We start from the raw sequence: 70090 nt of genomic DNA on the forward strand, positions 1-70090 counted from the left end.
ACTGTCCCCAGCTCTGTTCTCCTAATGAGAGATGACAACGTGCTAGTAGCCCTCGCTCACTCTCAGCTCCTCCTTGGCCTCGGCATCCACTCTGGCCGCACTTGAGGAGCCCTTCAGCCCTTCGCTGCACTGTGGGAACCCCTCTCTGGGCTGGGTGAGGCCAGAGCCCGCTCCCTCTGCTTGCGGGGAGAATTCAAGTGCAGCGTGGGTGGGCTGGCAGTGCGGGGGGTCCCAGTGCACCCTCCACAGCTGCTGGCCTGGGTGCTAAGCCCCTCACTGCCCGGGGCCGGTGGCACCAGCTGGACACTCTGAGTTCAGGGCCCACCTAGCCTGTACCCACCTGGAACTTGCGCTGTCCTGTGAGCACCACACGTAGCCCCAGTTCCCGCCCATGCCTCTCCCTCCACACCTCCCCAGAGGGAGCTGGCTCTGGCCTTGGCCAGCCCAGAGAGGAGCTCCCACAGTGCAGTGAAGGAATGAAGGGCTCCTCAAGCACAGCCAGAGCAGACACTGAGGCTGAGGAGGTGCTGAGAGCGAGCAAGGGCTGCTAGCACGTTGTCACCTCTCAATCCCCTCTCTAAACAGGACACCCCAACTGCTGTTGGGAATTTGGCCGATGACCGCTCTAGCTACTTCCTGCTGGATAGGAGCAATGAAGGGGCCCTGCAGTTGTAGTGTCCTCCAGAGGGGAGCTCTCTAGGCCAGTGAAAGTGCTAGCAGTTTGGTCCAGGGGTCCTCGGTAGAAGTTGTTAGTTGAACTCATTTGGGGTTCCATTTGTAAGACCATCGGTAGCTTGATGGCCTTGATTCTAGAGCAAACAAATTTAACCAGGAGGTTAAAAATACAGGGTCCAAAGGCGAGTAACAGCAAGATGGCTGCCATGGGACTTAGAAAGGGGAGAAGCCATGTTGCCCAACTCCAGAGGTTGGTATAAGAGTTTGAAAGGCGTTGTCTGATTTCAGAAGCCTTTTTCTGTTAACGCCAGGTGGCATCTCATACTATCCCTGACTGGTTAGTGTAAAAACAACACTCTGCCCCTAAGAAGGTGCAGAGTCCTCCTTTCTTAGCAGTGAGGAAGTCTAGGCCTCGGCAGTTTTGGAGAGTCACTGCTGCCAAAGAGTCTATTTGGGATTGTAAAGTAAGGATAGATTTTGTTATTTTTTGCAAACTGTCTGAGAAATCCTTTGAGAATGTGTGGTAGTAGGATAATGAAGTAGGTAAACTGGTTCTTGTAGCAGTAGCCATTCCTAACCCTATAAGTAGGGGTATTAGTTGTATGGCTCTGTGCTGACAGACTTGAGCTTTGAGGGGCACAGATAGGGTCTGATTTCCATAAGATTAGAAGTTAGGATAATACATGTTACACTGTTAACTTTTTTAGCAAACTTTACTTTTGTTGAAAAACTTGTAAGTTTGGGATTTCAATTATTCTTTGCTATTAATAAGACCTCGGTCAGTCCATATTAACTTAAAATTGGTATAGATGTCTCCTTACTGTCTGTAAGTACTTTAAGATTTGGCTGAGTGCAAACAACTCGCATGTTTGAGCAGACCAGTTATTAGGCAATTTCCTAACTTTGCTTCTACAAGAGTTTCCTTATCACTTACTGAATACCCACTGTGTCTTTTTCCCTTAATCACCCAGGAGGAACTATCCATCGTCCTGTCCTGAAGGGAGTTCCTTCTAGATCTGGTCGGACGTTTGTATGGTAATTAATTAAGATTTCGATCCCCTGTTAGGAAACCTGCTGGGTTAAGGATTTTTGATAGGGAGGCTACAGGTGGTCAGTGCGTGAGGCACCGCGCCAGGCCACAACCTACTTTTAATGCATAGCTGAGCCTATGAGAGAGAGAAAAAGAAGCATTTATGTGCTAGAAAAAAATGAAGATTGTGCCGGGCGTGGTGGCTCACGCTTGTAATCCCAGCACTTTGGGAGGCTGAGGAGGGTGGATTACAAGGTCAGGAGATCGAGACCCTCCTGGCTAACATGGTGAAACCCCATCTCTACTAAAAATGCAAAAAATTTGCCAGGTGTGGTGGCGGGCGCCTGTGTCCCAGCTACTTGGGAGGCTGAGGCAGGAGAATGGCGTGAACCTGGGAGGCGGAGCTTGCAGTGAGCCAAGATCGCACCACTGCACTCCAGCCTGGGCGACAGAGCGAGACTCCATCTCAAAACAACAAAAACAAAAACAAAAACAAAAACAAAATGAAGATTGCAACTAGAGTGGTGAGGAAGTGAACTAAAGTAATGTCTGCGAAGGGCAGGAAAAACGTCATGCAGGGAGTCATTATGAGCCCAGTAATCTAGGGGCATAGATTTTAATACCCACATAGGGGAGGGACAGGAAAATAGGCCAGAGCCTACAAAGGATGGAGAACTGGAATTAATACCACTACATAAAGCTGGAACGTTGCTTTCTCACCCTAAGTGAAAGGCTAGATTCTCCAGGTCCACCCGTCAGTGCAGGGATGGTTCTGAGTGGGAGAAAATGTTTCCCCTTGTAAATTCAATCCTCCAGCCTGTTTTTTTTGGGTGGGTTTGAGTGCAGTGGCTTGATCTTGGCTCACCGCAACCCCTGCCTCCCAGGTTCAAGCGATTCTCCTGCCTCAGCCTCCCGAGTAGCTGGGACTAAAGGCGCGTGCCACCACACCCGGCTAATTTTTTATTTTTAGTAGAGATGGACTTTCACCATGTTGGCCAGGCTGGTCTCAAACTCCTGACCTCAAATGATCTGCCTCCCAAAGTGCTGGGATTACAGGCGTGAGCCACCACGGCCGGCCAAAAGGTGTAGTCGTAAAGGAAATTGACAATTGCCGTCAGTGTTTATTACTGCAGGGAGGCATAAACTCCAGCTTATGGAAATCACAGGTATGTGGGTTCTTTTTCTTTTCTGTTTTTTTTTTTTTCGTATTTAGGTAAAAAAGCCTCAGGTGTCTGACCTGCTTGGAGAGAAATTGGAAAATCATTGGCTATGTTGGTTGAGCAGATCTTGGAGCCAAAACCATCTCTGCTGTGAGAGACCCAAGATACAACATGAAAATGGGATCTGTAGAAATGGGGTTTTACTATGTTGGCTAGGCTGGTCTCGAACTCCTGCCTTCGTGATCCGCTTGCCTCAGCCTCCCAAAGTGCAGGGATTACAGGCATGAGCCACTATGCCCAGCCGGGATCTCTGATTTCTTTCTTTATTCTTTCTTTCTTTCTTTCTTTCTTTCTTTTTTCTTTTAAGATGGAGTCTTGCTCTGTCACCAGGCTGGAGTGCAGTGTACAATCTCGGCTCACTGCAACCTCTGCCTCCTGGGTTCAAGTGGTTCTCCTGCCTCAGCCTCCCGATTAGCTGGGATTACAGGCACCCACCTCCATGCCTGGCTAATTTTTTTTTGTATTTTTAGTAGAGACAGGGTTTCACCATGTTGGCCAGGATGGTCTCTATCTCTTGACCTCATGATCCGCCCGCCTTGGCCTCCCAAATTGCTGAGATTACAGGTGTGAGCCACCTCGCCTGGATCTCTTAATTTCTAAAGAGCTGAGTACTCCACCTTCTGGTAGACCTGCCTTTTTCATGCATAAGCTTTGTGGCCCTGGAAGCTAAAAATACTTACAATAGTGGGGGGGAAAAAAAACTCACTAAAGATAATTTAGGGCTGGGCGTGGTGGCACACACCTGTAATCATAGCTACTAAGGAGGTTGAGACAGGAGAATTGCTTGAACCCAGAAGATGGAGATTACAGTGAGCTGAGATCGCGCCACTGTACTCCAGCCTGGGTGACAGAGCGAGACTCTGTCTCAAAAAAACCACAAAAACAAAACAAACAAGCAAAACAAAAGAACTATATAGCAAGTTGCGACCGGGTGCGGTGACTCACGCCTGTAATCCCAGCACTTTGGGAGGCTGAGGTGGGCGGATCACAAGATCAAGAGATCAAAACCATCCTGGTCAACATGGTGAAACCCCATCTCTACTAAAAATACAAAAACTGGGCATGGTGGCACACGCCTGTAGTCTCAGCTGCTTGGGAGGCTGAGGCAGGAGAATCGCTTTAACCCGAGAGGCGGAGGTTGCAGTGAGCCGAGATCGCGTCACTGTACTCCAGCCTGGTGGCAGAGCAAGACTGTCCCCCACCCCCAAAAGAAAAGAAAAGAAATGTATAGCAAGTCACAGAAAAGTCTGGAAGATAGCACACTAGCACACACACTATGGAGAGAAGTCTGGGATAAGGAAATTAGAGGAGACATTTGCTCTGTGTTTTTAGAATGTTTTGCATTGAGAATTCTGTCCAAAGGGAGGAAAAAAGGATGAGAAACAAATGAAGCTCACCCACATGTACCTCTGTGTACCTCTTACTATGCTGGACTTTTTTATCTTTTTTTTTTTTTTTTTGATACGGAGTCTCACTCTGTTACCCAGGCTAGAGTTCATTGGTGCGATCTTGGATCACTGCAACCTTCGCCTCCCAGGTTCAAGCAATGCTCCTCCCTCAGCCTCCCCAGTAGCTGGAACTACAGGTATGCGCCACCACGCCCAGCTAATTTTGCATTTTTAATAGAGACAGGGTTTCACCATGTTAGTCAGGCTGGTCTCGAACTCCTGACCTCAAGTGATCCGCACACCTCGGCCTCCCAAAGTGCTGAGATTACAGACGTGAGCTACCGCGCCTGGCCAATTGCTGGACTTTCATGATACACATGGAGTGGCCACAGTGTCACAAGGGCTATTTTTTTCACAATCCAATTTATTTGTTGGATAATGTTGATGTACCCAAGTTAGCAAATTTTTTTTTTTTTTTAGATGGAGTTTCACTCTTGTTGCCCAGGCTGGAGTGCAATGGCGTGATCTCAGCTCACTGCAAGCTCCGCCTCCCAGGTTCAAGCGATTCTCCTGCCTCAGCCTCCCGAGTAGCTGGGTTACAGGCATAAGCCACCATGCCCAGCTAATTTTGTCATTTTTTTTTAGTAGAGACAGGGTTTCTCCACATTGATCAGGCTGGTCTCGAACTCTTGACCTCAGGTGATCCGCCTGCCTCTGCTTCCCAAAGTGCTAGGATTACAGGCATGAGTCACAGCGCCCGGCCAATGGCAAAACATTTCCATGCATCACGTGGTCAACAGCATTTGCTACCAAGCGCCAGGTTGCATGCTCAGCAGTGGGACCACAGGATAATGGAGACAAAGTCCCTGACCTTTAGCAGCAATATCTAACAAGTGAGATTTTCAAGAAAGAAAAAATCCTTAGGCTGGGCATGGTGGCTCATGCCTGTAATCCCAACACTTTGGGAAGCTGAGGTGGGCGGATCACCTGTGGTCAGTTCGAGACCAGCCTGGCCAACATGGTGAAACCTCGTCTCGACCAAAAATATAAAAATTAGCTGTGCCTGGCTGTGCGTGCCTGTAATCCCAGCTACTCTGGAGGCTGAGGCAGGAGAATCACTTGAACCTGGGAGGTGGAGGTTGCGGTGAGCTGAGATCACGCCACTGCACTCCAGCCTGGGTGACAGTGAGACTCCGTCTCAAAAAAAAAAAAAAAAAAGAAAAAGGAAAAAGAAAAAATCCTTGTAAAACATACCGTACCCATACAATTCAGTAATCATGCTCCTGGGTATTTAACAAAATGAGTACACTCACACCTGGATGTTTATAGCAGCTTTATTCTTAATTGCCAAAACTTGGAAGCAAGCAAGATGCCATTCAGTAGGTGACTGGATAAACAAACTGTGATCCATCCGGTCAGTGAACTATTATGAAGCCATAAAAAGACATGAAATATTCCTGGCTGGGTGCAGTGGTTCACACCTGTAATCCCAGCACTTTGATAGGCTGAGGTGAGTGGATCATGAGGTCAGGAGTTCAAGACCAGCCTGGTCAAGATGATGAAACCCCGTCTCTACTAAAAATACAAAAATTAGCCGGGGATGGTGGTGGGTGCCTGTAATCCTAGCTACTTGGGAGGCTGAGGCAGAGAATTGCTTGAATCCAGGAGGCGGAGATTGGAGTGAGCCAAGATCGAACCACTGCACTCCAGCCTGAGCAACAGAACGAGACTCCGTCTCAAAAAAAAAAAAAAGAAAGTAAAGAAAGATTCCTAAATGCATGATGTTATTGTACAAGTGAAAGAGGGCAATGTGAAAAGACTCATCCTGTTACACATTCCAGAAAAGGCTTTTGCCTTTTTCTATGGAGGTAGTAGAAAGCCCAGTGGTTGCCAGGGGGTGAGAGTACAATGGGATGAGTGGGAAGAGGACAGAGGACTTTAGGGAAACAAAACTACTCTGCATGATGTTCTAATGGTGGATATCTGTCATTATCCCTTTATTAAAATCCATAGCATATACAAAACCAGCAGTGATCCTGCATGTAAACTATGGACATTGGGTGATGATGATGTGTCCATGTGGCTCATTGATTGTGACAAATGCTCTGTGCTGGTGTGGGTGTTGATCCCGTAGGGGTGCTGTGTATTGAAGGAGGAAGGGGGTAGATGAGAACTCTGCACTTTCTGTTTAGTTTTTCTGTGAACCTAAAACTTCTATTAAAAAAAAAAGATAGGCTGGGTGTGCTGGCTCATGCCTGAAATCCCAGCACTTTAGGAGGCCAAGACAGGTGGATCACTTGAGATCAGGAGTTTGAGATCAGCCTGGCTAACATGGTGAAACCCGGTCTCTACTAAAAATACAAAAAATTAGCCGGGCATTGTGGTGGGCGCCTGTAGTCCCAGTGACTCTGGAGGCTGAGGCAGGAGAATTGCTTGAACCTGGTAGGCGGAGGTTGCAGTGAGCAGAGATCGCACCATTGCCTCCAGCCTGGGCAACAAGAGTGAAACTCCATCTCAAAAAAAAAATAAAATGAATAAAAATATAAATAAATAAATAATAATAGGCTGGGCATGGTGGCTCACACCTGTAGTCTTAGCACTTTGGGAGGCCGAGGCAGGTGGATCACCTGAGGTCCGGGGTCCGAGACCAGCCTGGCCAACTTGGCAAAGCCCCGTCTCTACTAAAAATAAAAATAACAATAATAATACAAAACTTAGCCAGGCGTGGTGGCGCATGCCTGTAATCCCAACTACTTGGGAGGCTGAGGCAGTAGAATTGCTTGAATCCTGGAGGCGGAGGTTGCAGTGAGCCGAGATCGTGCCACTGTGCTCCAGCCTGGGCGACAGAGTGAAACTCGTTCTCGAAAATAAATAAATAAACAAACAAACTGAAGGCTGGGCACAGTGGCTCACACCTGTAATCCCAGCACTTTGGGAGGCACAGGCAGGTGGATCGCTTGAGCCCAGAAGTTCAAGACCGGCCTGGGCAACATGGTGAAACCTGGTCTCTACTAAAAATACAAAAATAAGCCAGGCATGATGGTTCATGCCTGTTGTTCCAGCTACCAGGTGGGCTGAGGCAGGAAGATCACCTGAGCCTTGGGAGGTTGAGGCTGCAGTGAGCCGTGATCATGCCACTGCACTCCAGCCTGGACGAGAGTGAGACCCGGTCTCAAAATAAAATAAAATAAAATAAACTCAATATTTAAAAAAACCTGTAATGCTTCCTTCCAACGCTAAAATTGTACTATTCTATTTAAAGAACAAGCGATTCTTGTTCAGTGTTTTTAAAATTAGTTTTAAAAATCTCATTCTTTTTGAAAATCCAAACTAAGTTAACCATTCTTTCATTCATTTTTTTTTTCTTTTTGAGACGGAGTCTCGCTCTTGTTGCCCAGGCTGTAGTGCAATGGCGCGATCTCAGCTCACCGCAACCTCCGCCTCCTGGGTTCAAGTGATTCTCCTGCCTCAGTCGCCTTACAGACATGCACCACCACGCCCGGCTAATTTTGTATTTTTTAGTAGAGACAGGGTTTCCCCATGTTGCCAGGCTAGTCTCGAACTCCTGACCTCAGTTGATCCGCCTGCCTCGGCCTCCCAAAGTGCTGGGATTTCAGGCATGAGCCACTGCGCCCGGCCTGTTTTTTTTTCCCGAGACGGAGTCTTGCTCTGTTGCCACTGCTCCCAGCTGTTAACTATTCTTAAAATATCACACTGCATTCTTTAAAAGTTCTATATCTTTAATATACATAAATGACAACACAAATATTTGTACTCAAATAGTATTTACATAATAGTACAATTTTTAATATATCATAAAATATAATCCTTGCAACACTAAATTACACCATCTGGTCTCATCTACCAGCAGATGGCAGTCGAGACCCATGGACTGGAAATTTTGATTTTATAATCACTGGAAATGAATCCAGTCCTGCACTGCCCAGCCCGTCCCCTGCTGGCTCCTGGGGCTCTGCTGTTTGGGGGAATCATGATGAAATTGTGGCGGCGTGTAGAAGCTGAGCCCCATTGCATGTCCTGGGTTCTTGTTGCTTCCCTGTTACCAGGAAATGGAGGTGAGATTAAAAGATGAAAAATGTGGCGGGGCGCGGTGGCTCACGCCTGTAATCCCAGCACTTTGGGATGCCGAGCGGGGAGGATCACGAGGTCAGGAGATCGAGACCATCCTGGCCAACATGGTGAAACCCCGTCTCTACTAAAAATACAAATATTAGCGGGGCGTGGTGGCGCGCGCCTGTAGTCCTAGCTGCTAGGGAGCACGAGGCAGGAGAATCGCTTGAACCCGAGAGGCGGAGGTTGCAGTGAGCCAGGATTGCACCACTGCACTCTGGCCTGGTGAAGAGCAAGGCTTTGTCTTAAAAAAAAAAAAAAAAAAGAAAGAAAGAAAGATGAAAAGTGCTGGGACTTCTGCTGAGAAGAGAGAAAAGAACAAGGTGTATTGATCTTACTTATGCCAGGCCCCATGCCAAGCCCTAAACATGGACCATCTTATTGGATCCTACAAGGGTCCCATAAGCTGTTGGACACTATCATCCTGATTTTACAGGGAAACTGAGGCTCTTGGCTAAGATCCCTGGCAGCAACACCAGCCCCTGAATCCTCAGCAGGATCCTTCACTTAGGTGCCCTTTAAGTAGGTTTCTTCAACACAGGGAAGGTCACTCATCACCCACAGGCACTTGATCGTTATCCACCCTTTGATGATGTGAGATTCCAAAACACTCTGCACTAGTCTCTTCCTTGATAGAGAGAGAGGGTAGGTGTTATGAGAAAATCTCTCATCAATCTGAGCTAGCTCCCCAAAAAGATGTAACTTTTTTTTCTTGAGACAGATTGTTTTTATTTACTTTTTTGAGACAGATTCTTGCTCTGTCGTCAGACTGGAGTGCAGTGGCACGATCTCGGCTCACTGCACCCTCTGCCTCCCGGGTTCAAGCGATTCTCCTGCCTCAGCCTCCTGAGTGGCTGGGACTACGGGCGTGCGCCACCACACCCAGCTAATTTTTGTATTTTTAATAGAGACGGGGTTTCACCATGTTGGCCAGGATGGTCTCAATCTCTTGACCTCGTGAGCCACCCGCCTCAGCCTCCTGAAGTGCTAAGATTACAGGTGTGAGCCACCGTGCACAGCCTAGATGTAACTTTTAAAATGTGGGATTGAAATATTTAAAAAGTGTTATGGCGGGTGCGTCTGAGGCAGGAGAAGCGCTTGAACTCAGGAGGCAGAGATTGCAATGAGTCGGGATTGTGCCACTGAACTCCAGCCTGGGCGCAAAAAGACCTAGGTTTTAGTTTTCAAGTGTCCAGAAAAAAGAGTTTGATATATCTACCCAAATAGGCAGGTATTCAACAGCAACACCGATCTACCTCCAGGTCGTAAAGTGACCTGTTGCCACACTGAGGGCAGTAGTCAGTACAGAACAAGATCCTCTCGGGCTCCCTTAAGGCCCTCACTCTCCCCATCAGCTCAGCCCCAAGTTGGGCAAATCTGCTCCGGCAGACGATACCACGAACATCATAACTCTCCCGCGGGGCAGGATACAGCTCCAGGCATAAGTTGTTGAGTCTGATTGTGTGGCACAGCAGGTTCTCCAGGGTGGCCATGGAGATGGGATTTCCACGGAAGCTGAAGGTGGTGAGCTCAAAGCAGCGGCTCAGGGCAGGCAGGATGGCGTTGACTTGGGAGTCTACGATGCCACAGTCATCTAAGTCCAGGTACTCAAGGGTGGCTGCAACTTTTTCTAGGAGAACTTGGAGCGGCACAAGGCTGAAATTGGCCAGTCTGGTGCCACTCAGGTCCAGGGTCTTTAGTTGACCAATGCTCGGGTACTTGGACAGATGCTTCAAGTCTGATTCCAAAAGCACACAGTTACTTATTGCGAGGATGTTTAACGAGGTCTTTAGACAGCTGGGGAGAGAGAGCAGGAAGTTAGTTCTGGGGAATCGTAGGGGTGAGTGGAGGGTGGTAGGGAAGGACTTCAAAGTGATGGATGGAGACCATTTTGCTCAAGCCCAGGGTCATTCTGATTGTCTGATGGTCAACACTTAGGATGCTGCGTGATGAAGAGCTTTGCCACTGAGGTCAATTCCATTTTAGGCCTGGTGCAGTAACTCACACCTGTAATCCCAGAACTTTGGGAAGCTGAGACGGGCAGATCACTGGAGGTCAGGAGTTTGAGACCAGCCTGGCCAACATGGCAAAACCCTGTCTACTAAAAATGCAAAAATTAGCTGGGCATGGTGGTGGGAGCCTGTAATTCCAGCTACTTGGGAAGCTGAGGCAGGAGAACCGCTTGAACCCAGGAGATGCAAGTTGCAGTGAGCAGAGATCATGCCACTGCACTCCAGCCTGGGTGACAGAGCGAGACTCTGTCTCAAAAGAAAGAGAAATAAAAAACCCATTTCAGGCTGAGTCTTTTCCCTATCATTTATAGGAATGGGTCAAGTTCACAGAATCCTAAAGCTTCCTTTTCTCATCTGTCTGGCAGAAAACCACATTTCTGTGCTACAAGAGCCCAGTGGAGATTCAGGCATAAAGGACAAACCCAGGCAGGATCCTGCAACATCAGCTGGGGTGGGCCGGCTGCAGGCGTCCCTGACACGCCTGTATCATCAGCAAACCATCTATCACTTTCACCATTCTTTCTGCCTGCTCCCTGACCCTCTGTTTCAGAATCATACATTTCTCAGGTAATTAATTTACCTGGAGCTCAAAACAACCCATTATGACAGGGAATTAGACATGAGATCATTCATGTTCACCAAGCTGTGGGGCACAGAGCTCATATTCTGACATGTGCAGGTTTGCTGAGCATTCCCCTCTTCAGTGCCCACTTCACTTCCCTACTGCCCATCATCTTCTTAAAAATTATCTTGTTTTGGCCGGGTGCGGTGGCTCACACCTGTAATCCCAGCATTTTGGGAGGCCGAGGCGGGCGGATCACGAGGTCAGGAGATCGAGACCATCCTGGCTAACATGGTGAAACCCCATCTGTACTAAAAAATACAACAAAAATTAGCCGGGCGTGGTGTCGGGCACCTGTTGTCCCAGCTACGCAGGAGGCTGAAGCAGGAGAATGGCGTGAACCCTGGGCAACAAAGCGAGACAGAGCAAGACTCCATCTCAAAAAAACAAAAAAAATTATCTTGTTTTTGGGTCGGGTGTGGTGGCTCACGCCTATAATCCTGACACTTTGGGAGGCTGAAGTGGGTGGATCACCTGAGGTCAGGAATTTGAGACCAGCCTGGCCAACATGGTGAAACCCCATCTCTACTAAAAATACTTAGCCAGGAGTGGTGGCCCGTGCCTGTAATCCCAGCTACTCAGGAGGCAGAGGCAGGAGAATTGCTTGAACCCACGAGGCAGAGGTTGCAGCGAGCCAAGATCACACCACTGCACTCCAGCCTGGGTGATAAAAGTGAAATTTCATCTCAAAAAAAGAAAAATTATCTTGTTTGTATTTTTTATTTATTTTTTCTTAGACAGGAGTCTTTGCTGTGTTACCCACACTGGTCTTAAACTCCTGGGCTCAAATTATCCTCTTGTTAGCACTAACCAAAGTGCTAGGATTACAGGCATGAGCCAGCATCCCTGGCCTATTTCTCATCATCTTAACTTAGACACACGTCCTCAGGAAGAATTCACAAATGCAACCTCACTAAATCTGAATCCTCCAGTAGCTAGCTTCCTAGCACGGCAGCCTCTCTATAGCATCTACCCCAGCTGTTTCCTCTGTCTTCATTGGGATGAATGTGTGATACCCACTTCCAACAGGAAAATGCACTGACATTCTAGTGTCCCCTTTACTGTTACATCCTCATAGGCTGGCTCACAGTAGATGCCCCCTGTAACAAGAAAGGCTCTGCTGTGGTCTGCAGAGAAAGCTCACCACCCTCCCTCACCTGAGCAGCTGGTCCAGGTGGCCTTCGAGGAAAGAAACAGAGTTCATATAAAGCTTTTGGAGGCAGCGCAGCTTGAGGAACTGAGTGGTGAACTGGGTAACAAACTCCTTCTTCTGCTCTGGGGAAATGTAGCGAGAATCTATGTCAGAGAGAACAAGCTTCCGAAGATTCCTCATCTGGCCGAGGTATGGGGTAAACTCTGCCAGGACGGGCAGTGTCCAATTGCAATTCACTTCCACCTCCTGGATACAGTCTAGGCTGACTGTTTTCAGGATGTTTCTGATATTGTGGAGGAGCATTCCCAACATTTTCAGCTTCTTACAGCACAGGTGTACTAAACCTTCCCTCTGCTTGACCCATAGAAGGAGGCAGGTGAAGTATTCATCCAGAGTCCTGTTCTTGAGGCAAAGGTCTATGAACACAGTCAAGGGCTGCTGTCCTCTCATCCTTGGACAGTCCTGCACTGGTTTTCTGTTCATCATGGCATTTGGTAAGCACCTACGGGCCATGGCTTCAGACCAAACCATCCAGAAGTTCTCACTGACATCCTGTAAATCCAGCACTTGAAGTTTCCACCTCCTGAGGAAAAATAGAAGAGAGGCTGAGAATTTAAGGACTCACTTCTGAGGCTGGGCTCAGTGGCTCACGATTGTAATCCCAGCACTTTGGGAGGCCAAGGAGGGTGGATCACAAGGTCAGGAGATCGAGAACATCCTGGCTAGCATGGTGAAACCCTGTCTCTTACTAAAAACACACACACACACACACAAATTAGCCGGGCGTGGTGGTGGGCGCCTGTAGTCCCAGCTACTCGGGAGGCTGAGGCAGGAGAATAATGTGAACCCGGAAGGCGGAGCTTGCAGTGAGCTGAGATCGCGCCACTGCACTCTAGCCCCAGCCTGGGCGACAGAGCAAGACTCCATCTCAGAAAAAAAAAAAAAAAAAAAAAGGACTCACTTCTGAACTTATACTTCACATCCTGGATATTAGCTGCTCTCTTCCCTGCTTCTTTTCCCTCTCTCTGACTTTTCTCCACCCTGTTTTACCCTTGGATCCTGCCCAGTTCCACTTTTTTTTTTTTTTTTTTGAGACAACGTCTCCCTCTGTCGCCCAGGCTGGAGTGCAGTGGTGCAATCTCGGCTCACTGCAACCTCCAGCTCCCGGGTTCAAGCAATTCTCCTGCCTCAGCCTCCCAAGTAGCTGGGATTACAGGTGTCCGCCACCATGCCCAGCTAATTTTTGTATTTTTAGCTGAGTTGGGGTTTCACCATGTTGAGAGGTGAGGCCAGCTGGACTTCCTGGCTCCAGTGGGGACTTGGGGAACTTCCCTGTCTTACATGAGGATTGTAAAATGCACCAATCAACGCTCTATAAAATGCACCAATCAGCAGGATTCTAAAAGTAGCCAATCGTGGGGATGATTGAAAAAAAGGCACTCTGATAGGACAGAAATGGAACATGGGAGGGGACCATAAGGGAATAAAAGCTGGTCACCCCAGTCAGCAGCAGCAACCTACTCAGGTCCCCTTCCATGCTGTGGAAGCTTCGTCCTTCTGCTCTTCACCATAAACCTTGCTACCACTCACTCTTTGGGTCCGTGCCATCTTTAAGAACTGTAACACTCACTGCAAAGGTCTGTGGCTTCATTCTTGAAGTCAGCAAGACCATGAACCCACCGGCAGGAACCAATTCTGGACACAATGTTGGCCAGGCTGGTCTTGAACTCCTGACTTCAGGTGATCCACCTGCCTCAGCCTCCCCAAATGCTGGGATTACAGGTGTGAGCCACTGTGCCCAGCTTAGTTCCCACTTTTAGTGGTGCCTTTCAGTGCCACTAGGAGAGGTTCCTGTTACCTCGGTGGACCCCGGGTGGTGAGCAGTCCTTTCCCTGAGGAGCTGGGCAATGGTCAAGGCCTCTCTAAGCTTCTTCACCAAAACCATCAGAAGCCTGTGGGCCCTCCTTGGACCTCCTCACTCCTCATGACCCAGCTGTTCCTTCTGTTGTGACACCTGGGCCCTCCCCACTAGCCCACTTGGGCCACCTCACCTGAGACGAACCCCGTGGGTAAGCAGTGCATCAAGCCCATCGAGCACAGCTTGGAAGGTCTCTGGGCAAGGCCTCTTCATCAGAGACCCCAGAGGAAGGCGGAGGAAAGGCCAGGCCTGCACCATCAGCTTCAGGGCCTCACAGCGTTTCCTGCTGAAGGCCTCCATGAACAGTGGGGGAAAAAGTTCCGTAGGCAGCTCCTCCAGGGTGGAGATGGCCAAGGCCTCGTCCCTCAGCAGGCTCCGCCCCGCCAGCTCCAGGAGTCTGGGTGGAGTCCGGACGCTCATCTTCCTGAATCTGCAAGGAAAAGTTCCAGAGGACAAATCCAGAGAAAAGGCATCACTCTCAGGCCAAGCCCATGCAATCTCATCTCCCAGGACCAAAGTCACTGCTCTGGCAATGGTGAAAGAGCCCTCAGTTTACTCCAATTCTACTCTGTACTCAGTGGCCACAAAGCCAGGCTTCTGCCTCTGCTGCATCAGCGTAAGCATCTCCCAAGCAGTGAGGAGGCAGGGCCACCACTAGCCCTTCGTTCCTATTCAGTGCTCATCCAGTGAGTAGTGAATATGGAGGAACCTGAAAGCTAATCCCTCCCACCTTTGGGGGAAATTTCTAATTACTCAAGGTTCTAAAACAATGGGAATGGGAGTGTCACAAGCCTACATGCCTACATTCTCAGTTCCTACAAATAAGCTGGTTGGGAACATTCATGGGGCATCCCTAGAATGGGTTCTATTTGTTTTGTTTTCTTTTCATTATTTAAGCTTACTTTCTTTCTCTTTCTCTCTCCCTTTCTTCTTTCCTTCTTTCCCTCATCCCTCCCTCCCTCCCTTTGTTCTTTTTTTTGACAGGGTCTTGCTCTGTCACCCAGGCTGGAGTGCAGTGGTGCAATCTCAGCTCAGTGCAGCCTGGACCTCCCAGGCTCAGAGGATTCTTCCATCTCAGCCTCCCAAGTAGCTGGGACCACAGGCATGCATCACCATGCCCAGCTAACCTTTTAGTTTTTGATGTTTTGTAAAGACAATGGGTTTCCCTATGTTGCCCAGGCTGGTCTTGAACTCCTAGACTCAAGCAATCACCCACCTTGGCCTCCCAAAGTGCTGGGATTATAGGCATGAGCCTCTGCCCCGGCCTCATTATTTAAAATTTCAGTGGGAAACTTTGAAAGCTATGTGACAGTGTTACGGATCATTCGCAAGACAGAGATGTTTCCATACACACCTCTTACACATATTAAAAATGAACCACTTTGGCTGGGCATGGTGACTTATGCCTGTAATCCCAGCACTTTGAGAGGCCGAGGCAGGCAGATCATTTGAGGTCAGGAGTTCAAGACCAGCCTGGCCAACATGGTGAAACCCTGTCTGTACTAAAAATACAAAAAAATTAGCTGGGCATGGTGATACACACCTGTAATCCCAGCTACTTGGGAGGCTGAGGAAGGAGAATCACTTGAACCCGGGAGGCGGAGGTTACAGTGAGCTGAGATTGTGCCACTGCACTCCAGCCTGGGCGACATGAATGAAACTCCAAGCTCAAAAAACAAAGAACCACTATGGATAGAGCATAAGGGAACAAATGGATCACATGTTCAGAACAAAGCTGTCACTCTTAAGACAAGCCTGACCAATATGGTGAAACCTCATCTCTACTAAAAATACAAAAATTAGCTGGGCATGGTGGCACACACCTGTAATCCCAGCTACTTGGGAGGCTGAAGCTGGAGAATCACTTGAACCTGGGAGGCAGATGTAGCAGTGAGCTGAGACTGAGCCACTCCACTGCAGCCTGGGCGACAGAGTGAGACTATGTCTCTCTCTCTCTCTCTCTATATATATATATTACATAGAATGTTTTAAAACTTTTATTAAAGGGGCTGGGTGCGGTGGCTCACACCTGTAATCCCAGCACTTTGAGAGGCTGCAGCGGGTGTATCACCTGAGGTCAGGAGTTGGAGACTAGCCTGGCCACCATGGTGACACCCCGTCTCTACTAAAAAAAAAAAAAACACACAAAAATTAGCTGGGCGTGGTGGCATGCACCTGTCATCCCAGTTTCTTGGAAGATTGAGGCCTGAGAATCACTTGAACCCGGGAAGCAGAGGTTGCAGTGAGAAGAGATTGCCCCACTGCACTCCGGCCTGGTCGGCAGGGTGAAACCCTGTCTCAAAAAAAACTTTTAGTAAAAAGGAAAACCTAACTTGTAAAATCACAATACCCCAAAGTCTATGAACTATAATTTAAGGGCACACAAAATCACAAAATATGTATTTAAAATGTCAAGAAGGCTGGGTGAGGTGGCTCACGCTTGTAATCCTAGCACTTTGGAAGGCCAAGGCAGGTGGATCACAGGGTCAGGAGTTCAAGACCAGCCTGGAAAACATAGTGATATCCAGTCTCTAGTAAAAATACAAAAAAAAAAAAAAAAAAAAAAAAAATTAGCCAGGTGTGATGGCGGGTGCCTGTAGTCCCAGCTGCTTGAGAGGCTGAGTCAGGAGAATCGCCTGAACCAGAGAGTCGGAGGTTGCAGTGAGCTGAGATCATGCCACTGCACTACAGCCTGGGCAACAGAATGAGAGTCCTTCTCAAACAAACAAATAAACAAAAAACAAAAACACAAAAACTGCTTTGCTAAGAATTTTGAAATGGCAAAAACCAAAGCATAAATCAAAATTTTGGGGATAAAGACAAACCTGCATTTAGAGAAAAATTCAAAGCCAGAATCTGTTCATCTGATAAAACAGGATAATTCTCTGTGCCATCTTGGGCTGCCTGAAACTATGAGACTGGCTGACTGCAGATCAGATGGGAGTGTCTTTATGGAGGTGGAGACTTACCAGATCTGGACTCAGTGTTCAGGGTGCTTGGACCCCTCACAGTACCAAGCAGTAACTCCAGGCCTCAGGTCTCTCCCATAGATCTTCAGAGGATTTTATGGACCTTTCTAATCACATCACCCCTTTGCCAATCAGAAAACACCTTGGCTGGGCACAGTGGCTCACACCTGTAATCTCAGCACTTTGGGGGGCTGAGAAGGGTGGATGCCTTGAGGTCAGGAGTTGGAGACCAGCTTGGCCAACATGGCCAACCCTATCTGTACCAAAAATACAAAAATTAGCCAGGTGCAGTGGTGTGTTCCTGTAGTCCCAGCTACTAGGGAGGCTGAGGCAGGAGGATCACTTGAACCCAGGAGGTGAAGGTTGCAGTGAACTGAGATTGTACCACTGCACTCCAGCCTGAGAAATAGGCTAGATTCATCTCAAAAACAAAAACAAAAACAACAACAAAAAAGAAAACTACATTTAAATCTCTTAAGCTCCACCCAGTTAATCCTGACTGGATTTTTGGCTTTCTTCCAGATTAACTGATTGAATTAGATATTCATCCATGAAAGTGAAAGATTTAGGGATAGGGTGAAAGTCCATGACTCATTCACTGATTCACTCCACAAACATGGAATTTTACTAATATATGTCCTTCATAGTCCTGAGTGTGAGATAGGGAAGGGTTGAATCTCCTCCTGACATTAGACAGAAAGAAAAAACTTGAAAGTATCTTTGTTGAGGGATCCTTGGTCACAAATTTATCAAAATATTTCAGAGTTAAAACAGTTTTACAAAGAGATGACAGTCCCTAAGAAAACACAATAGAAATCATCATGTATCCAGTGATTACCTGGGTGGTATAATTTAATTTTTTTTGGTGTGGCAGGGTGGGGGGCCGAGTCTCATTTCCTAGCCCAGGCTGGAGTGCAGTGGCGTCATTTTGGCTCACTGTAACCTCCACCTCCCAGGTTCAATGGATTCTCATGCTTCAGCCTTCCACGTAGCTGGGATTACAGGCATGCACCCCCGCACCCATGTCTCCATTCAGGTGGAAGAGTTACAATGAGGATGTGATTGGTTTAAAATTAAGCTCAAAGATTCTCTGAAGGAAATCAGGCCAAAATTACCATGAAAACTGGATAGGATAATTCAATTACAGTGAAAACGAGATAGGAAAATGAAGGGTGGGAGCCGGGCAGGGTGGGGCTGAGTGTTTTAAATGAAATTTGGGGAAGAAACCACGACATGTGAATATGTTGGGGGATCTTAGGGGATCTGTTGGGGATCTCGCAAGAATTGAAAGTCTTGTGTCTAGATTGAGGTTAAAAATTAAAAGGTTAAGTAGCTACAAAAGAGAAGATGTAGAATCTGAAAAATTCAACATTATCCTTGAGGGGAGGGAGAGAGGTTCAATGTTTCCAAGAAGTTAAAGGGTGTTTCCTCCCAAAGACATGGGCTTAGCTCAGCAAAGCAGTTTGAGAAAATTAAAGAATGTGAGGCCAGGTGTGGTGGCTCATGCCTGTAGTCCCAACACTTTGGGAGGCTGAGGTGGGTGGATCACTTGAAGTCAGGAGTTGGAGACCAGCCTGGGCAACATGATGAAATCCTGTCTCTACTAAAAATACAAAAATTAACTTGGTGTGGTGGCTCATGCCTCTAATTGCAGCTACTTGAGAGGCTGAAGTTGTAGTGAGCCCAGATAGCCTGAGTGAGAGAGCAAAACTCTGCCTCAAAAATAAATAAATAAATAAAATAAAATAAATAAATAAATAAATAAAATAAATTAAATTAAAGGCAGCACAGGATGACCAATTAAAAGCCACTAAGGTGGTCACAGCCAAGTATAAAGGACACCAGAGAAAAAGTCTCTAGTGTTAGGATAACCTTGTCATGGGTGGGCAAAAATTACCACTGGGACATAAGCAAGTCTCAAGTCAATTTTCATGCAACTCGGAAAGTCTTGGTCACTGATGGAACAATGAGGGCACAGGCCATCACCAAGGATAAAGAGAGAATTCTGTACAAGGAACGCTTGTCAAACCAAATCACTTTGCCCAAACTCTTCAAATTCCAACAGAATTTATAGGATTTCCTTTGCTCTAGAGATATTATTAAGAAATGGAATGTGGTTCTCAAAATTCTAAGGCATCCCAAACAAAGCCTCTGGGACTCCAGCCAGCTATACCTTCAAAATTCATGGTCATTCTCATGTGCATTTTTAAACTGATGGGAAAATTACACCCAGGATAATGGCCATAAGGCCATTGTGGGAATTATTGGAAATCTTTAAGACTGTTTTTCTTACAAAACCGCAATTGTACGATTAAACAGTCTGAACGGGATGCTAGCATGTAGAGACTTCTAAACTCTTTCTCTCCTTTTTTGAAGGGGGGTGGGTTGGGATCTGCCTACTGATTTCAATTAATTGGATATTGTTTAAACTGTTTGCATAAGATATATTTTGGCAGTGGCGGGGAGGGGGCCAGAGTCTCACTCTGTTGCCCAGGCTGGAGTACAGCAGTGGTGTGAGCACGGCTCATTGCAGCCTCAAACTTCCGGGCTCAAGGGATTCTCCCACCTCAGCCACCCAAATAGCTGGGACTACAGATGCATGCCACCATGCCCGGCTAATTTAAAAACATTTTATGTAGAGGCTGGGGACTGGTGGTTGATGGCTGTAATCCCAGCACTTTGGGAGGCCGAGGTGGGTGGATCACTTGAGGTCAGGAGTTCGAGACCAGCCTGGCCAACATAGTGAAACCCCACCTCTACTAAAAATACAAAAATTAGCCAGGCATAGTGGCAGGCGGCTGTAATCCCAGCTACTCAGGAGGCTGAGGCATGAGAATTGCTTGAGCCTGGGAGGCGGAGGTTGCAGTGGGCCGAGATCATGCCACTGCACTGCAGCCTGGCCAACAGAGCAAGACTCTATCCCCCACCCAAAAAAAATATTTTGTAGAGATGGAGTTTTGCCATGTTGCCCAGATTGGTCTTGAACCCGTGGGCTCAAATGATCCTCCCACATTGGCCTCCGAAAGTGTTGGGATTGTAGGCATGGGTCACTACTCCCACCAAGAATTCTGAAAGGATATAAACCAAAGCACAAATCAAATTTTTTGAAATGAAGACAAAACTGCATTTAAAGGAAAAAAGTCAAAGCTTCAAATTGTTCATACAAAAAAAAAAAAAAAAAAAAAGACAGGATATAACTCTGTGCCTGCACTGTCACCATCCCAGACCGGCTGACTGTAGGTCAGATGGGAGTGTCCTTACAGAGATTAGGGACTTACCAGATCTGGACTCAGTTTGCAGGGTGCTCAGACCTCAGGAAAAACCAAGCAGAAACTCCAGGCTTGAAGACTTTGGGTCTCTCCTTTGGGTCTTTAGAAGCTTTTATTGACCTTTCTAATCACAACTCCCACCCACGCCCCTCCACGTATCTGCTGCTAGCTTCCAATCAAAAAGTGGTATCTGATTGCATTTCTGAAGCTCCACCCAGTTAATCCTGATTGGGTTTTTGGCTCTCCCCAGATTAATGGATTGAATCAGATATCCATTCATACCAGATATCCATATTCATTTCATGAATCAAGAAAGTGACAGTATTAGGGATAGAGTGGAAGTCAAGAATTCATTCATTCAAGGCTCAGTGGCTCATGCCTGTATTACCAGCACTTTGGGAGGCCAAGGCAGGTGGATCACTTGAGGTCAGGAGTTCAAGACCAGCCTGGCCGACAGGGTGAAACCCTGTCTCTACAAATATAGAAAAATTAAGGCCAGGCATGGTGGATCACGCCTGTAATCCCAGCACGTTGGGAGACTAAGGTGGGTGGATCACCTGAGGTCAGGAGTTCAAGACCAGCCTGGCCAACATGGTGAAACCCTGTCTCTGTCTCAAAATAAAATAAAATACAAAAATTGGCTGGGCATGATGGTGGGGGCCTGTAATCCAGCTACTTGGGAGGCTGAGGTGGGAGAATTGCTTGAACCCAGGAGGCAGAGGTTACAGTGAGTGGAGATTGTGCCATTGCACTCCAGCCTGGGCAACTGAGGGAGACTCTGTCAAAAAAAAAAAAATTCATTCATTCATGAACTCCACAAACACTGATGGAATTTTACTAATATGTGACCTGCATAGTCCTGAGTGTGAGGCAGGGAACGGTTTGATCTGTTCTAGACATTAAAGAGAAAAATAAAATCTGAAAGGAGTATTGTTAGGAGATCTTTGGCCACATCACAATTATAAAAATACTTTATAGTGGCCGGGTGCGGTGGCCCACACCTGTAATCCCAGCACTGTGGGAGGCCAAGGTGGGTGGATCATGAGGTCAGGAGTTCGAGATCAGCCTGACCAACATGGTGAAACCTGGTCTTTACTAAAAATACAAAAATTAGCTGGGCTTGGTGGCATGTGCCTGTAATCGCAGCTACTCAGGAGGCTGAGGCACTCCAGCCTGGGTGACAGAGCAAGACTCCATCTCAAAAAAAAAAATGCTTTATAGTTAAAATAGCTTTATAAAAACAAAGGTGTTGTCCCTACAAAATCAGAATAAAAATCTCCTTGTATCGAATGGTCTTGTGGGTTTTATATCACCTAATGTAGCAGATTATACGCTTGTTCTGGTGGAAGAGAGGTGCCACTGAGGGCGTGAGTGGTCTCAGGGCTTAGGTTAAGGCTTCTCTGGAAGAAATTCAAACCATACCTATAAACTTTATAAACTTAATCAGTGAAGAAGGGAGGGGGAGAAACCAAAACAAACCAAGCTTGCAGTGCATTCAGCATTCATCAGGAGGTCAGCTTGCTCTCTGACCTGCTTCCTCATGGTTGCTGGCAGCCTACTGTCCCAAAATCATGTAGACCTTAGATTACAGTTCCCCTTAACTGCCCTGCAGACAACAATTTAAGCATTGTGAAACATTAACTTTTTCATTTGAGATATTCTTTCAGGTTCTGCATGTCAGTGAAACTACTGATGCCAGCTGATCTGAAGGGCTCTGCAAGGCACCAACTCACCAAAGAATGCAGTTTTGACATCCTGATGACTTCATACCTCTTACTGCCACCAAACTACACCAACTTTCCAGCCCCTTGCTATCCATGATCCCCTGAAAACCCTGAGTAATCCTTGGGGAGATGAATTTGAGGATCTCCTCCCAGCTTCTCATTCAGCCACCTTGTGATCATTAAAATCTCTGCTGCAAACCCTGCAGTCTCAGAATATTGCTAAGCTACTGTGCAGCAGGCATAGGAACCTGATGGTCCTGTAATAAAGTCATGTCAAAATTACAAAGGGAAGTGAGGGTGGGGGCTGGGCAAGGTTGAGCTGGGTGTTTTAATTGGATCCTGAGAGTGAACCAAGACTTGGTAAACATGTTGTGGGTTATTGAGGTGGTGGAGGAGGAATCTATCCAACATTGCACTGATGACCCCTTGGTTTTGAACCTTATGAGCAAGGATGAGTCTTTCAAAACAATTTATGTAATCTTCCTTATTTTTCCTTTCAAATCTTTGTCTTCCTTTACCTCCCTGGATAATCTCACACTTATTCCCATTGCTTTGCTCATTTCATAATAAAAATCCTTATTTTTTATTTTTATTTTTTTACAGAGTCTCTTTCTCTGTTAAGCAGACCATATATTTTGTCGCCACACAAGATGTGTAACCTGGTTTTATGGAGAGAAAGGGTCAAAAGGATCCCATTCCTAACCAGCTGGGGGTGATATGAAGGTCATGGTTATTCTTTGTCATATCTGCACCTGCATATTGCCAGTGAAAACCTGCAGGTCACATTGGGCAGGCTTCCAAATTAACCACCTGTGGAAGGTCTTACAATTGGCTTACATCCTGTCCCTGAGTAAAGAATCTGATCATGAGTTCATGAGTGACTCAAACTCTTCAAGTACTGATGAAGGCTTCACCTACAGACGGTGAGAAGGACACTGATTTGATTCTGATCATGAAGTTTTGCTGGTTGTCTTGCAAGGAAAATGTAAGCCTGTTATGTTACCATCTAAAGCCAATGATTGTAGCCTCTGTATTATACCTTCCAATGGAAAAGACACACTGAAAAAACAACTCTATTTGAGGCTTGCCAGATCAAGAAACAGAAGCAAATAAAAAAAAAAAAAACAAACTGATAGGAGGAGCCTCATTCCCTTCTTTTAACATTTCTCACAAAAGCATTCCAACTTGTAACAGACTTTGGGACACACCCAGTTTGTCAGTGCGTGTCTTCCAGGTCGATCCTCACATTTAGCTTCCAATGAAGCTTTATTAATTATTTCTGCCTCAAGAGCCCTAACTTCCATTGACACCAGGCTGCATGGTAATGGTTTAGATTGGGGTGAGAAGAAAAAATATTTCTATGAATTTTATAAAGTAATCCCCACCTGACATCTCCACTGAAGAATGAATAGGGGCCGTGCGTGGTGCTTCATGCCTGTGATCCCAGTGCTTTGGGAGGCTGAGGCGGGCGGATCACCTGAGGTAAGGAGTTTGAGATCAGCCTGACCAACATGGAGAAACCCTATCTCTACTAAAAATACAGAACTAGCCAGGCATGGTGGTGCATGCCTGTAATCCCAGCTACTGGGAGGGCTGGGGCAGGAGAATCACTTGAACCCAGGAGGCGGAGGTGGCAGTGAGGTGAGATCGTGCCCTTGCACTCCAACCTGGGCAACAAGAGTGAAACTCTTTCTCAAAAAAAAAAAAAAAAGGAGAGAGTTAACTGACAAGGAGATAGGAGACAAGGTCGAAACCTGCCTCCGCAATCTGGGGATGGTGAAGCAAGCTCTCATGACCTTTCCAGCTGGTATCAGGTGATGCCAATTCATACAGTCTGCCAGGCTGGTGGTGTTAGCAGTTAAAAGGTTAAACCTTTTCCCCATTGGACATGCCTGAGTAATTTGGGCTTTGCATCATCACCTGTAACAACTTAAGCAATGGTTAATCATTCAAGCTGATCCTCTGGTTACACATTCAGAGCTAAAAAGTGCAGGGGATACCCGAAGTTCTATTATCAAAGGCATAGGTTCTATAGTAAATACTTTATCATCAGTGCTTCTGATTGTAGTTGGTGAAAAAAAATACCTTATGAGGGCTCTGTCTGTGTTTTCCCACAGCGGTGGTAAAACTTTTCATTAAAGTAATACAGTTTTGCTGGGCGTGGTGGCTCACGCCTGTAATCCCAGCAATTTGGGAGGCCAAGGCTGGCGGATCACTTGAGGCCAGTTGATCAGCCTGGCCAACATGGTGAAACACGGTTTCTACTAAAAATACAAAAATTAGCTGGGTGTGGTGGCACGCCTGTAATTCCAGCCACTTGGGAGGCTGAGGCATGAGAATCACTTGAACCCAGGAGGCAGAGGTTTCAGTGAGCCAAGATAGCACCACTGTACTCCTGTCTGGGCAACAGAGACTCCGTCTCAAAAAAAAAAAAAAGTAATCCAGTCTTCTTTGTTAGTTTAGCTAATTTTAGTTTCAAGATACCATTTGTTCACTCAACCTTTGTAGAATACCAAGGATAATGAAGTTAATGGTAGGGCCATTGGATCTGTAAGATCTTATCTGTGTGATCACCTGCCCAGTACACTGAGTTCTCCTACCATTGGAGACTTCTCCGGAGATGCCCCAGAAAGGAAACACATTTTATACTCATTTATAAAAAAAAAATACAAAAGTAGAGAAAATAATCATTTATTTGCTATGACTGTGGCATCAGCCTTTCTAAAAAAGGAAGCTATAACCCATCCTGCAAACAGACACACAATCACAAGAATTGTAGCCTTTTTTCATGGCTCACTGTCATCATTGGTCCATGACAATCCCCTTTTTGCAGCTATATATGTGTATGTCTATCTATTCATATCTATATCTATACCTGTATCTATTTCCTTTTGTTACCATGATTCACTTCCACTCCCCTTTCCATAGACAGCCACTCTACTCTTTGACCTAACCTTGAATTTGCATGTGACCTCATAAAATATAAGTATATGGAAAGTATGTAGAATATATACTTGCATTTTGCAGTTGTATTTATTTTAATCCACATATATGCTATAGTGTATGGTGCTACAGAAGAGGGCCTCACAATTAATTGTCCAGTCCCAGACACTTTGGAGAGTGAATGGACATGCTGTTATAATTATTATTATTTTTTTGTGTGTGGAGATGGAGTCTCGCTCTGTCACCAGGCTGCTGGAATGCAATGTGCGTGCAATCTCCACTCACTGCAACCTCCACCTCCCGGGTTCAAGTGATTCTCCTGTCTTAGCCTCCCAAGTACCTGGGATCACAGCTGCTTGCCACCACACCTGGTTACTTTTTGTATTTTTAGTAGAGATGGGGTTTCGCCATGTTGGCCAGGCTGGTCTTGAACTCCTGACCTCAGGTGATCCACCCACCTTGGCCTCCCAAAGTGCTGCGATTATGGGCATGAGCCACCTCGCCCAGCCTTGTTATAATTAAGATTTTCAGAACAACAGGGGTGTATTTAGGCTTATAATCACCTTAACTATAGACCTTGGTTTTTAACCTAAGTTTTTAACTAATATATTTTTCAAATATAATAACAATAAAAATACTATTGCTTGTCTTATGTCAAATCCAGCTTGAAGTACTTAAATAGATGAACTCATAGCACTCTGTGAAGTCAATATTGTGATTATCCCATTTTATGGATGAGTGAGCTGAGGCACAGAGAGGTTAAGGAAGTTGGAGATCACACAGCCATTGGCCACTGAGCCAGTTTTGAACCTAAATTAATCAGTCTGGATCTGGAGTCTTTACTACTGACCAAAATACCTATGTGCCTCTAAATCCTAAGTTGCTGAGGGTCTTACCTTGTTTCATATCTCAGTAGGAAGGGAGCTAATGTTTATCCATTACATCTGATGTTTAATGCAAGTTTTTAACATACATTTCATTTCCCAAAATATGTTATAAATTTAATTTGATTTTTCTGCTATTTCTTTTCTGCATTTTGTAGGAACCTTGCTTTTCCCCCTTTAGTTTGCCAGTGTGGTGAATTACACTTAGATTTTTCTGTGATTGTCTGGAATTCCCAGAATGGCCATTATATCCATTACATATGACTTTCTAATGCACTGTTGCATTTAGGTAGCTGATATTTTATTAAGAACTTTTGGCCGGGCGCGGTGGCTCACGCCTGTAATCCTAGCACTTTGGGAGGCCGAGACGGGCGGATCACGAGGTCAGGAGATCGAGACCATCTTGGCTAACACGGTGAAACCCCGTTTCTACTAAAAATACAAAAAATTAGCCGGGCGTGTTGGCGGGCGCCTGTAGTCCCAGCTACTTGGGAGGCTGAGGCAGGAGAATGGCGTGAACCCGGGAGGCGGAGCTTGCAGTGAGCCGAGATTGCGCCACTGCACTCCAGCCTGGGAGACAGAGCAAGACTCCGTCTCAAAAAAAAAAAAAAAAAAAAAAAACTTTTGCTGGCCGGGTGCAGTGGCTCATGCCTATAATCCCAGCACTTAGGGAGGCCGAGGCCAGTGGATCACCTGAGGTCAGGAGTTCGAGACCAGCCTGGCCAACATGGAGAAACTCCGCCTCTACTAAAAATACAAAAATTAGCTGGGTGTGGTGACGTGTGCCTATAATCCCAGCCACTTGGGAGGCTGAGGCAAGAGAATTGCTCGAATCCGGGAGGTGGAGGTTGCAGTGAGCTGAGATCATGCCACTGCACTCCTGCCTGGGTGACACAGTGAGACTCTGTCTCAAAAAAAAAAAAAAAAAAAAACTTTTGCCAAATAAGTTTTAAATTTACTTTCCTTCTAATATCCTTATTCATTTTTAAAACATAGGTTACAGCTCTCTCATGAAATGAATTAGACAGCTTTCCATATTTGCCTTTCTTTCTGGAACATCTTATAAAAGACAGAAAATACCGGCTGGGTGCAGTGGCTCACACCTCTAATACCAGCACTTTGAGAGGCTGAGGCAGGCAGATCACTTCAGGTCAGGAGTTTGAGGCCAGCCTAGCCAACATGGTTAAACCCCATCTCTACTAAAAATGTAAAAATTAGCCAGGTGTGGTGATGGGTGCCTGTACTCTCAGCTACTCCAGAGGCTGAGGCAGGAGAATCACTTGAGTCTGGAGGCGGAGTTTGCAGTGAGCAGAGATTTTGCCATTGCACTCCAACCTGGGCGACAGAGCAAGACTCCATCTCAAAACAAAAACAAAACAAACAAACCAAAAAAACATAACTGACAGTGTGGAAAAAATCACATGGAAATTGTCTGAGCCTAGAGATTTGTGGGAGTGAGGTCTCTGATTAGAATTTATTTGTTTATTTTTTTGAGACAGAGTCTCACTTGGTTGCCCAGGTTGGTATGCAGTGGTGGGATCTCGGCTCACTGTAATCTCTGCCTCCCGGATTCAAGCGATTCTCCTGTCTCAGTCTCCTGAGTAGCTGGGATTATACGCATGTAATTTGATTTTTGTATTTTTAGTAGAGATGTGGTTTCACCATGTTGGCCAGGCGGGTCTCAAATGCCTGACCTCAAGTGATCCTCCCACCTTGGCCTCCCAAAGTGCTGGGATAACAGGCATGAGCCGCCGTGCTCAGCCAGTATATAACAAATTCAAGAAAGTGGTTTTGTCTGGGCAGAAAGGAAGAGACAAGACTGCAGCAATAAGGGAGGGTCATACAGGAAGATTCTTCTGGAAGGTTATTCATCTGGGGAAATCTGAAGCAAATAGGCAAAATGTTAACAATAAATCTGGGTGTGAGTAACTTTGTGTTTTATGTATTATTCAGTATACTTTTCTGTGTATTTGAATATAATGAAAATTATACTGAGAATATATGAGAGACTAAGAGATCGTGATTGGAATGTGCAGAATTCCTTTTTTTTTTTTTTTTTTTTTGTGAGACAGGGTCTCACTTTGTCATCCAGACTGGAGTGCCATGGCACTATCTTGCCTCACTGCAGCCTTGACCTCCTGGGCTCAAGCCATCCTCCAGCCTCAGCCCCCTAAGTAGCTGAGACTACAGGTGTGCACCACCACACCTGGCTAATTTTTTGTACAGACCGGATTTCACCATGTTGCCCAGGCTGGTCTTGAACTCCTGAGCTCAAGTGATCTGCCTGCCTTGGCCTCCCAAAGTACTAGTATTACAGGGGTGAGTCACTACACCCAGCCCAGAACACTTGGGAGAAATTCTGCTGGAAATGGGAAGAAATGAATGCTGGCTAGAGACTCCTACGGCAGCAAGCACAGTTTTTCTTTCTTTTCCTTTTGCTTCATTTTCAAAATGAAAGACTGTGAAGGGCCTGGTCATAAGCTGATGAAAATGATTTATCAGAGACAAGAAAATTGATGATCCATAAGAGATGGGATAAATAGAGGGAAAGCTTTGAGAAGCCAAAGAGAAACTTTAGTGTAGACAAGGAATTTTAGTACCACCTGATCCGTAATAGTAAAATAAATGTACATGAACAGGCAAAAGGTTAAACCGTGCACCATTCATTTTATAAACTACTCTATGCCAGCTAATTAAAATGAGGACAAATCCTCAAGATTTACAGTTAAGTGGAAAAAAGTGAGATGATCAATATGACAGTAAAACACTATTTCTATAAGGAAAGGTAAAACCAGACATCTTCTGGCCGGGCGCAGTGGCTCACACCTGCAATCCCAGCACTTTGGAAGGCCAAGGCGGGTAGGTGACCTGAGGTCAGGAGTTCGAGACCAGACTGACTGACATGGTGAAACCCCATCTCTACTAAAAATACAAACAAAATTAGCTGGACGTGGTAGTGTGCATTTGTAATCCCAGCTACTCAGGAGGCTGAGTCAGGAAAATCGCTTGAACCCAGGAGGCAGAGGTTGCAGAGAGCCGAGATGGAACCACTGCACTCCAGCCTGGGGGACAGAGCAAGACTCTGTCTCAAACAACAACAACAACAACAACAACAACAACAACAACAACAACAACAACAAAGTTTGAGGATGCTGGATGCAGTGGCTCACACCTGTAATCCCAGCACTTTGGGAAGCCGAGGCAGGTGGATCACGAGGTCAGGAGTTTGGGACGAGCCTGGCCAAAATGGTGAAACCCCGTCTTACTAAAAATACAAAAATTAGCCGGGCATGCTGGCAAGCGCCTGTATTCCCAGCTACTTGGGGGGCTGAGGCAGGAGAATTGCTTGAACCCGGGAGGCGGAGTTTGCAGTGAGCCGAAATTGTGCCACTGCATTCCAGCCTGGGCAACAGAGTGAGACTCCATCTCAAAAAAAAAAAAATTTTTTTCGAGAACAAACTTATTCACTCTTGGTCCATATTTGATATACTTCCACTAGAAGTGAGAAATTCTCATTGTTTACATAATATTTTAAAATTATCAGTCACTCCAAAGGCATATCTATGTTTGTAAAAGTATTAACTACTTTGTCTTTTACTATATGACAAGCTCTAGTAGGGGTGTATATTACTGTAAATTTTTCTGATATAAACTCTGAAATAAACACAAAAGAATTGGCTAGCTTTTTAAAACAGGAAAAATAGGCCAGGTGCGGTGGCTCAGCCTGTAATTCCAGCACTTTGGGAGGCAAAGGCGGGCAGATCATGAGGTCAGGAGATGGAGACCATCCTGGCCAATATGGTGCAACCCGTCTCTATTAAAAATACAAAAATTACCCAGGCGTGAATGGCATGTGCCTGTAATCCCAGCTACTGGGGAGGCTGAGACAGGAGAATCGCTTGAACCTGGGAGTCGGAGGTTGCAGTGAGCCGAGATTGTGCCACTGCACTCCATCCTGGGTGACAGAGCAAGACTCCGTCTCAAAAAAAAAAAAAAAAAAAAAAAGCCAAGCGCAGTGGCTCACACCTGTAATCCCAACACTTTGGGAGCCTGAGGAGGGCAGATCAAGAGGTCAAAAGATCGAGACCATCCTAGCCAACATGGTGAAACCCTGTCTCTACTAAAAATACAAAAATTAGCTGGGCTTGGTGACGCGCCACTGTAGTCCCAGCTACTCGGGAGGCATGAGTGGAGATTGCACCACTGCACTCCTGCCTTGCGACAGAGCAAGACTTGGTCTCAAAAAAAAGAAAAAAAAATTGGAAAAATAAATTGTGAAAGAATTTCCATCTCTGTGAGTTCATCTTGAGAAGTTATAGCATTATTTTTCTCCTATATTTTTGGCATAAGATCTGTCAACAAAAAGTATGAGCCCAGGTTTGTGTAATGGAATATCTTAAACATCAATAGGAGGAGTCAATAGTCCTGATATCACACACACACGTATGGTCTTCTCCATCATCGGAAAATGGCAACAAAGTGACTGAGTTATGCAGAGTGTAGCATTTGAGATGGAGATTTGAAGGTGACAGGAAAAGGATTTTGTAAGACATTAGCCTACATGTTGAAAAATGTTGGTTCCTGTCAAATTTTTCTCTTTTTTGAGGCAGAGTCTCGCTCTGTCACCAGCCTGGAGTTCAGTGGCAGGATCTCAACTCACTGCAACCTCCGCCTCGTGGGTTCAAGTGATTCTTGTGCCTCAGCCTCTGGGGAGCTGGGACTACAGGTGCATGCCACTATGCCCAGCTAATTTTTTGTATTTTTAGTAGAGACGGGATTTCACCAGGTTAGCCAGGATGGTCTCAATCTCCTGACTTCGTGATCTGCCTGCCTCAGCCTCCCAAAGTGCTGGGATTACAGGCGTGAGCTGCCATGCCTGGCCGGTTCGTGTCAAAATTTAATAGGTATTCAATTGCATATGAAACTTATAGGTAAAGTTTATTTCTTTTTTCTTTAAAGCATTTATTTATTTATTTTTGATTTATTTTATTTATTTATTTATTTATTTATTTATTTTGAGATGGAATTTCACTCTTGTTGCCCAGGCTGGAGTGCAATGGCACAATCTCAGTTCACTGCAACCTCTGCTTCCTGGGTTCAAGTGATTCTCCTGCCTCAGCCTTCCTGGTAGCTAGAATTACAGGTGGATGCTACCACGCCCAGCTAATTTTTGTATTTTTAGTAGAGATGGGGTTTCACCATGTTGGCCAGGCTGGTCTCGAACTCCTGACTTCATGTGATCCGCCCACCTCAGCCTCTGAAAGTGCTGAGATTACAGGTGTGAACCACCGTGACCAGCCTAAACTCATCACTTTTAATACCTTCTACATCACATGAGGAAGAAGAGCCGAAACACTTGAGTACTTCACAAAGGTCAAGGTTGGTATAAGTTTGGGTTCCAATATGATCAATTTCTGCTTCTAGGGAAGCAAGCAGTTCAGGTTAAGGAAGGTCAGGAAACTCTAGAAAGAAACTCTAGAGAGAAAGCTTTCTTTCCCTCCAAAGAAAGCTTTACGCATCACCTTGACTTAGAAAGCAAATCTCATCCCCTGTTGAGACTTAGTAAAAAGGCATACTTTCCTAAAAATGGTCCAAATGTCATTTGGACTGCTTCAAACACAGGAATTTTCGAAACTTCATTAGAAACCTCTCCTCACAAATATTTTCCTTACTCCAAGGAATTTGGTGATATATTGGGTGTAAACTGGATATGGCAGCGCTGGTATCCACCAACTCTGTTTCTAAGTCCACGTTGATCTGGATCTCAGCTTCTCCATTTTTATTTAAGTGTTTTATAGAAAATAATTTACCAGAGAGTTTTCTGAAGTTCCATCAATATGGAGCCGTCAGAAATGAACTCTAGCCAGGTGCTGGGGCTCACACCTGTAACCTCAGCACTTTGGGAGGCTGAGGCGGGGGGATCACCTGAGGTCGGGAGTTACGGACCAGCCTGACCAACATGGAGAAACCCTGTCTACAAAAAATACAAAATTAGCTGGCTGAGGTGGCGCATGCCTGTAATCCCAGCTACTTGGGAGGCTGAGGCAGGAGAATCGCTTGAACCCGGGAGGTGGAGGTTGCAGTGAGCCGAGATTGTGTCATTGCACTCCAGCCTGGGGAACAAAAGCGAAACTCCATCTCAAAGAGAAAAAAAAAAGAAAGAAAAAGAAAAGAAAAAAAGAAATGTCCTCTAATGAGATCAAACAATGTCTGGGCCAAAAGGGTTCGGTCCAGTAGAGACCTGGTGCAAATGCGGACAATTTTCATTCCAATGGCCTGACTATTTCAAAGGTGGCAGGCAACTCGAGCAGGGTTTCCCTGTTTACAACGAACTGAATATGAGTTTTAATAGTAAGGGGAGCTCCCCTTGCTCTTGTCCCTTCAGCTGTTTTAGCTGCAAACACTTTATTATCCTTTGCATTCTTTTCGTTCAGCATTGGATACTTTTATGTTCTAGAAATCTCTTAAAATGTTCTCCTGTGGTGACCAATTCGGCAATATCAGTAACTTCTTTTTTTTTTTTTTTTTTTTTTAATTTGAGACAGAGTCTCCCTCTGTCGCCCTGGCTGGAGTGCAGTGGCATGATCTTGGCTCACTGTAACCTCCGCCTCCCAAGTTGAGGCAATTCTCCTGCCTAACCCTTCCGAGTAGCTGGAACTACAGGCACATACAACCACGCCTGGCTAATTTTTGTATTTTTAGTAGAGGTGGGGTTTCACTATGTTGACCTGGCTGCTCTCGAACTCCTGATCTCGTGATCTGCCCTCTTTGGCCTCCCAAAGTACTGGATTACAGGCGTGAGCCACCATGCCCGGCCTTTTGTATTTTTAGTAGAGATGGGATTTCACCATGTTAGTCAGGCTGGTCTCAAACTCCTGACCTCAAATAAGCCACCCACCTCGGCCTACCAAAGTGCTGGGACTATAGGTGTGAGCCACTGCACCCGGCCTGGTGACTTCTTATGTTATGTTTTTCAGTCAGGTCACCAAGCTGTAGACGAAGTCCATTCATGAGTAAAGTTGTCAGAGCCCTTCAGTTCTAGCAGGAAATACTCCCTAGTTATTATTATAGGACCAGAATGTTTTACAAAGGAAATTACCATTCTAGACTTGGAATCAAAAACTGATACACCTGTCTTCTGCTTACATGATTCAATAATAAACCAGTTGGCTGAGTGTGGCGACTCAAGACTAATCCCAGCACTTTTGGATGCCGAGGCAGGAGGATCGCTGGAGACCAGGAGTTCGAGACCAGCCTAGCCAACAGAGTGAGGCCCCATCCCTATAAAAATAAAAAAAAAATTAGCCAGTTGTGATGGTGTCCATCTGTGGTCTCAGCTACTCAGGAGGCTGAGGTGGGAGGATTGCTTGAGCCCAGGAAGTTGAGGTTGCAGTGGATTATGATCACACCACTGCACTCCAGCCTGGGTGACAGAGGGAAATCCTGTCTCAGAAAAAATTAATAAATAAATAAGAATGGACCAGTCAATCTTTCATGGGAAGGCAGTGGGGATTACTGCATCTTTTGGGTCATCCCTAGAAGTAGCTTTTGAGGGAATGATGTAGTCATTCATTTTTAAGCTTTCCCAGGTCCTAATACATGTGTGTCAACTGATATAAATCAGGTAACCCAGTGTCATAGCTTCCTGTGAGGATTCTAGTTTACTCAGTAGATCAGGTGCAGTAACTCACATCTGTAATCCCAGCACTTTGAGAGTCTGAGGTAGGAGGATCACTTGAGGCCAGAAGTTCAAAACCAACCTGGGCAACATTGCAAGACCCTGTCTCTGAAAAAATAAAAATAAAAAACCAACAGAAAATAATGCTAAGGAGGATATGGAGAAATGAGGACCTTGGTACACCATTGGTAGTTATGTAAATTAGTACAGGTACTATGAAAACCAGTATGAAGTTTCCTCCAAAAAATAAAAATAGAATTACTATATGAACCATAAATCCCCCTGCTGGATATATATCCAAAAGAAAAAAGAAATATATCCAAGTGATATCTGCACTTCCATATTATTTTTCTTTTTCTTTATTTCTTTTTATTTTTGTGAGACTGAGTTTTTACTCTTGTTGCACAGGCTGGAGTGCAGTGGTGTGATCTTAGCTCACTGCAACCTCTGCCTTCCGGGTTCAAGTGATTCTTCTGCCTCAGACTCCCAAGTAGCTGGGATTACAGGCATGTGCCACTATGCCCAGCTAATTTTGTATTTTTAGTAGACGCGGAGTTTCACCATGTTGGTCAGGCTGGTCTCTAACTCCTGACCTCAAATGATCCACCTGCCTTGGCCTCCCAAAATTCTGGGATTACAGGCATGAGCCACTGCACCCAGCCTGCACTCCCATATTTATTGCAGCACTATCCACAAGAGCCAAAATATGGAATCAACCTAAGTGTCAATCAATCAACAGATAAATGGATCAAGAAAATGTGTTAAATATACACAATAGAATATCATTCAGCCATAAACTGAATGAAATCCTGTCATCTGCAACAACATGGATGGAACTGGAGGGCGTTATGTTAAGTGAAGTAAGCCAGATACAGAAAGACAAACATGGCATGTTCTCACTCATATTTAGGAACTAAAAAACATGAAACTTAAAAATAGAGAGTACAATGATGGTTATCAGAAGCTAGGAAGGATAATGGGAAACAAAGAATAAGAAGGGCACGGTGGCTCACACCTGTAATCCCAGCACTTTGGGAGGCCAAGGCGGGCGGATCACGAGGTCAGAAGATTGAGACTATCCTGGCTAATACGGTGAAACCCTGTCTCTACTAAAAATACAAAAAAAAATTAGCCAGACATGGTGGCACGCACCTGTAGTCCCAGCTACTCGGAGGCTGAGGCTGGAGAATGGTGTGAACCCAGGAGGTGGAGCTTGCAGTGAGCTGAGATCGCACTACTGCACTCCAGCCTGGGTGACAGAGGAAGATTCCATCTCAAAAAAAAAAAAAAAAAAAAAAAAAAAAGAGAAGGGGATGGTTAATGGGTACAAAAACGCAGTTAGGTAGGAATAAGATCTAGAGTTCAGTAGCACCACAGGGCAACTCATGTTGACAATAGTTCATAGTAAATTTCTACATAATTAAAACAATGGAATTGGAATGTTGCTTACACAAAGAAATGATAAATTCTTGAGATGGTGAAAACCTGTGTTACCCTGATTTGAACATTACACATTTTATGCTTATATCAGAATATCAGGCCAGGTGCGGTGGCTCATGTCTATAATCCCAGCACTCTGGGAGGCCGAGGTGGGTGGATTACCTGAGGTCAGGAGTTCAAGACCAGCCTGGACAACCTGGTGAAACCCCATCTCCACTTAAAATACAAAAATTAGCCAGGTGTGGTGATGGGCTCCTGTAGTCCCAGCTACTCAGGAAGCTGAGGCAGGAGAATTTTTTGAACCCAAAAGGCAGAGGTTTCAGTGAGCCGAGATTGTGCCATTGCACTCCAGCCTGGGTGACAGAGGGAGACTCCCTCTCACAAAAAGAAAAGAAAAGAAAAGAAAAGAAAAGAACATCAGATGTACCCTGTAAATATGCATGAGATTTATATATCCACAATAATTTTTAAATTAGAAAAATAGCTCTGCCTCTCCCTCTCCCTCTCTTTCCACGGTCTCCCTCTGATGCCGAGCCAAAGCTGGACTGTACTGCTGCCATCTCGGCTCACTGCAACCTCCCTGCCTGATTCTCCTGCCTCAGCCTGCCGAGTGCCTGCGATTGCAGGTGCGCGCCGCCACGCCTGACTGGTTTTCGTATTTTTTTGGTGGAGACGGGGTTTCGCTGTGTTGGCCGGGCTGGTCTCCAGCTCCTAACCGCGAGTGATCCGCCAGCCTCGGCCTCCCGAGGAGCCAGGATTGCAGACGGAGTCTCGTTCACTCAGTGCTCAATGGTGCCCAGGCTGGAGTGCAGTGGCGTGATCTCGGCTCCGTACAACCTTTACCTCCCAGCTGCCTGCCTTGGCCTCCCAAAGTGCCGAGATTGCAGCCTCTGCATGGCCGCCACCTCGTCTGGGAAGTGAGGAGCGTCTCTGCCTGGCCGCCCATCGTCTGGGACGTGAGGAGCCCCTCTGCCTGGCTGCCCAGTCTGGAAAGTGAGGAGCGTCTCTGCCTGGCCGCGATCCCATCTAGGAAGTGAGGAGCGTCTCTGCCCGGCCGCCCATCGTCTGAGATGTGGGGAGCGCCTCTGCCCCGCCACCCCGTCTGGGATGTGAGGAGCGCCTCTGCCCCGCCACCCCGTCTGGGATGTGGGGAGCGCCTCTGCCCCGCCACCCCGTCTGGGATGTGAGGAGCGCCTCTGCCCGGCCGCGACCCCATCTGGGATGTGAGGAGCGTCTCTGCCCAGCCGCCCCGTCTGAGAAGTGAGGAGACCCTCCGCCCAGCAGCCGCCCCGTCTGAGAAGTGAGGAGCCCCTCTGCCCAGCAGCTGCCCCGTCTGGGAAGTGAGGAGCGTCTCCGCCCGGCAGCCACCCCACCCGGGAGGGAGGTGGGGGTCAGCCCCCGCCCGGCCAGCCACCCCATCCGGGAGGTGGGGGGCGCCTCTGCCCGGCCGCCCCTACTGGGAAGTGAGGAGCCCCTCTGCCCGGCCACCACCCCATCTGGGAGGTGTACCCAACAGCTCATTGAGAATGGGCAATGATGACAATGGCGGTTTTGTGGAATAGAAAAGGGGGAAAGGTGGGGAAAAGATTGAGAAATCGGATGGTTGCTGTGTCTGTGTAGAAAGAAGTAGACGTGGGAGACTTTTCATTTTGTTCTGTACTAAGAAAAATTCTTCTGCCTTGGGATCCTGTTGATATATGACCTTACCCCCAACCCTGTGCTCTCTGAAACATGTGCTGTGTCCACTCAGGGTTAAATGGATTAAGGGCGATGCAAGATGTTTTTGTTAAACAGATGCTTGAAGGCAGCATGCTCGTTAAGAGTCATCACCACTCCCTAATCTCAAGTACCCAGGGACACAAACACTGCGGAAGGCCCCAGGGTCCTCTGCCTAGGAAAACCAGAGACCTTTGTTCACTTGTTTATCTGCTGACCTTCCCTCCACTATTGTCCTATGACCCTGCCAAATCTCCCTCTGCGAGAAACACCCAAGAATGATCAATTAAAAAAAAAAAAAAGAAAAATAGTAAGACTAGGCATGGTGGCTCATGCCTGTAATTCCAGCACTTTGGGAGGCCAAGATAGGAGAAATACTTGAGTCTAGGAGTTTGAGATCAACCGGGACAACACAGTGAGCCCAGCTTCACCTCAGTGAACCATCAGAGAGCTTCCTGGCCCACAGGGGGCAAGTTCCAAAGAGATTCTCAAGGCAGCGCGGGAATGCTGCCTACAGGTCAGTGCCCTGGTCTCTTGTGTTTCTTGATAAGGAGAGAAGGGAGATGTTATAGGAAGATATCTCATTGGTACGAATTAGCTTTCCAAAAGATGTATTTTTCTATTAATGTGGACTAGAAATATTTAGAATATGTAATATGCATTTTTCTAAAAGGGAAATTGGACACAACCACTTCAATTCAGTGAAACCCACCAGCCACCTTGAGGACAGGCAAGGGTTGGTGATGTCATGAGTCTCCTGCAATACACACTATGGCCATTCCCTTCAAGGTCAGGGGGCAGCCCGTGGTGCAGTGAAGCCATTTCCTGGCATGGCCAAAGATCAGGAACGGATTCCTCTGGATCTGTCCATTAGGAGTGAGCAGGGTCTCAGTATCTGGGGAGCAGTGAGGGCCCTTGAGAAGAGGGTAGATTTCAGTGGCTCATCATCACTGCCCACACAGAATGTTCCAGGCCCCAAGTGTGCATCCTTTGTAAATGAACCCAGTGAACAGGCATGGGAGAAAGTAAGGAAGAAACAGATGACTGAAGGGAAGTAAAAAATGGGTGAGAATTAATCAAAATGATCACATTTCAGTTTTGATGCCTTGATTTGCTGCAGCTGAACCTCGATCACAGATGATGTAGTACCTCTCATCAGTAGCTAGAGATTTCTGATGTATAAATGTCTAAAACAGGTTGATCAATCATGGAAGACACCAGAAAGTTTCCATTCAGGTTCCATTTATTTTTGACATTTTTACATAACCATCCTTGTGACGGTAACTTCTGCATCAGTCTAGAACTTCAGGCTCCATTTCTGAGTCTAGGAAACAGGTCCCTGAAGGCCTCATCGATGCCAAGTCAGCATTTTCACCCAGTCCTGCCCCCAGCTGAGTCACCTTTGTTTTTCCACTCACAGTCAGCACGTGCCTGAAACACATGGCTGTGTGCTTCCTTTAAGATGCACCTGACCGGGCCCGGCTGCTCATGCCTGTAAACCCAGCACTGTGGAAGGCCAAGGTGGTCAGATCACTTGAGGTCAGGAGTTCGAGGCCAGCCTCCTCCAACATCGTGAAACCCTGTCTCTACTAAAAATACAAAAATTACACTTTGGGAGGCTGAGGTGGGCGGATCACGAGGTCAGGAGATCGAGACCATCCTGGCTAACACGGTAGCACCTGTAGTCCCAGCTACTCTGGAGGCTGAGGCAGGAGAATGGCGTGAACCCAGGAGGCGGAGGTTGCAGTGAGCCGAAATCACGCCACTGCACTCCAGCCTGGGCAACAGAGCAAGACTCTGTCTCAAAAAAAAAAAATACAAAAAAATACAAAAATTAGCTGGGTGTGGTGGCACACGCCAGTAACACCAGCTACTAGGGAGGCTGAGGCAGGATAATCACTTGAACCTGGGAGGTGGAGGTTACAGTGAGCTGAGATTTTGCCACTGCACTTTAGCCTGAGGGACAGAACGAGACTCCATCAAAAAAAAAACAAAAAACCAAAAAAAACCACATGTGTCCTAGATTTTAGTGCCCAAGGGTCCAGAAGAAAGCGTATCCATCCCACTAACCAGGCCTTCCCTAAGAGCAAAGATGGAAGTCCACTTTCTCAGATGGCCATGAGCCACAGGAAGGGCAGGGGATGGGACCAAAAAAGATCCTCTTGGGCTGCCTGAATTCCCTGAGTGTACGCATCAGCTCAGCCCGAATTGGGGCAAGGATCTCCCAATTGACATGACCCCTGTTGTCAAGACACTCCAGAGGGGCAGGATACAACTCCAGGCCTAACTTGCTCAGCCCACCTGTGTGACGCAGCAGGTCTTTCAGAGCATTCGTGGAGGTCTCATTTCCACGAAAGTAGAAGGTGGTGAGCTGGGAGCAGCGGCTCAGGGCAGGCAGGAGGAGCCCGAGTTGGGAGTCCTGGATCTGACAGTCCTTTAACGTGAGGATCTCGAGAGTAGCAGCAACTTTCTCTAGCAGAGCTCCAAGGGGCTCAAGATTGGTGGTCCCCATTAGGATATGAATCAGATGCAGCTCCTTTAGCTGACTGAAGCTTGGGTACTGAGACAGACACTCCATGTCCCGATCAGCTAGGTAAGCATGACAGAATATAAAGGTTCCCAAGGGGTTCTTGAGGCACCTGGGGAGAGCAAGAAGTTATGGGCAATGGTGCCAGTTAGAGGAGGGGGGTGGGAAATCATCTCAATGGTAAACTTGAAGTGGGCATTGAGTAATTCTGCACCTTACTACCACACAGGTGTTATAGTAACCTGCAATGGGGAAGCCTGTTTCACCCAAACACAAGTTTGTTCCCATCATCAGATGATAGTCTGCGTGCAAGGTGCTGCCTGATGAAGACCCTGATCATTCAGGGGCAGCTCCATTTTAGGCTCAGTCCTTTCAGCCTTGCTTGTGTGATTAGTTCAAGGCCACAAAATCTTTAAAGCCTCTTTACTTCATCTTTCAGCAGACAACCTCAGCTCTGGGCCAGAGAAGCCCAGTGGGAGATGTGCACAAAGAACTCAACTGAGCAAGGTCTAGGGACATCTGCTAGGACCACCTGCCTGCAAAGGTTCCCTGACATGCCCGCATCTGCAAACCACCTATCACTTTATACCACTCTCCTGCCTACTCCCTCACCTCTGTCCAAGAAGCACGCTTTTCTCATGTCAACTACTTTTCCTGGGGTTCAAAAGAACCTTTTACAGACAGGGAATTAGAGACAGGTTCATTGGTGTTTACTAAGCTGTGAGGACAGAGCTTCTGCTGTGAAACACGCAGGTTTGATGCACTTTCCCTTCTTTCATACTCTCCTCTATATGAAGAATAAGTTTCATCATATTAACTTCAAACACACTTCCTAAAGAGGAATTCACAAATGCACCCTCCCTAGATCTGAACCCCTGACTAACTAGCTCCCTACATCTCTCTCTGTAGCATCAACCCCAGGCCATCCCTCTGCCCTTATTTGAGCGGGCTTGTGATACCCACTTCAGGATATAGAGCACTGAACAGCATAATGAGTTGACATTCTAGCGTCCCATTCCCTGTGACATCACCAGTGGCTGGCACACAGTAGATGCCCACTAGCGTTTACTGTGAAAAAGAACAAAAGTCTGTGGTATGGTCTGCAGAGAAAGCTCACCATCCTTTCTTACCTGAGCAGGTGCTCCAGGTGCTCTTCGATATTACTGATCTTTCTTATATAAAGCATCTGAGGGTAGTACAGGCAGAGGAATGGACAGTCCAAGTCAGGAACGAACTGCTGTTGGCCGCTTACATATAATTCATCGTCATAACCGAAGGCTAAAAAGAGTTTGCGAAGATTGCTCATCTGGCTCAGGTAAGGGGCAAACTTTCCTGTTTTATTCAGAGAGCACTTTCTCTTAATTTCCAACTCCTGGATACTGTCTGGGTACACCCTTTTCAATAAATTTCTGAAACTTGAAGTTGGCATTGAGTAATTCTGCACCTTATTACAATACAGGTGCACTAGGCCTCTTCTGTAGTGGATCCACCCACAGAGGTAGCTCAGGCATTCATCCAGTGTACTTTTCTTTAGGCAGAGGTCTATGAACACCTTCAAGGGCTGGCACTCTCCCATCCTCGAACAGTCCTCCCCTGTCTGCCTCTTACTCATGGCCTCTGGGGAGCAGGAGAGGGCCCTGGCTCCAGACCATATGGTCCAGAAATTCTCATCAACATCCCGCAAATCCAGCACTTGAAGTTTCCACCTCCTGTGAGTAACATAGGGGAAAAGCTCAGAATGTAGGCAAGGACCCACCCCTGACCTGAGCTTTCACTCCACATCCAGGACATCAATCAGCTGCTCCTGTCCTCAGTGCTCCTCCTTCTGTCTCTTCTCCATCCCGCTCCCCCTTGGATTCTGCCTGGTTCTCACTTCTAGAACCTTTACCTTCCACTGGGAGGAAGCAGGTTCCTGTTTCCTCAGTGGACCCTGTATGGTGAGCAGTCCTTTCCCAGAGGATCTGGGCAATGGTCAAGGTCTCTCATGGGCACCATCAGAAGCCTCTGAGCCACCCTAGCTCCCCAAACCCACCACTTCTCCTGAGCCAGCTGTCCCTTCCCTGGATGCCTGGACCCTTCCCACCAGGCCACCTGAGTCACCTCACCTGGGGCGAAGCTTCTGGGCCAGCAGTGTATCAAGTCCCTTCAGCACAGCTTGCAAGGTCTCCAGATCAGGTGTCTTCATCAGGGATCCCAGAGGGAGGCGGAGGAAGGGCCAGGCCTGCACCATCAGCTTCAGGGCCTCAAAATGTCTCATGCTGGAGGCCTCCATGAACATCAGAGGGAAGACCTCCCTGGGCAGCTCGTCCACGGTGAAGATGGTCAAGAACTGGTTCCTCAGCAGGCTCTGGCCTGCAAGCTCCAGGAGTCTGGATGGGGACTGGAGGCTCATTCTGACAAATCTGCAAGGAAAAACTCTAGAGGACAATCCAGTGAAAAGGCAAGTTTCTCAGGCCAATCCCCTGCAACCCCCGCTTCTCCTAGGGCCAAAGTCATTTCTCTAGCATGTGTGAAAGAGCCCTCAGTTTACTCCAATTCCATTCTGCAATAAGTGGCCACAGAGGCATAGTTCTGCCCTTCTGGTACCAAGAAGAGTGTGTCCCAACCTCTAAAGAGCAGGCAAGATCCCCCCTATAGGGTCCATGAATTATTAGCCACTGCACCACTACACTGATAGCACTGGGAAGTGTTAGCAAGGATCTTTGAAGCTCAGATCTCCACTTTTTTGAGAAAACAAAATGTCTTCTTGGCCAGGCACGGTGGCTCATGCCTGTAATCCCAGCACTTTAGGAGCCCAAGGTGGGCGGATCATGAGGTCAGGAGTTCGAGACCAGCCCGGCCAACATGGTGAAATACTATCTCTACTGATACAAAATATTAGCCGGGTGTGGTGGTCCCTGCCTGTAATCCCAGCTACTTGGGAAGCTGAGGCAGGAGAATCTCTTAACCCGAGGGCCAGAGTTTGCAGTGAGCCAAAATCTAGCCACTGCACTCCAGCCTGGGTGGCAGAGTGAGACTCTGTCTCAAAAAAAAAAAAAAAAAAAAATTGTAAAGCGAAGCCAAGCATGGCGGCTTACAGCTGTAATCCCAACACTTTGGGAAGCCAAGGCAGAACAATCACTTGAACCCAGGAGTTCCAGACCAGCCAGGGCAACATAGTGATAGCCCATGTCTACTAGACTCTACTAGAATATTAAGGAATTATCTGAGCATTGTGGCACATGCCTATAGACTCAGCTACCCTGCAGACAGAGGTGGGAGGATGGCTTGAGCCTGGGAAGCAGAGGTTTCAGTTATCTGAGATTGTGCCACCACACTCCAGCCTGGCCAACAGAGAAAGACCCTGTCTCAAATAATAATAATAATAACACATTTTGGGATTGAGTCTAGGGGAAGAAATGGATCCTACATTCAAAACAAAGACTCTACTCTTGAAAATAGTGTATGGGGCCAGACATGGTGGCTCATGCCTGTAATCCCAAGACTTTAGGAGACAAGGTGGGGGGTTGGCTTGAGTCCAGGTGTTCCAGACCAGCCTGGCTAACAAAGCCAGACCCCATCATTATAAAAAAATTTAATAGAGCATGGTGGAAGGAATATCTTTATAATTTTAGTAAAAAACAAAGCCTATCTTTCAAAATCACAATAGCATTCTTGGGTGGGGTGACTCTTGCCTGTAATCCCAGCACTTTGGGAGGCTAAGGGCTGGCAGATCACATGGAGTCCAGGGGTTCCAGACCAGCCTGGGCAATATGGTACAATCCCATCTCTACTAAAAATACAATTAGCCAGGCGTCATGGTGTGGGTCTGTAATCCCAGCTACTGGGAAGGCTGAGGTGAGAAGATCCCTTGAATACAGGAGACAGAGGTTGCACTGAGGCAATTATCACACCACTGCAGTACAGCTGGGTGACAGAGCGAGACTTTGTCTCAAGAAATTAAAATCACAATAACGTAGTCTATAAACTGTAAATTAAGGGCACACAATCTACAAACTTTAAATGTCAAGGACTGAGACATTAATTAATTGGAATTTTTTTTTTTTTTTAATTGAGACGGAGTCTATTGCCCAGGCTGGAGTGCAATGGCGTGATCTCGGCTCACTGCAACCTCCACCTCCCGGGCTGAAGCAATTCACCTGCCTCAGCCTTCTGAGTAGCTTGGATTACAGGCATGTGCCACCATGCCCAGTTAATTTTTGTATTTTTAGTAGAGAAGGCGTTTCACTGTGTTGGTCAGCCTGGTCTCAGATTCCTGACCTCAGGTGATGCATCCACCTTGGTCTCCCAAAGTGCTGGGATAACAGGCATGAGCCGCTGTCCCTGGCCCAGTTGGATTCTTTTTTAATTCTTTGGTTAAGAATTTTGGAATCACATAAAACAAGCACAAATAAATTTTTTTTTTCCTTTTTAAGGCAAAGTCTTGCTGGGTCACCCAGGTGTGCACCACCATGCCTGGCTAATGTTTGCATTTTAAGTAGAGATGGAGTTGGCCTCATGTGATCTGGCTGCCTTGGCCTTTCAAGGTTGCTGGAATTACAGGTGTGAGCCATCATGGGAGTCTCAGCTACTTGGAAGGCTGAGGAGGGAGGATCCGTTGAGCGTGGGGGGCAGAGGTTGCAGTGAGGTGAGGAGTTTGAGAGCAGTGTAGCCAACATGGCAAAATCTCCTTTCTACTAAAAATACAAAAATTAGCTGCGCATGGTGGCAGGTGCCTTGTAATCCCAGCTACTTGGGAGGCTGAGGCGGGACAATTGCTTGAAGTCGGGAGGCGGAGGTTGCAGTGAGCTGAGATCGCGACACTGCACTCCAACGTGGGTGACAGAGTGAGACTCCTTCTTGGAGAGAAAAAAAAAAAAGAACTTTGAAATGTGGCAGGGCCCAGTATTATCCCAGCACTTTGGGAGGCCAAGGCAGGTTGATCACTTGAGAGGTCAGGAGTTCAAGACCAGCCTGGCCAACATGGTGAAAACTTACCTCTACTAAAAATACAAAATTAAGGCTGGGCACGGTAGCTCACACCTGTAATCCCAGCACTTTGGGAGACCGAGGTGGGCCGATCACAAAGTCAGGAGTTCGAGACAAGCCTGGCCAACATGGTGAAACCCCATCTCTACTAAAAATACAAAAATTAGCCAGGTGTGGTGACAGGTGCCTGTAATCCCAGTACTCGGGACGCTGAGGCAGGAGAATCACTTGAACCTGGGAGGTGGAGGTTGCAGTGAGCCGAGATTGTGCCATTGCCCCGCAGCCAGAACAACAGAATGACGCTCCATCTCAAAAAAAAAAAAAAAAAAATTAAGTAGCTTATCAAGCGCTGAAGCAACATGGGAAAATAAAAATACAAAATTTAGTCAGGCATAGTGGTGGGCGCCTGTAATTCCAGATAGTAGGGAGGCTGAGGCAGGAGAATCACTTGATCTGGGAGGCGGAGGTTGCAGTGAACCAGGATCGTGCCACTGCACTCCAGCCTGGGTGACAGAGCAAGAGTTTGTCTCAAAAAAATGAAATAAAAGAGAACTTTGAGATGGCATAAACTAAAACAGAAATAAAATATTTGGAGAGTGGCTGGGTGTGGTGGTTCATGCCTGTAATCTCAGCACTTTGGGAGGCTGAGGTGGGTGAACCACAAGGTCAGGAGTTCAAGACCAGCCTGGCCAACATGGTGAAACCCTGTCTCTCTAAAAATACAAAAAAAATTAGCCAGGCGTGGTGGTGGGCGCCTGTAGTCCCAGCTACTCGGGAGGCTGAGGCAGGAGAATCGCTTGAACTTGGGAGGTGGAAGTTGCAATGAGCCGAGATCGTGCCACTGCACTCCAGCCCAGGCAACAGAGTGAGACTCTGTCTCAAAACAAAAACAAACAAACAAACAAAAATATATATGTATATATATATTTGGAGTGTAGATAAAAGTGTATTAGAGGAAAAATCAAAGCCTACATCTGTTCATCTGAAAAACAGGCAGGAGAATTCTCTGTGTCATCTTGACCTGCGTGTCGTAATCCCGACTGTCTGACTTTGGGTCATAGGAGTGCCCTTTGTGGAGGTCCCTGACTTACCAGATCTGGACTCACTTTGCAGTGTGCTCGGATCTCGTGGAGAACCAAGCAGTAACTCCAGACACCACAGCTCTGGGTCTCTTCTGGGGGTGCTCACAAGCTTTCTTGAACCTTTCTCATCACACCTCCCCTTTTCAACCACTAGCTTCCCATCAGAGAGTGATGCCTGATTGGATTTCTGAAGCTCCACCCAGTTAAGCCTGTGAATTCAGGTGTCCATTCAATCCCTTGGATATCCAATCATGAAACTGAAAGTGTTGGGATTAGAACGCAAGTCAAGAATTCATTTTGATAACGTTGATCCAGCCAAAGATCTCTGAACCATAAAGCTTTCAGGTTTTGTTTTTCTGTCTAATCTCAGGAACAGATTGAACCCTTCCCTGTCTCAAACTCAAAAATAGGAAGGTCACATATTAGTACAACTCATTCTCTGTGGAGGGCATTAATGAATGAATTCTTGACTTCCACCCTAATCCTAACAAACACTGATGGAATTTACCAAGGGACTGACTGATAAGGTGGATGGTGTGTGCCTGTAATCCCACTGAGCAATTCATATTGAGGAATTATTTTCTTATTTTGCTGAGAATATTTTTAAAATCCTGAATGAGTCATTGAATTTTTTCAAATGTTTTTCCTACATCAATTAAGATGATCATTTTCTGGTGCTTTTATTCTATTTATTTGTTTAAATACATTGGTTGAATTCAAATGTTCAACTAATTATGCTTTTTTTTTTTTTTTTTTTTTTTTGGGAGACAGAGTCTCGCTCTGTGGTCCCGGGTGGAGTGCAGTGGTGTGATCTTGGCTCACTGCAACCTCCATCTCCCGAGTTCAAGTGATTCTCCTGCCTCAGCCTCCTGAGTGGCTGGGATTACAAATGTGCACAACCACGCTTTGCTAATTTTTGTATTTTTACTAGAGACAGCGTTTCCCATGTTGCCCAGGCTGGTCTTGAACTTGTGATCTCTGGTGATCTGTCCACCTCGGCCTCCCAAAGTTGTTGGGAGTGCAGGCGTGAGCCACTGCGCCTGGCCCAATCATGCATGTTTGGTTGATATTCAAATGTTAAAACCATTTTCATTGTCCCTTTGGTCATTTTTATAAATTGTTGGAAGACACGTAGGTGGATGGGATTGGAAGGAGAAGAGTGGAGAGACAGGTGGCCCTAAAGTGGGTGGAAGGTACATATGTCTTCATTTTACTGAGGACTAAGGTCTGAATTTTTTATCTTGCCCAAATTCCTAAGGAGTCTACAGAGTCATGCCCCAAAATCATAAATTTCCATAAGATGAGTTTTTTTTAGCCCTGTATATGGTGACTTACTTTCCAGTCTCTCTCTGGCATAACATCCTGTGACAGAAGAGAAAGTCAAGATATTTTGCCCCAAGGCATGTTTCTTTGCCATATCTTGAAATGGCCCTGCAAAGCTGTCCTTTATGGGGGAAAATCTGCCTCTGTAAAGAATCTCTATTAACACAGCTAGATCTTTTTCTTGCAGGCCCTCCCAATCCTGAAAAGATGAACTGTCTGGTAATTTTAAGGGTCTGAATAGGAAACATTTGTCATCTGTTGTCTCGAAGGGTGGCCACTATAAGATTTCAAAAGAACCTTGGTCTCCACAATCTTTTATTACACCCTGACCATTTCCTTTCTATGGATCCCGGGTCTTTAGACAAACTCAACCAATTGTCAACCAGAAAATGTTTAAATTTACCTATAGCCTGGAAGCCCCCCACCCTTCTGTTGTCTCTCCTTTCTGAGCCAAACCAATGTAATTCTTTTCTTTTCTTCTCTTTTCTTTTCTTTCCTTTTCTTTTCTTTTCTTTCCTTTTCTTTTCTTTTCTTTTCTTCTCTCTCTCTCTCTCCCCCTCCCTCCCTCTCTCCCTCTCTCTTTCTTTCTTTCGCACAGATTCTCACTCTGTCGCCCAGGCTGAAATGCAGTGGTGTGCTCTTAGCTTACTGCGATCCCTGTCTCCCGGGTTCAAGTAATTCTCCTGTCTCAGCCTCCCGAGTAGCTGGGAATACAGGCACACACCATCACGCCTGGCTAATTTTTGTATTTTTACAAAAATTAGACGGGGTTTCACCATGTTGGCCAGGCTGGTCTCTAACTCCTGTCCTCAGCTGATCCACCCTCCTTGGCCTCCCAAAGTGCTGGGACTACAGGCGTGAGCCACCATGCACCCAGCCATGTATTTCTCTTTTCTTTCTTTCTTTCTTTTTTTTTTTTGAGATGGAGTGTCACTCTGTCGCCCAGGCTGGAGTGCAGTGGTGCGATCTCAGCTCACGGCAAACTCCACCTCCCAGATTCAAGCAATTCTTCTGCCTCAGCCTCCTGAGTAGCTGGGATTAAAGGCGTGTAGCACCATGCCAGGCTAATTTTTATATTTTTAGTAGATATGGGGTTTCAGCATGTTGGCCAGGCTGGCTTCGAACTCCTGACCTCAAATGATCCACCCACCTCGGCCTCTGAAAGTGCTGAGATGACAGGCGTGAGCCACAGCGCCTGGCGGACCGGCCGTGTATTTCTTAGATGTACTTAATTGATGTCTCATGTTCCCCTAAACTGTATAAAATCAAGCTGCGCCCCAACCACCTTGGGCACGTGTTCTCCAGACCTCTTGAGGGCTGTGTCATTGGCCATGGTCATTCATATTTGGCTCAGAATAAATCTCTTCACATATATTACAGAGTTGGACTATTTTTGTCGACATTAGTATTATATTTTTCAACTGCTTATATATTATATGTGTGTATTTATTATATACTGTGTTCTGTTGGTATGTATCATTTATTTTACTACTTATTCATTTTAAGTTTGGAAGGGAGAGCTTTATTTTTCATAAAAGGTGGCCATGGCCAGGCAAGGTGGCTCACAGCTGGAATTCCAGCACCTGATCCCAGTGGGTGGATCACCTGACGTCAGGAGTTCGAGACCAGCCTGGCCAACATGTTGAAACCCTGTCCCTACTAAAAATACAAAAATCAGCTGGGCATGGTGGCCCATGCCTGTAATCCCAGCTACTTGGGAGGCTGAGACAGGAGAATCACTTGAACCTGGGAAGCAGAGGTTGCAGTCAGCCGAGATGGCGCCACTGCACTCCAGCCTGGGCGACAGAAGGAGACTCTGTGTCAAAAAAAAAAAAAAAAAAAGAGTGGCCAAGTGTCTGATGGCCACTCTGACGGGAGGAGCAGCATCAGGCAGTTGGTTGCTATGAGTGGTAGATTCTTTTTTTTTTTTTTTTTGAGACGGAGTCTCGCTCTGTCGCCCAGGCTGGAGTGCAGTGGCGCGATCTCGGCTCACTGCAAGCTCCGCCTCCCGGGTTCACGCCATTCTCCTGCCTCAGCCTCCCGAGTAGCTGGGACTACAGGCGCCCGCTACCACGCCCGGCTAATTTTTTGTATTTTTAGTAGAGACGGGGTTTCACCGTGTTAGCCAGGATGGTCTCGATCTCCTGACCTCGTGATCCGCCCGCCTCGGCCTCCCAAAGTGCTGGGATTACAGGCGTGAGCCACCGCGCCCGGCAAGAGTGGTAGATTCTTAAAGAGCTGGTTTCTGTTTGACCCTTAAGGAAGAAAGGCTAATGGTGGTTAGCAAGGGAGGGGGTATACTGAAGCATGTGGACCCCCCCGCCCACCATCTCGTTCTCCTTGAGAACTCAGTTTTCAAGGATAACTGGGGGTTCCTCTTGACCAAAAGGGGGTCTGTTTCTTCAGTTAGGGGGCTTAGAAATTCACTGTTATTTCTCTCTTTTTTTTTTTTTTTTTTTGAGACGAGTCTCACTCTGTCAGCCAGGCTGGAGTGCAGTGGCACGATCTCAGCTCACTGCAACCTCCACCTCCCGGATTCAAGCAGTTCTCTGCCTCAGCCTCCTGAGTGGCTGGGATTACAGGCGCCCCACACCCGGCTAATTTTTTTGTATTTTTAGTAGAGACGGGGTTTCACCATCTTGGTCAGGCTGGTCTTGAACTCCTGACCTTGTGATCCACCCACCTCGGCCTCCCAAAGTGCTGGGATTACAGGCGTGAGCCACTGCGCCCGGCCCTGTTATTTCTCATTTTCCCCCCTGTTCATCAGGATATGCCAGAAGCAGCATCAATGGCCAAAGTTTTAATTTGTCTCATGTGGATGACAGGGTGGCGGAGCTACCTGCCTTGGTCCACTCAGCCCCTAGGTGGGACTCCTATGGACGTGAGATTCAGAGCCAAAAGACTTACAGCCAATTAAAGCATCCTAGGCCAGATGAGCATGGCGGTGGGCAGGCACGCATCAACACTTAAAACCTTTTAGGCAACATAAGCCTAAAACCAAAGCCAAAAAGCAAGCTTACAAAACTGGACTTATCTATAAGTTCTACGCATTGAGCTACTGCAACCTTGGTTTTAGTTAGACTTGTAGCAATTAGCTATAAACATAAACATTTCCCTGAAACCACTTAAGGTAAGGGATTTAGAGACTTCCGTGTCCCATAGCATTTTTTTGTGGTTTCTTTTGTAATCTGTCCTAAAGTGGCCAAAAAATGTCTTTATCATATTTCCATTTGCATAAACCCAATAGTGAGAACAACTATACCCAAAAGGCTTTATCACCACCTGTCTTGATATCTTCTTGGTGATTCTCCTTTAATGCTCTAGAAAGCAGGAATTTTTCCATAATTGGAATGGATGGATAATGACCCAGGAGGAAAAGTCCCTCAGTTGCCAACTGTTGAGGCATCTGTGTGCCCATTCTTTTTTTTTTTTTTTTCCCTTGGATACGGAGTCTTGCTCTGTCACCAGGCTGGAGTGCAGTGGCACGATCTCAGCTCACTGCAACCTCTGCCTCCCGGGTTCAAGGAATCTCCTGCCTCAGCCTCCCAAGTAGCTGGAACTACAGGCATCCCCCACCACACCCAGCTAATTTTTGGTAGATACAGGGTTTTATCTTGTTGGCCAGCAATAAGGAAATGATTCAGAACAGCTGGGCTCCCAACTAAACCCACCCTCAATCCTGGAACCTCGGCCCTAAGTGAAAACAGCTAACCCCATTTTTCTGCCAAAATGATTGCCCTTTTGGCCTTCCCCACACCCTATCCTGGGCCCATAAAAAGACCAGCTGGCAGAGCAACACAAGCGGCTGCTGCCAAGTGGTCGGGGATGCAAGATGCTGGGCATCGGAATACAAGTGGCTGAATGCTGGGGATACAAGCAGATGAGCATTAAAGCCTACAGAGAGATGCAGCTAACTTTAGATGGTGTGGCTTCAGGGGAAGATCACCTTCTTGCTGCACCATCTCCTTTCTTTCTTTTTTTTTTTTTGTGATGGAGTCTCACTCTGTTGCCCAGGCTGGAGTGCAGTGGTGTGATTTCAGCTCACTGCAAGCTCTGCCTCCTGGGCTTAAGAGAGTCTCCTGCCTCAGCCTCCCAAGTAGCTGGGATTACAGTCACCTGCCACCACACACAGCTAATTTTTTTTGTATTTTTAGTTGAGATGGGGTTTCACCATGTTGGCCAGGCTGGTCTTGAGCTCCTGACCTCAGGTGATCCACCCGCCTCAGCCTCCCAAAGTGCTGATATTGCAGGCTTGAGCCACTGCACCTGGCAGCACCATCCCCTTTCTAACTCCCCTTTCCACTGAGAGCCACATTTATCACCCAATAAAATACTTCACTTATGCTACTCTTTAAATAGTTAATGTGACCTGGTTCTTCCTTTATACCGAATAAGAACTTGGGTGTCAAAAAGGGCAGGCACTGGAAGCTGTCACTCTGACCCTACACTGAGCTGTTCACACTCAGCCATTCACAGACGGCAGCTGGAGTGAAACAAGCCACTCTAGTTCCTGCCCATGAAGAAGGTCAAAGTCAAGGGAACAATCCTGTCTCAGGAACACACTTTACTGGACAGGTTATCAAACGCTTAAAGAAGATTTTACAAATTTAATGGCACTACCATTGCCCTTGTTTTTCTCAGCCTTCTACAAAGGTTGAATGAACAAATGTTATCTTGAAACTAAAATTAGCTAAATCAGGCTGGGCGCGGTGGCTCACATCTGTAATCCCAGCACTTTGGGAGGCCGAGGTGGGTGGATCACTTGTCAAGAGTTCGAGACCAGCCTGGCCAACATGGTGAGACCCCCTTCTTTTCTAAAGATACAAAAAGTAGCTGGGCATGGTGGTGCATGCCTGTATTCCCAGCTAATAGGGAGGCTGAGGCAGGAGAATCACTTGAACCCGGGAGGCAGAGGTTGCAGTGAGCCAAGATCACACCATTGTACTCCAGTCTGGGTGACAGAGGAAGACTCTCTCTCAAAAAATAAATAAATGAATAAAAATAAAATAAAATTAGCTACATCTACGGAGAAGACTAGATTACCCTAAACAAAGTTTTACCACTGATTTTTTTTTTTTTTTTTTTGAGATGGAGTCTCACTTTGTCACCAGGCTGGAGTGCAGTGGCACCATCTCTGCTCACTGCAACCTCTGCCTCCCGGGTTCAAGCGATTCTCCTGCCTCAGCCTCCCAAGTAGCTGTAACTATTGGTTTATGCCACCATGCTGGGCTGATTTTTGTATTTTTAGTAGAGATGGGGTTTCGCAATGTTGGCCAGGCTGGCCTCAAACTCCTTACCTCAAGTGATCCTCCCACCTTGGCCTTCCAAAGTGTTGGGATTACAGGTGTGAGCCACAGTGCCTGGCCTCAAATGGAACATTTTCTAAGTTCTACTGTTCAAAGTTTAGCTTCTTTCACTAAGCAAATCAAATTGCTGGCTATGTATACATTTTTTTTAATCTTTATTTTTGTTTTTCTTTTTCGAGACAGGGTCTTGTTTTGCAACCCAGGCTGGAGTGAAGTGGCACGATCACGGCTTATTGCAGCCTTGACCTGCCAGTCTCAACCAATCCTCCAAATCAGTCTCCTAAATAGCTAGGATTACAGGCGTGTGCCACCACACCTGGCTAGGTTTTGTGTTTTTTTATTTTTTGTGGAGACAGGGTTTCACCATGCTGCCCTGGCTGGTCACTAATTCCTGGCCTCTGGGCTCAAGCAATTTGCCTGACTCGGCCTCCAAAAGTGCTGGGATTACAGGTGTGAGCCACCAAGCAAGGCCTGGAAATTTATTTCTGTGCATAGAAAACCTTAGTGCAGCTGGGTTGATCTAGGCAGTGTTCCTGACTCCCTCTGTAATCAGACTCTTTGGTTTGACACACATTATGGAGATTGGAAGCCAACGTGTAAGGGAAATAGATATAAAATTAGAATATGACCACTACTTAGGAGGCTGCAGCAGAAGGATCACTTGAGTCCAGGAGTTCAAGGCTGCTATGAGCTATGATTATGCCACTGAACTCCAGCCTGGGCAACAAGAGCGAAACTCCGTCTCAAAAAAATAAAATAAAATAAATACATAAATAAATAAATGTAGGAAGAAAAAGTATTTTAATGAATTAGATGAAGTAGCCATTGCATGCTATCTCCATTAAAGGATAAGTAGGTTCCTCTACAAAATGCCCTGATTATTGATGCATCTCAGCTCACCACAACCTCTGCCTCCCAGGTTCAAGCTATTCTCCTGCCTCAGCCTCCCTAGTAGCAGGGATTACAGGCATGTACCACCATGCCAAGCTAATTTTGTATTTTTAGTGTTGACGTGGTTTCTCCATGTTGGTCAGGCTGGTCTTGAACTCCTGACCTCAGGTGATCCACCTGCCTCGGCCTCCCGAAGTGCTGGGATTACAGGCGTGAGCCACTGCGCCCAGCCTTATTTATTTATTTATTTATTTATTTATTTATTTATTTATTTATAAGACAGGTTCTCACTCTGTTACCCAGGCTGGAATGCAGTGGCAGATCTCAGCTTACTGCAACCTCTGCCTCCTGGGCTCAAGTGATCCTTCCACCTCAGCCCCCCAAGTCACTGAGAGTACAGGTGCATGCCACCATGCCCAGCTAATTTTTGTATTTTTTGTAGAGATGAGGTTTTGCCACATTGCCCAGGCTGGTCTTGAACTCCTGGACTCAACAGTCTGCCCACTTTGGCTTTCCAAATGCTGGGATTACTGGTGTTAACTACCATGCTTGCTCCTCTATCCCAATTTAAACCACAATCACACAATCTGGTGTCAATGGAAATTAAGGCTGTTGAGGGAGAAATAATTTGATAAAAGTTTTTTGGAAGCTGAATGTGAGAATTGACCCAGGAACATACAGCAACAAAGAGGGTGTGTTCCAAAGTCTGTTATAAGTTGGAATGCTTTCATGAGAGAGTGTAGAAGGCAGTGGGACTCCTCATAGCTGAGTTGTCCTTCTTCAATGATGGGTACAACACAGAGGTTACAATCATTGGCCAAGGTTGACAATGAACAGGCCAAAATGCTTGATGTGCTACACAGTCAAACTTCATGATCAAAATCAAATCAGTGTCCTTCTCAATGTCAGAAGGTGAAGACTTCATCAGTACTAGAAGAGTTTGAGAAGCTCGTGATCAGATGATTTACTCAGGGACAAGAAGTAAGCCATGAATCCTAAGTCCTTCCCGAGATGGTTGGTTTGGAAGCCCGCCAACTGTGATTTGCAGGTTTTTGTTTTTGCTTTTTGAGATGGAGTCTCACTCTGTCACCCAGGCTGGAGTGCAATGGCGCAGTCTTGGCTCATTGCAATGTCTGCCTCCCTGGTTCAAGCAATTCTCCTGCCTCAGCCTCCCAAGCAGCTGGGATTACAGGCATGCCCCAACACACCTGGCTAATTTATATATATATATATATGTATATATTTTTTAGTAGAGATGGGTTCACCATGTTGGCCAGGCTGGTCTTGAACTCCTGGCCTTAGGCGATTCACCCACCTCAGCCTCCTAAAGTGTTGGGATTACAAGTATGAGCCACCAAACCTGGCCGATCTGCAGGTTTTCACTGGCAATGTGTAGATGCAGCTATGATGAAGAATAACCATGACCGTGACATTACCCCCGACTGGTGGGGAATGGGATCCTTTGACCCTTTCTCACCCTAAAACTGGGTTACTCATCTGTGTGTCAACAAAAATATGGTGTACTTAACAGACAGAGAAAGACGCTCTGTAAAAAAGGATTTTTTTCTTATGAAATGAGCAAAGCAATGGGAATAGGTGTGAGACTATTCAGGGAGGTCAAGGAAGACAAGGGTTTGGAAAGGAAAAATAAGGAGGATTATGTAAGTGGTTTTGAAGGCATCCTCCTTGGCCGTAAGGATCACAGTTAAGGTGGCATTGGCCAATGTTGGAAAGAGTCTCCCTCCATGCCCACAAAAACCCAACATGTTGACCATGCCTTGGTTCAATCTCTAGGTTCCATTGGAACACTAAGCTCAACCCAGCCCAGCCCAGCCACCACCCTTACTTCTCTTTGTAATTTTTACCTGATTTCCTCCAGAGAAACCTGGAACAAAGTCTTGAGACCAATCACACCCTTAGTGGTACCTCTCTTCCACACAAATGAGCATACGATTTGCTTATATGGGTAACTTAAATCCCAAATGACCAATATATACACGATCATTTAAATTCAATTTCGTAGAGATAAAACCACTGCCTTCATGAAGCTGTTTTTTGTTTTGTTTGTTTTTGTTTTTGATACAAGCTCTGTTGCCCAGCCCAGAGGGCAGTGGATTGATCTCGGCTCACTGCAACCTCTGCATTGTGGGGATCAAAAAATGGATCTTCCCATTTCAGCCTCCAGAGTAGCTGGGACCATAGGTGTGTGCCACAATGCTTCACTGGTTTTTTTTTTTTTTTTTTTTGAGATGGAGTCTCCGTCTGTCCCAGGCTGTAGTGCAGTGGCATGATCTTGGCTCACTGCAACCTCCACCTCCCGGGTTCAAGTGATTCTTCTGCCTCAGACTCCTAAGTAGCTGGGACTACAGGCACGTGCCACCATGCCCAGCTAATTATTATATTTTTAGTAGAGACGGTGTTTCACCATATTTGCCAGGCTGGTCTCGAACTGCTGACCTCGTGATCTGCCCACCTTGTCCTCTCAAAGTGCTAGGATTACAGGCATGAGCCACCGTGCCTGGCTTATAAAGTTTAAACTCTGAAACATTTTATCTTTATTTATTTATTTATTTATTTATTTGTCTTGAGACTGAGTCTTGCTCTGTCACCCAGGCTGGAGTGCAGTGGCGCGATCTTGTCTCACTGCAAGCTCCGCCTCCCAGGTTCATGCCATTCTCCTGCCTCAGCCTCTGGAGTAGCTGGGACTACAGGCGCCCGCCACTATGCCTGGCTAATTTTTTGTATTTTTAGTGGAGACAGGGTTTCACTGTTAGCCAGGATGATCTCGATCTCCTGACCTCGTGATCCACCCACCTTGGCCTCCCAAAGTGCTGGGATTATAGGCGTGAGCCACCGTGCCTGGCTGAAACCTTTTATAATTTTGTTTGTTTTGCTTTTTGAGGCGGAGTCTGTCTCTGTTACCTAGGCTGCAGTGCAGAGGCACGATCTTGGCTCACTGCAACCTCCGCCTTCTGGGTTCAAGTGATTCTCCTGCCTCAGCCTCCTGAGTAGCTGGGACTATAGGCGCCTGCCACCACACCCGGCTAATTTTTGTATTTTTAGTAGAGACAGAGTTTCACCATGTTGGCCAGGATGGTCTCGATCTCCTGACTTCATGATCCACCCGCCTGGGTCTCCCAAAGTGCTGGGATTACAGGCATAAGCTACCGCGCCTGGCCCATTTTGATAATTTTGATGGGGCCAAAGGTTTCCCCAACATTAATTTTTTTAGGTTTTGTTTTTCTGTCTAATGTCAGGAACAGAGTGAGAGTTCTGTGTCTCACACTTAGGACAAAGAAGGTCACATACTGGTAAATTCCATCAGTGTTTGTTAGGATTAGGGTGGAAGTCAAGAATTCACTCATTAATGCCCTCCACAAACAGAGATGGAGTGGTAGTAATATGTGACCTTCCTAGTCCTGAGTGGAAGACAGGGAAGGATTCAACCTATTCCTGAGATTAGACAGAAAAGCAAAACCTGAAAATATTATGGTTGGGAGTTCTTTGGTGACATCAAAATCATCAAAATGAGTTCTTGACTTCCACCCTAATTACAGTGCTTTCAGTTTCATGATTGGATATCTGATTCAATCCATTATTCTGCAGAAAGCCGAAACTTCAATCAGGCTTAACTGGGTGGAATTCAGAAATCCAATCAGGCATCACTTTCTGATAGGAATCTGGAAGTTGATAAGGGAGGTGGGATTAGGAAGGTTCAAGAAAGGTGCTGGGCGCTGTCCAGGTGTGGTGGCGCATTCCTGTAATTCCAGCTACTTTGAACGCTGAGACAGCAGAATCACTTGAACCCAGGAGGTGGAGGTTGCGGAGAGCCGATACCACGCCATTGCACTCCAAACTGGGCAACAAGAGCGAAACTCCGTCTGAAAAAAAAAGAGAAAGGTCCAAGAAAGCTTGTGAACATCCACAGAAGAGACCCCGAGCTGTGGTGCCTGGAGTTATTGCTTGGTTCTCCAGAGGTCTGAGCAGACTGCAAAGTGAGTCCAGATCTGGTAAGTCAGGGACCTTCACAAGGGCACTCCTATGACCCACAGTCAGCCAGTAGAGATGGCGACATGAAGGCCAAGGTGGCACAGAGAATTTTCCTGCCTGTTTTTCAGATGAACAGATGTAGGCTTTAATTTTTTCTCTAATGCAGTTTTATCTCTTCACTCCAAATATTTTGTGTTGTAGTTTATGTCATTTCAAACGTTTTCTTTTCTTTTTTTTTTTTTTTTTCTGAGATGGAGTCTTGCTCCGTCACCCAGGCTGGAGTGCAATGATGCGGTCTCGGCTCATTGCAACCTCCGCCTCCTGGGTTTGAGCAATTCTCGTGCCTCAGTCTCCTGAGTAGCTGGGATTACAGGTGCCCGCCACCATGCCCGGCTAATTTTTGTATTTTTAGTAGAGACAGGGTTTCACCATGTTGGCCAGGCTGGTCTCGAACAACTGACCTCGTGATCTTCCCACCTAGGCCTCCCAAAGTGCTGGGATTATAGGCATGAGCCACGGTGCCCAGCCTCAAAGTTCTGAATCAAGCAGTTAAAAAATAATGCAATTGACTGAAGTCTTTTTTTTTTTTTTGAGACAGTGTCTTGCTGCATCATTCATGGTGGAATGCAGTGTTGTGATCTCGACTCACTGCAACTTCTGCCTTCTGGGTTCAAGCAATCCTCCCTAATCAGAAGTTCTAGCCTTCTGAATAGCTGGAATTCAGGTGCGCACCAGTATAACTGGCTAATTTTTGTTTTTTTTTTTTCTTTTTTTTTTGAGATGGAGTCTCACTCTGTTGCCCAGGTTCGAGTGCAGAGGCGCGATCTTGGCTCACTGCAACTTCTGCTTCCCGGGTTCAAGTGATTCTCCTGCTTCAGCCTCCCAAGTAGCTGGGACTATGGGTGTCTGCCACCATGCCTGGCTAATTTTTGTATTTTTTTTTTTTTTTGAGACGGAGTCTCGCTCTGTTGCCCAGGCTGGAGTGCAGTGGCGCGATCTCGGCTCACTGCAAGCTCCGCCTCCCGGGCTCACGCCATTCTCCTGCCTCAGCCTCCGGAGTAGCTGGGACTACAGGCGCCCGCCACCACGCCTGGAGAATTTTTTGTTTTTTTAGTGGAGACGGGGTTTCACCGTGTTAGCCAGGATGGTCTCGATCTCCTGACCTCGTGGTCAACCCGCCTCAGCCTCCCAAAGTGCTGGGATTACAGGCGTGAGCCACTGCGCCCGGCCTAATTTTTGTATTTTTAATAGAGATGGGGTTTTACTATGTTGGCCAGGCTGGTCTTAAACTCCCAAACTCAGGTGATCTTCCAACCTCAGTCTCGCAAAGTGCTGAGATTACAGGTGTGAGCCACCGTGCCGGGCCTATTACTATGTTTTTTTATAGTGATGGGGTCTTGATTTGTTACCTAGGCTGGTCTGGGACACCTAGATTAAAGCAAACCTCCCACTTTGCCTTCTAAAGTCTTGGGATTACAGGCATGAGCCAACATGACTGGTCTCATACAACATTTTCAAGAATGGAGTCTTTGTTCTGAATGTGGGATCCATTTGTTTCTCTAGACTCCATTCCAAAGTAGGTAATATTTTATTTATTTATGTATTTTATTAAGACAGAATCTTGCTCTTCTGCCCAGGCTGGGGGTACAGTGGCACAGTCTCAGATCACTGTAACTTCTGCTTCCCAGACACAAGCCATCCTTCCACCTCAGCCTGCAGAGCAGCTGGGACTACAGGTGTGCGCCATCACATCCATCTATTTTTTGTATTTTTTTGGAGAGACAGGGTCTCACTATGTAGCCCAGGCTGGTCAGCAACTCCAGGGCTTAAGTGATTGTTCTGCCTTGGCTTGCCAAAGTGTTGGAATTACAGCTGTGAGCCTCCATGTGTGGCCCCTCATTACTCTTTTGAAAGTGAACATAATGGTGTCTAATTAGAAATATCCCTTTAGTCTCTCCCAGCCAGGTTCATTGTGGGAACTGAGATTGTAGGTTGTTTGGGGCCACAGGAGACTCCCATTACCATTTTCTTGTTGTTTTGTTTTGTTTTTCTTATTGAGACTGAGTCTCGCTCTATTGCCCAGGCTGGAGTGCAGTGGCACTATCTCAGCTCACTGCAACCTCCACCTCCTGGGTTCAAGCGATTCTTGTGCTTCAGCCTCCCGAGTAGCTGGAGTTACAGGCATCCGCCACCGTGCCTGGCTACTTTTTGTATTTTTAGTAAAGACTGGGTTTCACCTTGTTGGCCAGGCTGGTCTCTAACTCCTGACCTCAAGTGAGCCGCCCGCCTTGGCCTCCAAAGTGCTGGGACTACAGTTGTGAGCCACCAAGCCCAGCCACATGACCATTGTTTTAGATCCTTAAATTGAGAAGGCATTTTTTCTCAAAAAAGGAGCTGAGCTTTGAAGATCCTTGGTAACACTTCCCAGAGCTAATAGAGTTGGGTGGAGCAATTTTTTTTTTTTTTTTTTTTTTTTTTTTGAGACGGACATTCGCTGTTGCCCAGGCTGGAGTGCAGTGGCGCAATCTCGGCTCACTGCAGGCTCTGCTCCCTGGGGGTTCACGCCATTCTCCTGCCTCAGCCTCCAGAGTAGTTGGGACTACAGGTGCCTGCCACCTCGCCTGGCTGATTTTTTGTATTTTTAGTAGAGACGGGGTTTCACCGTGTTAGCCAGGATGGTCTCAATCTCCTGACCTCGTGATCCGCCCGCCTCGGCCTTTCAAAGTGCTGGGATTACAGGCGTGAGCCACCGCGCCCGGCCAGGGTGGAGCAATGGATGAAAATTCATGGAGTAGGAGTGATCTTGCCCGCTCCTTGGAGGTTGGGAGACACTCTTCTTGGTACCAGAAGGGCAGAACTATGTCTCTGTGGCCAATTATTGCAGAGTCAAATTGGGGTAAACTAAGGACTCTTTCACACCTGCCAGAGTAGTGACTTTTGGCCCAGGAGAAGTCAGGGTGTGAGAGGACTGGCCTGATAAGTTTGTCTTTTCTCTGGATTTGTTTTCTTGCAGATTTATCAGGATGAGCTTCCAGGCCCCACGCAGACTCCTGGAGCTGGCAGGGCAGAGCCTGCTGAGGGACCAGGCCTTGGCCATCTCCGTCCTGGATGAGCTGCCCAGGGAGCTCTTCCCCCCACTGTTCGTGGAGGCCTTCACTAGCAGACGCTGCGAGGTTCTGAGTGTGATGGTGCAGTCCTGGCCCTTCCCCTGCCTCCCTCTGGGGTCCCTGATGAAGACGCCTGATCTGGAGATCTTATATTATGTAGTGGATGGGATTGATTGCCTGCTTTCCCAAAAGGTTCGCCCCAGGTGAGGTGACCCAGGTGGGGAGGGCCCAGGTGTCCAGGGAATAAGCAGCTGGGTCAGACAAATTGGGAACCTGGGGTGGCCCAGGGGCTTCTGATGGGTGCCAGTGAGAAAGCTGGGAAAGTTCTTGGCCACTGCCCGGCTCCTCTGGGAAAGGACTGCTCACCATACAGGGTCCACTGAGGAAACAGGAACCTGCCTGCTCCCAGTGGAAGGTAAAGGCACTAGAAGTGGGTACCAGGCAGAATCCAAGGGGGAAAGGGATGGAGAAGAGACAGAAGGAGGGGCGCTGAGGAAAAAAGCAGCTGAAGTCTTTGATGTGGAGTGAAAGCCCAGGTCAGGGGTGGGTCCTTGTCTACGTTCTGAGCTTTTCCCCTATGTTACTCACAGGAGGTGGAAACTTCAAGTGCTGGAAATGCGGGATGTTGATGAGAATTTTTGGACCATATGGTCTGGAGCCAGGCCCCTGTCCTGCTCCCCAGAGGCCATGAGTAAGAGGCAGACAGTGGAGGACTGTCCAAGGACAGGAGAGAAGCAGCCCTTGAAGGTGTTCATGGATGTTTGCCTCAAGGAAGAATCCGTGGATGAAGATCTGAGCTTCTTCTCTGGGTGGGTCCAGCACAAAAGACGTTCAGTACACCTGTGCTGTACTAAGGTGGTAAATTATTCAATGAACATTCTAAATTTCAGAAACATATTAGAAACAGTATACCCAGACAGTATCCAAGTATTGGAAATTTGGAACATGTGCTGGCCGTGTATGGTAGTAGAGGTTAGCCGTTACCTGAGCCGGATGAAGAATCTTCGAAAACTCTTCATCTCCGATTGCTGTGGTTACCTGCCAAGCTTTGAGAGCCACGGACAGTTAGTTGCTGAATTGAGTTCTGTATTCCTCAGGCTGGAGTACCTCCAGATGCTTTATATAAGAAGGATCCGCTTCTTCGAAGGCTACCTGGACCAGCTGATCAGGTGAGGAAAGATGGTGAGCTTTCTCTGGGGGACATAGCACAGCCTTTTTTTGTTACAGTAAACACTAGTCAGCATCTACTGTGTGCCAGCCACTGGAGATGTCCAGGGAAGGGGACACTAGAATGCATTGTCCTGTTTGATGCTCTATATCCTGAAGTGGGTATCACAGGATCGCTCCAGTAAGGGCAGAGGGATGACCTGGGGTAGACGCTACAGAGAGGGACATCGTGTAGGGAGCTGGTTAGTGGAGGGTTCAGCTCTAGTGAGGGTGAATTCCTTTTAGGAATTCCTTGTTAGGAAGTGTGTTTAAAGTTAATATGATAAATATGAATAGCTTTTGTGAATTCCTTGTTAGGAAGTGTGTTTAAAGTTAATATGATAAGTATGAATAGCTTTTGTGAATTCCTTGTTGGGAAGTGTGTTTAAAGTGAATATGATAAAAAAGAGGCAACAGAGGGGAGGGTGTAAAAGAAGAGAAAGTGCACCAAACCTGTGCGTTTCACAGACGAAGCTCTGTCCTCACAGCTTAGTGAACGTGAATGATCCCCTCTCTGATTCCCTGTCTGTAAAAGATTGTTTTGAACTCCAGGAAAGGTAACTGACATGGGAAATGCGTGCTTCTGGGATGGAGGTGAGGGAGTAGGCACGAGAGTGGTACAAAGTGACAGGTGGTTTGCAGATGTGGCCATGTCAGGGAGCCTCTGAAAGCAGGTAGCCCTAGCTGATGTCCCTAGTCCTTGCTCAGGTCAGTTCTTTGGGCATCTCTTCCACTGGGCTCCTGTGGCCCCGAGATGAAGCTTTCTGCTGGAAGATGAAGAAAAAAGGCTTTAGAGATTTTATGGCCTTGAACCAATCACACCAGTGATGGTGAAAGGACTGAGCCTAAAATGGGACTGCCTCTGAATGATCCAAGTCCTCATCAGGCAGCACCTTGCGGGAGGACCATGATTAGATGATGAGAACAAACTTGTGTTTGGGCAAAACAGGCTCTTCCCTTGACGTTATTTTCCACCACTGGCCTCTAACTGGTGCCATTGCCCAGTACTAACTTCTTGCTCTCCCCAGGTGCCTCAAGAGCCCGTTGGAGACATTGGCATTAACTTATGGCTCCCTAGATGAAGTGGACTTGAAATGGCTGCCCTGGTACCCAAGTCTCAGTCAACTGAAGCAGCTGAATCTGAGTCATGGTGCACTGCGCTTCATCCGTCTTGAGCCCCTCCGAGCTCTGCTAGAGAAAGTTGCTGCCACTCTTCAGACCCTCTTCTTAGTGGACTGTGGGATTGGGGACTCCAAACTCAGGGTCATCCTGCCTGCCCTGAGCCACTGCTCCAACCTCACCACTTTCTGCTTTCACGGCAATGACACGTCCATGGATGCTCTGAAGGACCTGCTGCGCCATACAGGCAGGCTGAGCAATTTGAGCCTGGAAACATATCCTGCCCCTCGAGAGAGTCTTGACAACAGGGGTCGTGTCATTTCGGAGCTCCTCACCCCACTTCAGGCTGAGCTGATGCGTATACTGAGGGAAGTAAGGGAGCCCAACAGGATCTTCTTTGGTCCCGTCTCCTGCCCTTGCTGTGGCACGTCGTCCACTGAGCAACTGGAGTTCAAATTTTGCTTGTGGGGAAGGCCTGCCTAGTGGGGTGGAGGTATAAAAAGCTTTTTCTCCAGGCACTTGGAAACTAAAATCTGGGACATAGATGTCTTTTATTTTTCTTTTTCCTTATTTTACAATTTTACAATTTTTATTTAAAAATTTGAGACAAGGTTTCCCTATGTTGTCCAGGCTGGTCTCAAACTCTTACGCTTAAGGGAGCCCCCTGCTTGGCCTCCCAAGATTCTGGGATTACAGGCATAAGCAGCTGTGCCGGGTCTATAGGTGCATTATAAAGGGAGCAGAGAAACCTCTGTTTCAGGCATGTGCTTTCTGTGAGTGGGAAAAAAAAACACAAAAAAACCCAGCAGGGGGCAGCACTGGGGAAAAGGTTGAATGGAGTCACTGAGATTTAGGGACCTGTCCTAGACAGTCAGAAATAGAACCTGAAGTTCTAGAGTGAAGGAGTTATCTCAGCAAGGATGGATACAAAGAAACGTCAGAAGTAAAGGGAACCTAAATGGAAACTCTCTGCTGTCCTTCATGATTGATTAGCCTGTTTCAGCAATTTATACATCAGAAATCTTTAGTTCCTGATGAATTAAAAAAAGAGGTACTAGTTCATCTGTGATTTAAGTTCATCCGCAGGAAATAAAGGAATCAAAATAAACTTCATTTTGTTGTTGTGTTTTTTTTCTTCTTTTTTTGTTTTGTTTTAGACGGAGATTCGCTCTTGTTGCCCAGGCTGGAGTGAAATGGCACGATCTTGGCTCACCACAACCTCCGCTTCCTGGGTTCAAGCGATTTTCCTGCCTCAGCCTCCCGAGTAGCTGGGATCACAGGCATGCACCACCATGCCCGGCTAATTTTGTATTTTTAATAGAAATGGTGTTTCTACATTTTGATCGGGCTGGTCTCGAACTCCTGACCTCAGGTAATCTGCCCACCTTGGCCTCCCAAAGTGCTAGGATTACAGGCATGAGCCGCCGAGCCTGACCTGTTTTTGTTTGTTTGTTTTGTTTTTTTGACGGAGTCTTGCTTGGTCACCTAGGCTGGAGTGCAGTGGTGTGATCTTGGCTCACTGCAACCTCCAACTCCTAGGTTCAAGGGAATTTGTATTTTTAGTAGAGACGGGGTTTCACCATGTTGGCCTGACTGGTCTCAAACTCCTAACCTCAAGTGACCTCAAGGAAGCCTCCCAAAGTGCTAGGATTACAGGCGTGAACCACCGTGCCCAGCCTAAACTTTGATTAATTTATGCCCATTCTTTACCTCTCCAGTCATCTCTTCCTTACGTTCTCCTGTGGTTATTTACTGGGTTCATCCACAAAAGATGCATGCCTGGGACCTGGAACATTCTGTGTGGGCAGTGATGATGAACTATTGAGTCAACCCTCTTCTTGTCAGGGGCCCTCACTGCTCCCCAGATACTGAGACCCTGCTCACTCCTAATGGGCAGATCTGGGAGAATCTGTTCCTCATCATTGGCCATGTCAGGAAAGGGCTTCACTGCACAAGGTGCGGCCCCCTGCCTTGGGAGGGAATGGCCATAGTGTGTACTAGCGGGAGCCTCATGGCATCACCAACCCTTGCCTGTCCTCATGGTGGCTAGTGGGTTTTACTGAATTAACATAATTGTGTGTAGTAAAGATGTCCAATTTCTCTTAGAAAAATACTAAAATAATTTAGGTAGATGACACATTCTAAGTATTTCTAGCCCACAACAATATGCATCCTTTTGGAAATTAACTCATTTCAATGAGACATCTTCCTGTAACACCTCCCTTCTCTCCTTATCAAAAAACAGGAAAACCAGGGCACTGACCTGTCCTCATGGTGACTAGTGGGGTTTACTGAATTAAAGTGATTGTGTCCAGTAAAGATAACCAATTTCTCTTTTAGAATAATGCTAAAATCACTTAGGTGGATAATACATTCTAAATATTTCCAGCCCATATTAATGGAAATATACATCCTTTTGGAAACTAACTCATTTCAATGAGAGATCTTCCTATCACACCTCCCTTCTCTCCTTATCAAAAAGCAGGAAAACCTGGGCTTGACCTAGCTAGCGCTCCTACACTGCCATGAGAATCCCTTTGGGACTTTCCCCATTTGGGACTGGCAGCACTCTCGTGGTTTACTAAAACTTAGGTAAACCTGGGCTTAAGCCACCACCTGGAGCCAAGAAGGAAGCAGCAACCTAGTGGTGAAGATTCACTAAGGGAATGTATTCAGTCCAAACCAAAGCAAGCCAGACAGAGAAAACTGGAGTAAATCATTCTTCCTTCAGTGCAAAAATACAGATCTATATCTACAACAAACTAGAGCAAATAGGAAACCGTGACCTCCCCAAAATGACAAAGCAGAAATCTAGTGGGTGACTCTAATGTGATGGCTATTTGTCAGGTCTCTAACCAGTCACTGAAAATCACAGGTTTTCAAACTTGTATTTTAGTTCCAGAAATACAGATGCAGGTTTGTTCTATAGATAATAGACAAACTATCAGATAAATAATTTTGGTAGTTTTTGTTTGTTTGTTTGTTTTTTGAGGTGGCGTCTCACTCTGTCACCCAGGCTGGAGTGTAGTGGCATGCTCTCAGCTCACTGCAACCTCTGCCTCCCAGAGTCAAGCAATTCTCCTGCCTCGGCCTCCCAAGTAGCTGAGACTACAGACTTGCATTACCACGCCAGGCTAAGTTTTTGTATTTTTAGTAGAGACAGGGTGTCACCATGTTGGACATGGAGAACTCCTGACCTCAAATGATGCACCTGCCTCAGTGCTGGGATTAGAGGTGTGAGCCACCATGTCCAGCCAGTTTTGGTAGTTTGTTGATACCCACTCCCCTTCCACCCTCCACTCTCCAGTAGTCCCGGGCATCTATTGTTCCCATTATTATGTCATGTATACTTAATATTTGGCTCCCATTTATAAGTGAGAACATGTGGTGTTTGGTTTTCTGTGCCTGCTTTAGTTTGCTTAGCATAACGGCTTCTAGCTCCATCCGTGTTGAAGCAAAAGGAGGATGAGGACTTAATGAAAGGGCATTATCTTGTTCTTGTTTCAGGCTGTGTAGGTTTCCATGGTGTATCTGTACCATATTTTGTTAATCCAGTCCACTGATTGGCATATTTTGTTAATGCCCACCACTGATGGGCATTCCAGTGGATTCCACGTCTTTGCTGTTGTGAATAGTGCTGCGATGAGCATCTACATGTGACCACCCCCACTCAACATGTGCTAGAGTCTCACATTACTGGAGTGTCTATATTACCCGGGCTGGTCCAGAACGGCCAGGCTCAGGCAGGGCTCCAATCTTAGCCTTACAAAGTATTGGGATTACAGGCATGAGCCACCACACATGGCTCTATTTTATTATAACATATATTCCTAGGCCTGGTGTGGTGCCTCACGCCTGTCATCCCAGCACTTTGGGAGGCCAAGGCGGGTGGATCACGAGGTCAAGAGATGGAGACCATCCTGGCCAACATGGTGAAACCCCGTCTCTACTAAAAATACAAAAATTAGCTGGGCATGGTGACACATGCCTGTAATCCCAGCTACTCAGGAGGCTGAGTCAAGGAGAATCGCTTGAACCCGGGAGGCGTAGATTGCAGTGAGCCGAGATTGTGCTGCTGCACTGCAGCCTGGGCAAAGAGCGAGACTCCCTCTCAAAAAAAAAAAAAAAAAAAAGATATAATTCCATAGGCCAAGCAAGGTGGCTCACGCCTGTAATTCCAGCACTTTGGGAGGCCGAGGTGGGTGGATTGCTTGAGCCAAGGAGTTCTAGCCTGGGTAACAAGGCAAAATCCTGTCTCTACTTAAAAAGGAAAAAAAGATATATTTCTGTAGCTTATGGCCTGTAGGCTGGCCATACCTCAGGCTCGAAAGTGCAGCTTTCAGAAAAGATCCTTCGCTGGTACTTCCAGGGAGGAAGTGATGAGGCAGGAATTTATGCTGAGTGGGTTGGCCAAGTATACACACTCAACAGGTCATGAAATGGGCTATGAGTATTCTTGAAGGGGGCCTAACACATGCATACTGAATAAACATACATGTGGCTTATGTCCCATGTTCACTTTGGGGTGGAGACTTCACATTTCTTTTTCTTTTTCAGACAGAGTCTTGCTCTGTCACCCAGGCTGGACTGCAATGGCACCGTATCAGCTCACTGCATCCTCCGCCTCCCAAGTTCAAGCGATTCTCCTGCCTCAGCCAAGTAGCTGAGACTACAGGTACATGCCACCACACCTGGCTACTTTTTTTTTTTTTTTTTTTGAGACGGAGTCTCGCTCTGTCGCCCAGGCTGGAGTGCAGTGGCGCAATCTCGGCTCACTGCAAGCTCCGCCTCCCGGGTTCACGCCATTCTCCTGCCTCAGCCTCCCCAGCAGCTGGGACTACAGGCGCCCGCCACCACGCCCAGCTAATTTTTGTATTTTTAGTAGAGACGGGGTTTCTCTGTGTTAGCCAGGATGGTCTCGATCTCCTGACCTTGTGATCCGCCCGCCTCGGCCTCCCAAAGTGCTGGGATTACAGGCGTGAGCCACCGCGCCTGGCCCACTTTTTGTATTTTTAGTAGCGATAGGGTTTCACTATGTTGGCCAGGCTAGTCTGGAACGCCTGACCTCAGGTGATCTGCCGCCTCGGTCTCCCAAAGTGTTCCAAAGTGCTGGGATTACAGGCGTGAGCCTCCGCGCTGCACCGAGACTTCACATTTCAGTGCATTACAGCCAGATCCCCCATATCAAATGGTGCATCAGGGACATGAAGACGCTCGCGTGCTAAGTCTCTTTCAAGTGGCCAGAACCAGTCAATGCTCAGAGGCCTCTCATCAGCAGAAAGTTACTGGAATCAATCTCTTGTCCAATCAAAGCTGGAGTCATGGCTTGTGCAGCAGGGGGTCAGTTAGTCAGAATCTGGGATGGATGAGCTGCAATTGTTTCAATATTGCTTATCTTAGGGCCAGTGCTTGTTCAGCTGCTAGAGAGAGAAAAACCCTGTGGCAGTTAGAATATAGTTCATTCAGCTGGGCACGGTGGCTCTTGCCTGTAATCCCAGCACTTTGGGAGGCTGAGGCGGGTGGATAACAAGGTCAGCAGGTCAAGACCAGCCTGGCCAACATGGTGAAATCCTGTCTGTACTAAACATACAAAAAATTAGCCAGGCGTGGTGGCATGCACCTGTAATCCCAGCTACTCGGGAGGCTGAGGCAGGAGAATTGCCTGAACCTGGGAGGCAGAGGTTGCAGTGAGCCAAGATCATGCCACTGCACTTCAGCCTGGGCTACAGAGCGAGATGCCACCTCAGAAAAAAAAAAAAAAAGTATATAGTTCATTTTTTAAGGGTAGAGGCCCTTGACTTAACCCTTGCCTGGTAAGACCTTAGGTCCCGTATATAACTTGGTATCTTATTACCCTAAATAGTCAATTCAGTCAGCCTTATAATCTCTATTTTAACATGAATGCTGGTCAGTTTTTGTGTCTCAACCATGAAAGGAAGGAAGTAAAATGAGATGTGTCTAACCTCCCATCCCGCCATGGCCAGGAACTCAGTTTTAAAGATTTCTCTGGGTACACTTGGCCGAGAGGGAATCTGTTCAGTTCATAGGGGGAGCTTGGGATTTTATTTTTAGTTTTCAGAATGAGGGATGAATAATCATGGAGGCTTCTGCTGGGAGGGAAAAAGTAGGAAAAAATGCATTAATTTCACTCTTCCTGTATGCCAGGCCCTATGCCAAGCCCTTAAGTTGCCCCATCTTATTGGATCCTACCAGGGTCACACAAGTGGTGGGCATCATCTTCCTCATTTTTCAGGAAAACTGAGGCTCTCACCCAAGGTCCCTGCCCAACAACACCAGGCCCTGAGTCCTCAGCAGGGTCCTCACTCGATGCCCTTTGTGTAGGGTTTCTCACCTGAGTCCTCAGCAGAGTCCTCGCTCGGATGCCCTTTGTGTAGGGTTTCTCATCTGAGTCCTGAGCAGGGTCCTCACTCGGATGCCCTTTTTGTAGGGTTTCTCATCTGAGTCCTGAGCAGGGTCCTCACTCGGATGCCCTTTTTGTAGGGTTTCTCACCTGAGTCCCCAGCAGGGTCCTCACTCAGATGCCCTTTGTGTAGGGTTTCTCACCATAGGGAAAGTCACTCATCACCCACAGGCACTTGACTATTATCTGCCCTCGAAGGATGTGCGATTCCAAAACACGCTTGCTCTGAGAAAAACCAGGGCCGTATCATTTTCCCCGCCAAACCGGAAAGGAGCCAAGAGATCAAAGGATGACTCAGATGAGCCCAGCTTGGCAAATAATGAGTTGATTAGGATTCACATGCAGGGCACTCCAGGGCAGCAGCAGAACAGCCCCAAAGATCTGTGCCACCTCCTGTCTCTAAACTGCTTTTAAGTGAATTTTCTGGCTCTTTGTCCACTGATTTTGAGCAATCAGCCTCTTCTGCTTGGTAGGTTCTCAGATACTGTCTGGGATGTTTGGGTTCTCGGGGACACCTGCTTCTTGGCTGGGCACAAGAGACTTGGCTTCCCACCTGGCCTTCAGGGTTCAGGCAGGGGACATGCACCCTTAAGTAACCTGATGGGACCTGTCACACTACAATTCTATACACTTGAAGGGGGCCAGCCTCTCCACACCTGTGGTTACTTCTCATCAGGTGGGATGAGAGACTGAGAAAAGAAATAAGACACAGAGACAAAGTATAGAGAAAGAAAAGTGGGCCCAGGGGACCGGCGCTCAGCATACAGAGGACCTGCACTGGCACTGGTCTCTGAGTTCTCTCAGTTTTTATTGATTACTGTTTTCACTATCTCATCAAGAGGAATGTGGCAGGAGAACAGGGTGATAGTGGGGAGAAGGTCAGCAAGAAAACATGTGAGCAAAGGAATCTCTGTCACAAATAAGTTCAAGGGAAGGTTCTATGCCTGGATGTGCACGTAGGCCAGATTTATGCTTTTCTCCACCCAAACATCTCGGTGGAGTAAAGAGTAACAAAGCAGCATTGCTGCTAACATGTCTCACCTCCCACCACAAGGCGGTTTTTCTCCTATCTCAGAATGGAACAAATGTACAATCTGGTTTTATACTGAGACATTGTATTCCCAGGGGCAGGCAGGAGACAGAGGCCTTCCTCTTATCTCAGCTGCAAGAGGCCTTCCTCTTTTACTAATCCTCCTCAGCACAGACCCTTCAGGGGTGTCAGGCTTGGGGATGGTCAGGTCTTTCCCATCCCATGAGGTCATATTTCAGACTATCACATGGGGAGAAACCTTGGACAATACCTGGCTTTCCAGGGCAGAGGTCCCTGCAGCTTTCCGCAGTGCATTGTGCCCCTGGTTATTCGAGAATGGAGAATGAT

General features: G+C 46.8%; 3 protein-coding genes across 3 annotated transcripts; 1 reads left to right on the forward strand and 2 right to left on the reverse strand.

Moving 5' to 3' along the window:
• Nucleotides 1–9609: 9609 nt before the first annotated feature.
• Nucleotides 9610–21945, reverse strand: PRAMEF20 (PRAME family member 20). The gene is made up of 4 exons (XM_057299798.2): nt 20380–21945; nt 14283–14573; nt 12236–12814; nt 9610–10241 (listed from the first exon to the last, which is right to left on the reverse strand). Exons 2-4 carry the CDS (start codon nt 14567–14569, stop codon nt 9680–9682), a joined length of 1428 nt encoding a protein of 475 aa, XP_057155781.1. The 5' UTR covers nt 14570–14573; nt 20380–21945; the 3' UTR covers nt 9610–9679.
• A 16136-nt stretch (nt 21946–38081) lies between these two features.
• LOC117978309 (PRAME family member 17) lies at nt 38082–42716 on the reverse strand. Its single transcript, XM_034951162.4, has 3 exons — nt 41405–42716; nt 40430–41008; nt 38082–39411 (listed from the first exon to the last, which is right to left on the reverse strand). Exons 1-3 carry the CDS (start codon nt 41689–41691, stop codon nt 38853–38855), a joined length of 1425 nt encoding a protein of 474 aa, XP_034807053.3. The 5' UTR covers nt 41692–42716; the 3' UTR covers nt 38082–38852.
• Nucleotides 42717–56573: 13857 nt separating this feature from the next.
• On the forward strand, nt 56574–64280 carry LOC129394998 (PRAME family member 19). Its single transcript, XM_055105407.2, has 3 exons — nt 56574–60169; nt 60557–61135; nt 62201–64280. The coding sequence occupies exons 1-3, from the start codon at nt 59883–59885 to the stop codon at nt 62772–62774; spliced, it is 1440 nt and encodes a 479-aa protein (XP_054961382.2). The 5' UTR covers nt 56574–59882; the 3' UTR covers nt 62775–64280.
• The last annotated feature ends 5810 nt before the right edge of the window (nt 64281–70090 follow it).

This window comes from Pan paniscus, chromosome 1 (genome assembly GCF_029289425.2).
Source record: "Pan paniscus chromosome 1, NHGRI_mPanPan1-v2.0_pri, whole genome shotgun sequence".
Taxonomy (NCBI): Eukaryota; Metazoa; Chordata; class Mammalia; order Primates; family Hominidae; genus Pan; species Pan paniscus.

What these genes read in the sequence shown, in the direction of transcription:
- PRAMEF20 (XM_057299798.2), bottom strand. Translation starts at nt 14,569, where the DNA reads ATGAGCGTCCGGACTCCACCCAGACTCCTGGAGCTGGCGGGGCGGAGC. An exon ending in ACCCACGGGGTTCGTCTCAG is followed by an intron (nt 12,815 to 14,282) that starts GTGAGGTGGCCC and finishes ATTTTTCCTCAG; the next exon opens with GAGGTGGAAACTTCAAGTGC. An exon ending in CACCTGGACCAGCTGCTCAG is followed by an intron (nt 10,242 to 12,235) that starts GTGAGGGAGGGT and finishes CTCTCTCCCCAG; the next exon opens with CTGTCTAAAGACCTCGTTAA.
- LOC117978309 (XM_034951162.4), bottom strand. Translation starts at nt 41,691, where the DNA reads ATGAGCCTCCAGTCCCCATCCAGACTCCTGGAGCTTGCAGGCCAGAGC. An exon ending in GCCCAGAAGCTTCGCCCCAG is followed by an intron (nt 41,009 to 41,404) that starts GTGAGGTGACTC and finishes TGTTACTCACAG; the next exon opens with GAGGTGGAAACTTCAAGTGC. An exon ending in CACCTGGAGCACCTGCTCAG is followed by an intron (nt 39,412 to 40,429) that starts GTAAGAAAGGAT and finishes TGCTCTCCCCAG; the next exon opens with GTGCCTCAAGAACCCCTTGG.
- LOC129394998 (XM_055105407.2), top strand. Translation starts at nt 59,883, where the DNA reads ATGAGCTTCCAGGCCCCACGCAGACTCCTGGAGCTGGCAGGGCAGAGC. An exon ending in TCCCAAAAGGTTCGCCCCAG is followed by an intron (nt 60,170 to 60,556) that starts GTGAGGTGACCC and finishes TGTTACTCACAG; the next exon opens with GAGGTGGAAACTTCAAGTGC. An exon ending in TACCTGGACCAGCTGATCAG is followed by an intron (nt 61,136 to 62,200) that starts GTGAGGAAAGAT and finishes TGCTCTCCCCAG; the next exon opens with GTGCCTCAAGAGCCCGTTGG.